Genomic DNA, 72,089 nt, shown 5'->3' on the forward strand with positions numbered 1-72,089 from the left:
CCCGTAAGCATCTCACAGTCCAGCTGAGAATTAAGGAATTCTTATAACTGTGAACATACCCAGAGAAAGGCTCCTGCAAAAAAATGGGAGGGACACTTAAGCTCGGCGTTAAGGGTATGACGCGATACCTTTAACGAGACAGTGCCTATATATGCGGAATTGGCGATTTTCAACTTTACATTCAGTGATCCTCGGGAGTCCCTCATACCACTTCTGGCGCAAAGGGGAAGCGGTTGGTTAAGCGATGCGCCAGTGCCTTGCGATGGCAGGTGCTGCCACCGGTGGGTCTCGTGCGAACCAGGTTGTTCTTCCGGAGATACCTTTCGCATCCACTTATTATTTTAATCGCCAACTGCCACGGTAGCCAGTTCGCCCAAAATCCGGTGGGCTGGCTGTGGTGACGCCACAAGGTCACATGACCTAGGTGGCCCATCTATACTCTGTTTCATACATCAGGTGCAACGCTGTGAAAGGTATAGGGAAGTAGTCCGGACGGGAAAATAAAGGACGCCGTATTACTTCGCGCTTGTTCTGTGCCCGAGTGGTCTATGACACAAGAACGCGAGAGCGTGTTATTAGCAATAACAGTGCATTTATTCAAGATCGTGGCAAATGTGTCATGTGGTAAGCCTACAAGCAAATTATTCACTATGTTTTGCTCATCACAAATAACGCACTACTTTTTGGCCGCGGATGCAGGCAGCGTAAACAAGAGGGCTAGCTTTGACAGCCTTGCACATGATGTTTGAAACGGAGTATAGGTTCCTTCTCCGGAGGAGGAGGAGGAGGAGGAGGAGGAGGAGGAGGAGGAGGAGGAGGAGGAGGAGGAGGAGGAGGAGGAGGAAAGGCCAGCACTAAAAGGCCCACTAATAATTTGCCAATCCCGAGTGAAGCCAATCACTCCAGGAAGGAGGAGAATGAAGGTAAGGGAAATGAGGAGATGTAATGACAGTCTTACATGCGTAGATAACGTGTTCTGTGTCTGCCTTCACCGTTGGACAGTTGGGACAGTGAGCTGTGCCCCGCCATCCGAAGTTGTAGACCATTAGTGGGGTGGGAGGATGTCGGTTTGAAATTGGGTAAGGACGTGTGTTCGTTCCATATTCAGGGACGGGGAAGGATGGGGTAAAATTGTGCAATTTTCCCTATGTTCTGAGGATTTTTCGCTCAAAACGCCGCCGACGACTCCGGTTTTTCTGCTCAACGGGAACCTGAACTCTGTCGCGTTAATAATGACGCTGGTCACCTTCATCACTATTATAATGCCATCAATTATTGATCCTGCAGACGTCCTAGTTGAGTATGCACAATGGGGGAGGGGGTGAGAATATCAAGCTGACTCTAGAAGCGTCGCTGAAGAACTCTGGTTCTATCATTTTAATGTGTCAGCATTAAGAAGGCCATGAAGGCGAAGACTGTCAGGCGGCGTCCCCGTCTATGTGATGCCTGCACCTGCTAAGTCGCGTTTAGGGGGATTGGCGTCTCACCGCCCACCACATGTCCACCGTCCCACAATTCCCCTCTCCACTTCTAGGGGAAAAGAGGGATACGTCGGACGATGAATGACTCGGAAAAACGAAAATGACTCAAACAACAGTACACCTACGTGCAAAAACATACAGCCTATCGAAGAACTATCTGTGTAAAAATGAGGCTTGCGGGAGCTCGCGGATAGCGACCTGGGTCTCACAAGCCACACCGGTGGTTGTGTTTGAAACAGCCACCTGCCAGTGCAGTGGCGGATCGCTTAACCGCTGTGACAAAGCGAGGGTAGGGGTATGAGGACTCGTCGCCATCTAACAATATTACAAATTTTTGCTTAGTGGCGTAGTCAAAATTGGAATAGAATTAGAAGTGGAGTAGATTGTGGCAGTGAAAGACAATGTGCACAGAGTTGAAATATAATTATAATTGGCGAGTTAAAGAAGAATGTTATTGCGTTTATTTGGCATCAGTCCGAAAGGTCGCCCCTAATTTTTTGTGGTTATGTTATGTATTATTTTCCTACTTTTCAGTGTTACAAAAGTTTATTTAGACACTCTATAGACTGTCCATAGACTTCTGTTTATAAAGTCTATGGACTCTCTATAGACAAACTCTAGAGAGCAGTCTATAGGCGAAAGAAATCCTGCATACAGCCTATAGTCAATCTATAAATTTTTGGCCATACACTTTTAGTAGACTTATCTATAGACAGCCTATAGACTATGAATAGACCAAATGAAATATCTATAGGAAGCCAGTATAGTCTATAAGAAGTCTATAGACTGTCTATATACCAATTTTGTAAGGGAACCCTAACCGTGCAGTACGCTCAATGGCCGTTTTAGGACATTTTCAATACAAAAATTAAATGTCACCAATAGCGGAACCGGATAGAAAAGGTCACCTGCACCCCTGATTCAGCCAAGGTTAAAAATTTTACGCAACAGCAGAATGAAACAATGGGCAAAAGTATGCCCTGTAACTTTGCCATGCAGACTACTTGTAATAGGCCATTTATTACTTCATGCGTACTGTGCAACATGTTATTCTACTGCGTAAGCAGTATTGGCATTAAAAGGCAAAAATACCGGCATCTGCCTCAAGACTCAGAGAGTGAGGACTTTACTATCCACGAACGCCACTGTTTACGACGGTGTTTCTGGATGCATGTCACTATAGGTGTGGCGCTGACTCTTAAATGCTGAAATGGTTATTAATATTGTTTAAAGGTTCACTAATTGTTAAAAAAGCTTTATTACTAAGTTTAATTGCATCATTAAAGGAACGTTAGTAATGAAGAACATTAATATCATTTAATATCGCTTCACCAAAACCGAAGTTGATCATTGTTGTAAGGTTTCGGTATTACCTGGGAAAATAAGAATTGTGTCATTAGTATGCGACGTGAGAGATAACAAGATGGCGAGTTCATCTCGGACTTCCGAAGTAATCTCTTCCTGTTCTTAAACAGGAATCAATCTTCGGACGCATTTGCACAATTTTTGGTCAGAATATTGTGGGCATCGATCTTCGGGAGCAACCATTAAATGCATTCTTCGTAAAAGTAAGGCCTCAGGACCGTAACAACTTGTCCAGAAACAAGCGCTTTCGTAGAACGCAAAATCAGCCTGAGAAAAGATAAGATTCGAATAAGTTCAGTCGCTTTTTACGTCCTGCGCCTGCACTGTTCTACGCGATAGCGTATACAGCTCGTTCGGTCGAAAAGCCATCGGCGTAGTAGTAGACGGCACCGCGTGTCGGAAATAATCGGGGGCAGCGCAAAAAAATCTTATCGTGGTAATTTGTGGTTCTTGTGATTGATGATTTATTGGTGTGCTATAGGCCATTATGAGTTAATTACAATCACTAAAATTAATTCATTATATACAGAAAGGAAAAAGTGGAAAAAGGAGGTTTCAAAGGTGTCAAAATGCTCAGAATGAGAACCCAATGATAGATGATGCTAATTAAGAAAATTTAGTGTGTCTACTTGATCAAGTAGTAATTTGAAACAATTCAAAAGATGAAATTGAGTTCAGAGGTGTCGTACTGCTCAGAATGGAAAGCCCAACTCGCTACCCTATCGCGTCATACCCTTAAGCCGGAGCTTAAGTGCCCTCTCCATTCTTTTTAAACATCTCCTCGCACCAACTACAACCTTTCCCCTCGTTTGTCGTCTTAAAATGGACAAGAGAACCTAGTTCTAGGAAAGGTGAGGAAGGATGACCTGACTGCTACCTCTCACCCCTTCGTTCAATTCACCTCTGGCTCGTACCTGGAAGAGGTCAAGGGACTGCTCGTCCCCACGGATGTACCGTATGTCGATGCCGTCCAACCAGCCGTCACGGATAGAGCTGAAGCTCGCATCTACGTCGGCCATGACCATCTGGTTGATGTCGGCCAGGGGGAAACTGACGAGCTTCTTGATTGTGCCCGCCTGTCTACTTAGGCTCCTGAACCTCTTGAACACCTGGTCGGCTGGAAAATTGAGAGCACGCGTAATTTTAATGTTCAACGTAGTGTGCTCACTAAACTCTTGCGGAGCACTTTGTTTTTGTTTTGCTATGCTTTGCATGATTCCACATAAGCTATTGTTTTAATTTTCGTCACTACAGATGATTATTTCCAAATTCGTTATAATGTCCCATCGGGAACGCCGTGTTCACTAGCCATTAGCTCCCTTAATTTATAATTAGATGACATTGGTTACTGCAAGAATAACTTGTGTTTGATTCATTCGTTAATATATCTCTGTCCTCTCGAGAACCATTCGTTTCGATCTGGTAGCGTTACACAGAAATATTTATTAGTTTCTGGCTAGAAGGCAGTGATGCAAATTCCAGTCACGCGCATTTTCACTGATGCATGTTGGAAACTGGAGACCACAGTGAGAGACAGCTTTTATTGGAAGTGTGCGATAAGTTCGCGTTGATAATTCCTTCATACTGCGCTCGATTTCGCTTGGGAGCAAAATAGCGAAGCTGCGAAGCAAATTCAAAGCAGGATCACTGACCTTTCAGGACAAAAGCCGAAGAGCGCGTTTGAGGAGCATAGCACTGTACGACCCAGCCAAGGTTTCGCAACATGGCTGAAGCCCCTTACTTTGACCCTAATAAATCCTGTCCTGAACCGGCTGTCGCAAACGTTATCTCTTCAAGATCCCTAATCTCGTCCTACCATCTGATTCTTTGCGGCCACCTGTTGTGCTTGCCTTTTCTTATCCACTCCGTTGCGATGAGACGCCGTCTGCGACTTTCCCTCCGCATAACATGCATTGTCTGCGTCCATTGCTTCTTGATCTCTGATAGGGTGTCCTTATCTCGCGTTTGTTCCTTGAATGATTCTCCTCTACTCCTGCCTTCGCACGCTGTGACTCTGTTGGACAGCTTAGGCAGGTCGAGAAGCACGCCCAAGCTGCCCTACAGAGTGAGAGAGAGAGAGTTACAGAATAGGGAGTGCCGAAAAGGAGAGCGAAAGGACAGTGAAGGAGGCGGAGAGAGAGAGAGGGAGAACGAGAGATGAAAAGGAAACTTCGTGCCAATCTGCGCTGTCGCGGACCGGACATGCCAAGTGCGTCGCCTTCCCGAAATTGTTACTACCTTGCACTAAGAGGTGGCAGGCAGGCATTGCAGGGCCGGCCGTGGACAGACGCTCGTTGCGTCACGACCATTTTCATTTCCGAAGCTTGGCGCGTAGTCCGAAATTTTATATCAAGAACTAGATAACACAGCGCTATGGAAGGCGAGACGAGAAAGACAAACACCGACACCTTCTCTTGTCTCGTCATTGTTCAGTGCGATTTAGTCTCCCCCATTACCCATACTCTTTGCGTCAACAATGTAGTCTTGGCTAACCTCGGACCAGCTGGAATTGTTGTCCTCGGCGCAGGATATTCTGTGCAGAAATTATTTGTCACTCTCTCCCCTGCTGACCAGCCGAAGGCGCGGCTTGCTTGTGAGTGCCTTATAAAAGCGAAATTGAAGTTCATACCACGCCATCTAGATTGTGACGCAGAGGAGAACCAGACGAGCCCGTATTTGCCCTCTTCTGGAATTTATTTCAAGCTTTGATGATCCAGGCTTCCGTCCCAAGGATGTGTTCCGGAAATGTACGACTGTTACACAGTGTACTGTTCAGGGATCCTCCTAAGCTGTTACTCATGATTTGGCAATACCGAGTAATTCCTTCTATCGCATTCCTACTTCCTGAGCTGTTGACCGCTCGTGCTCAGGATCTGTGCTCGCAACTTTCCCGTGGGACTTTCCCGTATTCCCCAGTCAATTCCACCGGATCGCTGCTTAGCATAAACTGTTGTGTGCTGCCGTGACTAATGTACGTTACTTTTTATTGCTTAATATTAATGTCAGGTGAAGTGTAAAGCGCCATCAGGCATCAGGAGCCCGCCGGACCAGTTTGCGTAACGCCATTATGTTACACCGGAGGCTGGGCAGTATATAGTGGCGTATCGGTATATCGAAGTGCCTCGATGCTGTGTGGGGCCACTATGTATGTGGAGTCATATGAGCAGTCATGACTTATGAATCACGACATAGTCTGGAAGTCATATCACCAGGCTGGAAAAGACTGATGCTTTCTTTGTGTGTATGAGTAATAGGGCCAGTAATGACTCTTGACATAGACCGTGAGCGACGTCACAAGAGCGCAGCTGAAGGCAACTAAACTGGAAGTGACGTCAGCATACCGGAAGTGACATCAACTAAACGGCAACAAACGTCATCAGACCGGACGTGTATTCCGCTCAAGTGCCAAGTGGCTCTGTGCTATCGCATCGCACACGTCATCAAAGTAAGTGCCCACCAAATATTTTTTCACATGAGGTTGAATAGAAATATTACAACCTCTGTCACCCCCGTCACATCCACAACGACCTCATGCTGAACAGGAGAATACTGAGGAAACGCAGCTGCCTCTGTAGAAACGCGGCTGCAAAAATACATGTTCTCTGTCGGAACAAAACCTCAAAACACGAGTAACTCTAGTTATTCCTACTAAGCTCGAGGAAAAAGAAATGACGCTGTCTTACTTCCGCTGGCAGGGGTGGCTTTTTTCTTAGCCATGTCCACCGAAGCCGAGAGGAAGACGAGGTGAGAGCAGAGCTGCTCCACGGAGCGGACCCAGTAGCGCCCGTCCAGGGAGCAGATCAGCGGCGGCTCTTCTTTGTTGGCTGTAATGATAATCACTCAGTTTCTGCTTGTAAAGTCGGAGCGAGAACGGGCAGGGAAAGAAAAGTAATTTGAGAAATATCCGAGGGTATATTTTCAATGTAAAGCGCCCATGCTCAATCATCCAATGAGAGAATTTCAAGGATACGGGTTAAACATGGAGTGGACAGCACAGTTTTCTGTCTTTTCGCACCGCCGTTTAGCAGAGCATCATGTTAGGTAGAGCGCAGTGAAGCTTCTTACAGCTGCAACGTCATTTAAGTGCAGAAACCAGCTCTCAATTTCTTTTTCTGCAATCAGAAAGCTCCCATCTGCAACCACATGAAAAATCATCTTTCTTTTCCTTACACAAGAGGGCGCTCAATATCGCACATTTCATTACTATAGCATTCACGACAAAAACTGGAATATTTCATATTCTAAAACGAGAAACTGATACTCTATTGCAGTTTCTGGGTCATGGTTTCCCAATTGAATGCGATGCCACTTATATAAGGACAAGTCCTAGACACTTCTGAATTGAAGTGATCTCGCACTGCGCGTCACTTCCGGTGGACACCTGAACCGCGCCGCGAAGGCAAATGCGAAGCAAGAAGTGAAAGGAAGCTGGTAGAAAGAGGCGCCGTTGGGGAGGCTTCCGGATTAACGCGACAACCTGAATTCCTTTGCCATGAACTGGCGTCCCACAGTACATGGGCGTTTAGCAATTAGCCTGCATCTGAATGAAGCCGCCGTGGATAAGGTTCAACCTCGGTGCATCATAAGAGATCCTTTCTGTTCCTGGTAAATATCTCACCACCACGTATCTACGAATTCTCCAGCTCGTCTATTTAAATGCACTCCGCAGCCCAGCCCGTTCTTTCTTCTATACCGTCTGCGAACCTCTCCTGCGTGACCAAATTGCCCCGAAACTTATGCTAATCTGGAGCACTCCCTGTTCTTATAGATCACTGCAATTCACTCCTTCCATTACCCATACCCTCTCCCCCACAATGCAGGTCTCGCTAACCTCGGAGCACCTAGCTTTGTTGCCCTTTCTGCAGATATTCTCGACCCGTAATGCTGTGTCGAAATTAAGCTATTTCGCACACTCTCGCGCATTGAGCAGCGCAAAGACGCGGCTTGCTTGCGAGTGCCTTATAAGAGCGCACTTGTAGAAATTCATGCCGCGCCATCTGGATTGCGCAGCAGAGGAGAAAAGGAGAAACTTTTTACTGCGCAGTTATCAAGAGGGAGCATGTTGCAAAGTCTCTCACAATCAGTCAACTTTGCTCGGAGATACACAGAGCACCGTAGCATGGCTGCTGTTAGGACACTTACGCAGGAAGGTCACTTCATTGCCTGCGGGAAGAAAAGTACCTTTTTTATTTTATTTATTTATGAAATACTGCGGACACTAAGTCCAAGCAGGGCTGGCGTACAAGTGAGCGAAATAAGAAAGAAATAACACTGGAAATTAGACTTTCTGAGATACCTTCACTGAGATGTCCCACAAAACCTCCCACAATGCTGGTCTTTCAGTGCATCGAAAAATTCCCAATGCGATTCCCTATCCCGGAATGCATGCACAATGTCATCGCGCTAAAGATTTCCCGAGCACCCACAAGCGCAGCCTTCGTTCACAGAGGCCAATTTCAGTCTTCCTTACCACTTTCTGTTCGGCCTGTCAAAGTTCTTTCACTCATTACCTCGAAGATCTGTTTATTGCGAATGAGCGAGGTGGTGTAAAGAGCGGAATTCATTCACTTTATGAGACGTGTAAGAAAACCGAAAGATTCCCTTTGTCAAAGGCAAAATACAAGCAGCCTTGTTAAACGCTTCTTCATTATCTTCGTCAGCCTGACTATGCCCACTGCAGGGCAAAAGCCTCTGCCGTGTCTCTACGATTAGCCCTGTCCTTTGCCAGCTGGGGCCACCGTGTCCCCCCGAACTTACTAATCTCATCCGCCCACCTAACCTTCCCCGGCAGGTTGAAAAACGAAGAAATGCCTGCAGGCATCGGCGCCACCGGTTGGCATTAAAACATCAGAGAAAGTGAAGGCGGACATTTTTCTTTTTTGTAAAAATCAATATATTGTTCGTTGTAACTGTTTCCAGTTGCCGCCTAAGCGCTGAAAATATGTACCATCAAAGGATTCTTGTTTTCAGCGAAGGTAGAAAATGAGTTTATAGACGTTTCTGTTGGTCTCTATGCTCGTTACAAAATCCTCCCGAGTCCATCATCAGCCTTAATTAATCCTCTTCCGCCCAGTGTTTAGATATATGTCCTAGGTTTACCAGGAGTATCCACTCCAGTTGCTGGCAAAATAGCTGTGACTCCTTCACAGATGAATATTGCCGTATGTACTTACATTTCTGGGACGAAATGACTTCCTCCTCTAAGGAATGTAAAATCCAAAAAATCGATAGCTGTAAGTTTATTTCTCATAGTGCAATAACGGAAACGGTGAGCGGGAATAATAACGCAGCGAATAATGTACCATACCTTCTTCCACAGGCGCCTTGTCTGCGCAGAAGGAGAAAAAGAATAAATGAGTTCAGATTAATGACACGAAAAGTGATCGCACGTGCGCACTTTCAATGAAAGCTTCCTCACAGAGCAATATGTGCACTGATAACCAGAATTTCACGAATTTCTAGAAAATTGACCGCGCAACCGTACCTCCATTGTGCGGGAGGTTATAGACTATCCTGCCTAACAGCGTGGGTTATGCCCATGAACTTTAGAAACCAAGAACTTTAGGCGGTGTTTTTTTTTTCATTGCCTTAATTTTGTGATGTTAATCAATGGGTTATTAATAATGGAATTCTTTTATCGCTTACAGATAATTCATTAGAAAGCAGAACAAAGCAAAACCACATGCCGCCAGTGGGATGTGAACCCATCACCTCAGATTTTGCATCCGGTGCTCTAGAGACTAAGCTACGGTAGCGGGTGTCGAATATTCCGATTGCGAGGGTATTTATCTGTAGTGTAACTGAACCACACGCCGCCGTTTCTTCTGCCCTCACCTTTCGGCCACGTTGTTACGTGTCACTCGTGGTAATACTGGACGTACTACGTCCGCCGTTACGGGTCAGTACGGAGCTAGTGAATACTTTCGAGGTTCTGTTTAAGGTTCTTTCAAGACCCCGAAAGCAGATGGGACAGCCGTCGCAGTCGCTCATTTGGTAGAGCACCGGACGTGAAATTCGGAGGTCGTGGGTTCGGATCCCACCGGTGGCATGTGGTTGTATTTTTCTCCTGCTTTCTAATAAATTATTCTTAAGCGATAAGAAACTACATTACTCATCGCCCATTTATTAACACCACAAATTAAGAAAAAAAAAATAAACATTCGCTATGCTGTTTCGTTTCGGTGACTGTTGGCCTCCTTTATTTACAGTGTCGCTCAAAAGTTTCCAGGCCACAGGGCCTGCTTTTGAGCAGTACAGATAGGTAGTTACGATACCCGCGAAGTTCAAAATATCTTTAGAAGATAGAAGTATCATTCTCATCTCTGAGAACCTTGATAACTTTATCGGTATCTTAAGTACCTGAATATACCGAGGAAAAACAGACCCTGTGGCCTCGGAACTTTTGACCCCCCCCTGTACTTCATAACGAACCCTCTATTTCCTTCTATTGCGTGCTCAAGTGTAGTATTGGTTACATAGAAGCAAGGTTGCGGACTTCACTACTTTAATAGCGGAAAATACGGAGGCAATTCGCGCAGACATCAAATAGGCAAAGCAAGCACATACTAACTAGAAGCTATGGTTTGGAACTAATCGAAGGAAAAATTTGAAAGCATGAAGACACACCTAATGTGCACGGAAATGCCGGATAAAGAAATTGAAGTAGTAAGCCTGTGCCTGCGGGGACATATCTCAGCCACACACCTTTTTTGATGAAGGCAAAATAGACCCCGATGCCGACTATGAACATGGTCATGAAGATGACGAGAAGCACGACGATGTACTGCATGCAGACGGTGCCGGCAGATCTGGGAGGAGTAAATAGGTTGACGTGAATACGTGCTTTCAGTTAGTGCACTGTTCAGCACTAGAAACAACATCTAAATTTATAGCCGTGTGCATGCTAAAACCTCATGTGAAATTTGAAAAAAAATCTGACTTATAGGTGACGCTTCGAAACTCATGCAAGGCACGCCTCGAAATCCTTTGCCGGTAAAGGGTCGCATGTGTAAAATTGTGCTTTCTTTAACAGTTATTTTGCGGATATTTGTGTTCTACATTAAATTAAAATTAAGGGTTCCCCCGAACAAGTAATTAGCGGAAGGAATAACTTCCTGCCTCTGTGACGAACCACGCTTAAAGATAAGAAAACAAGCAGCCAGCGTAGCGGAAAATCAGCTGCTTAGTGAATGAGAGGTAAGAGAGAGATTCAGCATACCGGAGAAGTACTAGAGGATACGTATACCGGTTTACCGGACCCCTACTACGCATGCGCAGTAGTCCTACCCAGCCACGCATTTGCCACAGCGCATGCGCAGCTCCCTTACGTAAAACCTACGTACGTCTCCGGTACGCTAAATCTCTCTAATTTCTACCTAGTAGATTGCCGTGGCCTGATGAAGACGGTCATTCGGCATTATTTCCGCAAACGCCTTTGTCTTGAAGTAGATTTAAATAGCCAACGAGTTCACTATCAGACATATTTATAAAGATATTGCTGAAAGACACAGTGCATGCTTTGCACAAACACGTTTCCCAGCGTCGCTGCCTTGTTTAAATGATACCGCAACCGTCTCTCTGTCTTACTGGTGTTGCAACTAACGCAAAGGCGATGATTCTTCGCGCTTGCACTTTTGGTCAATAGTTGTACCGTTATGGCGAGTGGCGGTGAGCACAACGCAAAGACTGCTTCTTATTGCCTGTCCTGCAGACACAGAACTTTGGGTCGCTTTTTGCCACAAGTTCTTACAGACACGACATCTGGTACATTTGTGTGGTATTATCCTACAACTAAGGTCCTATGGCATTTTTAAAACCAACAATTTTTTACTGAAACGTTTTATATGAGCCGCTCGTATGGAATTATGGAAACATGGGGTGCGTAAGATGTGGCAAATTATGCAGAAATACATACCTTCTCTGTAAGGAGTTTGGTTTGGTTTATCGGTGTTTAACGTCCCAAAGCGACTCAGGCTATGAGAGACGCCGTAGTGAAGGGCTCCGGAAACTTAGACCACCTGGTGTTCGTTAACGTGCACTGACATCGCGCAGTACGCGGGCCTCTAGAATTTCGCCTCCATCGAAATTCGACCCCCGCGGCCGGAATCGAACCCGCGTGTTTCGGGCCAGCAGCCGAGCGACATAACCACTCAGCCACCGCGGCGGCTTGTCTGTAAGGAGTCTATAAGCATTCCACGTAATTTCTGTACGATTTCCATACAATTAACATGGGGTCACGTGGAGTCCGTAAATTTGCACATCAAGAGCACGACAGAAAGTGGGATCACACACCGTGGCTGCTGGATGGCGATCCTGGATATCCCTGACCGCATGCCGGACCGCATCATGCTGGAGCGCATCATCGACAACTCCGCCATCTTGGTGCCTCTGAGGATTTCTTCAACCAGGCTGACACGGGACTAACAACGCTGCAGAGACGCAAAGAAAAGAAAAGAAGGCACGGTGTCGTCTTTAGGACAACTAAGTAGTTTTTGAGAGAGCTTGGAGTGATGACTGGCGCTGCCTGCTTGAGGCCCATTCGCCCCGATCATTATGATGGTTTCGCCACCTGTCATCCGTGACGCGAAATTCCATGTGGTTTTCGACGCCCACTATCTGGTGTTTACGAACAGTTGGGCGCGGTGAATGATAATCGCTATCAATCGAGACTCTTGCCTAACCTAAGTTCCAAACAAGGTCAAAGAACAACTGCTATGTGCTGAAGTGCTCAAACAGCTGCCAAAGACCCCCGTAAAGCACGTCTGCGGGCTTACTGAGCGTCCCTACCATTAGAAGCAGTGCGGTGACTGTCGTTGCCTTACGATGGGGAGCAGCGGTTCGTATCAAAACAATATGTGCCACTGCTCGCTGAAGAATGCTGTCCAGGCAAGATCTTTTCTTTTTAAGACCAAGGCTCTTCACAGAAGGCTTGCCTCAGCATCTTGGGACATTTCTGCAGGGATCTTTCAACGTGAGGTTTAAGAAGTGACGAAGACCTGAACACCTGCTTGCTACAGATTCCCTTTTCAGCCGTATAGGTACACGATGCGATATAGATGGCACACTCCTGCATCTGCCAATAAAAAAGTATACTTAAAGGGACTATGAAGGGGTATTCACCGGGTAAATTAAAGCAGATGACCGATAGGTACTCCTTCACTTGTCATCCCACCAGAAGATCTTTTGGGCTAGCTTCATGAACAACGAAATACTGGCGATGACGTTCTTCTTCCCGCCCCTTATCTCATACATTAAGCTGCCCCCACCACAAAAAACCTTGGCGATGGTTTACCTCTAATTAAACCTGGAGTGACGCGATAGCTACAGCTGGCCGAGTGGAACTTGGTCACGTGACCAACCACGTGATCAGACACGGCGCCGGCAGCTGCTCCGCACCACGTGACCAACCACGTGGCAGCCACAGGCTCCAAATGCTACCGTAATGTAGCTATCACTACAAAAAAAAATTAAAAAGTGAGAGGTTTTGAGACTGCGTCATGCCCGTGAGCTCGTTATGCATCGACACCCGGTTTGTTTACATCTGGTGGCTGCACCCTCTTATACCCTTACCCGCCCGTCGGCTCAAGGACATGTGTACATTTCACCACTGTCGATCCAGGTGCATCATGGACCCGGATCTCAAGGAACCACTTTTCCGACCACTGTGATGGGTTTCGAACCCAACCAGTGTGCCCTGTGCAGAAGCCCTCTGCTTAATGCCGGCCATAGTAGCAGTGATTCGACAGCGGGATCACGGGATCGCGGGAGCATGGGCCGACGCATGGACTGTGGCCATCCAGCAACGCCCGACGGCCCCAGGACGACTGTTCCCCAACCAGAAACATAGCCGTGACGTCATGCTTGCAGCGAATGGCAGTGCTGTGCTTTCTCTCTCGCTTACCATGGCGTCACCGGTGCTTGTGACGTTTACATCTTAGAGAACTACTTCCAAAAACCGCCGCTACGCGGAGACCAATTGACCTGGGAATTTAAAGCTCAAGGTCTTTAAAAATTGACACTAATTTGCAGGCTCTGTTCCATAGAATCATGCATAGTGTTACTGCTCAAGAGCTCTTCTTGTACACACTGAGCACATTTACCAGCCGTCTCGACAATTGTTCCATAGTTGTGTGAACGCAAACTGGACCCAGAGCTCCGCTTATTTTGAAGCACTAACCTGAATAAACGTGTTATGCATGCAAATTTATAGAGGTCTACAATGACAACTCCATATAACGAAGCGTTTCTTCACTGCGCTACTTATTGTACGCTTTTAGACATCGCGCAAAAGCAGGGCTCTTTCGGCGCTTGTGCGAACGTTAGGTTCTAGGACATGGGGGTGGGGGGGCGCCTCTTACAACAGCACAACTACTTCTTGAAGTCAATTCACTTGCAGTTTAATTCTTGTGGCTTTGAACTCCATACGCAGCACATAATTATCCAGTGGCGGAGAATTTTTTATCTTTCGAAAATTTGTCTGAGAAGCATGCAAAAATTGACTGCAAAAATGGCCAGTTGCTGCTTTAATTATGAAATTTCTACTTGCTCCTAATACGTCCGCATTTTCACCAACTAATACTTTCAGGATCAGTGTGGTATGTTTGTGAGTTATTTCTTTGTTATGAAGTAGTTATGTAAGCACATCAAGGCATTGAGTCCTATGTCTCATTTAGTTTTGGTTTCGTTTTAGTGGATTGTCTTGTGACTTGTCTGTGCTGATGTGTACTTAGTAATTGGATTAATAGTGTCACGTGACTGAAGTATATATATATATATATATATATATATATATATATATATATATATATATATATATATATATATATATATATATATATATATATATATATATATATATATATATATATATATATATATATATATATATATATATATATATATATATATATATATATAAGTAAAAGAGAACACACGCTAACTCTAGTCACACCACAGTTAACAGAAAAAAACTTTGTTGTCTATATGAATACAGGCTTTTGTGTTTTTATGTGCAGCTCATCGCGTGTGTCGTGTGTTTCTACGTATCACTGTTCAGATCCCAGCGCATTATGTTTCGTTCATATTCCTCGGCCGCTGCTCATTGCATGCAAGGAATGTTGCAATGTTCAGTTTGCGTCCACAATGTTAACTCTTTCCTTGCCGCACCCACTGAGCATCGCTAGCCCGCTAACACCGAATGCGTGACCGCTATAGCAAACATTTTCATTCCTTTACAGGTGCTGTCAACGTATAAATGGTCAGGACACAAGAGCACAAACCTGAAATTTAAAGCGCGCTGATGGAAAAGCCTAGGAAACCGCTCTGTCCCTTTTTTGTGCGACTGCAGCTATAGGAGGAATTGAATGGAGCCTGCAGGGGCGATGCACTGGCCACTGCAACAAGCTTAACTCACAGGTGGAACGATTAAATTAGCAGGTTTCAGTTCAAATCAGCACATTCGCCGCTCACAACCCGAGTGCCGCTTTTTCAAGGCAGCTACTGAGAAGCCTTGGAAAACTACAGAACTGGCTCTTACCACGGAGGTGGTTCTGAGGTTTGAGCTGGGACAGCTTTGGCGACGCCCTTGAAGATGAATCTGGCCGCCGGGCTTCGGACCTCGTCGTCTTCTTGGTGCGCTCCTATCTCGTCATCGAAGTCACGTGCCCACAATTCCCTTCTTCCTTGCATTTGTCGCAACATCTACATTTTCCCTTTAGTGCAGGAGTACTGAGATTTGATAACAGTCATATTTGAAGAGCACAACTGAGCAAAATCAAAAAAAGAAACACCAGCGCTTACTCACAACTAAGCGTTTATCGGGAAGAAAAAAAAACAATTTATGCACGAAAGAGCATCAACGCTACCGCACAATTTGTCCGTGAATGGGGTCGCATGAAAAATCAAAAAGAAAAAAATGGAGTGGACACTTAAGTCCCGCCTTTAAGGATATGGCGCGATAGCGTTAGTGAGTGAATGCCCCTCTATGGGGAATTGCGCAATGGTGCCCTGCGCCACCGGTGGGTCTTGTTCGTCCAAGTAGTTCTTCGCAAGCAACCGCTTGCGATCAATCATTAATTTAGCTGACACCTGCCAGTGTGTTTAGTTTTCTCACAGTCAACTGGGCAGTGGTTACTGGTAACCTGACAAGGTCACGTGACCTAGGTTGCCCTCCTATTTTGCTCCTCCCGGGGGTAGGTGCCAGGGGCAACCTGTTCATCGCCCACAACGCCGACGCCGGATTTTCTGCGTAACGGGCCCTCTAACGCTATCGCTTTAATATGGCGACAAAGAAAAATGACGCAACGCGAATATATGCACCCATTGCACGGGGGACGTTCGCACCTTTTCTTCTGCGGCTCTGGTATGGAACCAACCCCCCCCCCCCCCATTACAAAAATGGTTTGTAGAGAGTCTATAGACTCCTTATACACTCTGTTGCCTTGCTATAGATATTTATTTTTTTCTATTCATATTCTATAGACTGTCTATAGACGAAAGACTACTAAAAGTGTATGGGCATAAATCTATAGATTGTCTGTAGGCTGTCTATAGAATTTGTATTGCCTATAGACAGCTTTCTAGGGTTTGTCTATAGAGAATCTATAGAGTTTAACAACAGAAGTCTACGCACAGTGTATAGACTGCCTAAAGAAATTTTTCTAAGGGCCCTTCCAAAGCCTAGGCGGACGCTGAAGCCAATAGGCCAAACTGTCGCCTCCCGCGCTCTCTTCCTCTGCCGTCTCGGACTTTCCCTCTCCCATTTCTCCTCTAAAAGAGGAGAGGAGGAGTTCCTTTCTCCACTTTGACACCTGCCAACCTAGGTAGGTGTCAGGTGGCGCTGCGGTCGCCGACGGCGGTTGCTTGAAACTAAGGAACGAGATAAATATAACAAATGAGCTCAACCTTTACACAAACTTGGTAATCCGGTTACGTATCGTTAAGTAGTGTTCTCTCACCAAAGAGAACTGGTTTTGAACTACTGCGAAGGGCACGCAGAGCTCGCTGTGCTCATTCGCCGCACAAGCAAGCGACGCGAGGAATGACTCCCCAGCGCAGCGGCCGCTTTCCTCCCTGCCTTGAGTCTCGCTTTATTGAGTTTATCAAAGGGTATTCTCGCACGCAGGCAAGCCATAGAATCGACCGACACGACAAATGACTTAATGTCCAGCTGGCCTAAGTTACCGCTCTGTTGTGAGCCTCTACCTGCTTCATTGTCTTCTGATCCATAATATTACTCGAGGCTATCGTGATACTCCCGATAAAAGGCTGATGACCTGAGTGATGCGTTTAGCGCATGTCGAAAAAAAAGGATAGAACAGAACAATCCGGCCATCACAATGAATGAGATGATCTGGTTAATTCTCGACCCTGGAGCTTGATTAGCATTCGGTTTTGGACTCCACATGGTGACAGCAGGAGCTTAGTATCGACTGTTTTAAGTGATTGTGTTTTCAGCCATGCAGATCAGCCAGATGTAAGGTTTGTGCCTGCTTCGTGGTCCACATTCAGCATTTAAGTGTCGCTATACGGTGGACCAATTGCCGGCAGAATCCGGAAGGCTAACCCCACCAGCCTCAGCCTCTCCTTAGCATTTGTCACGAACCGAAGGCTAAGGCCTATGCACGCAAAAAACGGCAAGCGCGGAAGTGTGCTTCGTAGGGGCGGGGTCTTTGCCTCGCCGTGTCGAGCGTTAGGGTTGGGGCAGATCGCCCGCTCTGGTCGGCTCAGGTCGATCTGCGGTGAAACCGAGTGGCGAGATCCAGGAACTATTGGCTTACGTCAAAAGCGGACGGAAGGTAGCCAAGCTAAAGAGTTGGCATGAAAATGAACGGCAGCGCCTTCACCAAAAGATAGCGTAGTGGCAAGCCTTAGAACAAACGTAATATCTTTGCCAAAAGTAACCGGGCAAAGGTGGTTTCTTTCTTAGTCGCGTCGCGAAGCACTTATTGCAGCTCGTAAGCTTCGAATCTGTGTAAAGTAAGGCGAGCCCTTGTCCTCACGTTCTGACACATTTAGGTCTTTAAGGGTGCGGTAAAGGTTACATTATACGCTTGAGAAGCAAAAACCTGTTGCTCGGTTACTTTTGGCAAAGGAATACGTCATACGATGACGCATAGTTCGGTGGCCAGCGTGCCTAGCGCGAGGACTCCGTCCTAGTGGTCGTTCGTCTTTTGAGACATGACACGTACCTACAATCGTGGATTGGCCTAGATTTTGTTATGAATGCCATATAAATTAATTGACATTAATGGAATGTAAAAGCGGGAATTATGCGCAAAGCGCCACTGCCCGCTTTGTCGTCTTCTGGTATAAAATAATGTATTTACTGGCGCATCATAAGCACGCAAGCTATTTGAGCACGAAGGGATAGGAAGATGAAGCACAAAACCTAGCTCGAGGAAGATTCAGAAGAAGTTGTTTTCTCGATAGGCTGGCCGCACTGTCCGCTCTCGTGGTACATTTCTCCCGAAGCCTTTCTCTACTCAGACGTTAACGGCCACTCGACGCAAGGCCTTGAGGAGGAACCTCTGGTGCCATGACGAAGAGGGAGAGGAGTGGCTGGGAGGAAGATCCCGGCGCCAGCACAAGTCGCCTAGTCCTAACGCCGGAGCGTCCTCCCAAGCCGCGGGTCTACGACCGTAAGAGTGAACGGGAACAGTCTCGGTCGGACAGCGAGGCAGGAAGCGCCGACCACTCGCGACGCGAGAACGACGAGACCACTTCCCCGCGCCGCGCGGATCGATCGAACAACTGGAGGAAGACCTCAGAAGAAGGCGCGGATGAAGAACGGGGTGATCGACAGAGCCCGGCTAAGCCAGGATCGAAAAAGACCGACAAGACTCTTCTGAGCCCCAAAACGAAACGGCAGCTTGAAAAAGGAGGCGACCGCCAGAAGAGCATTAACTCATACCATGACGCGCGGGGTGCTGCTTCACCGGCTGCCGACGGAACACCAGACCTCGGAAAAGAAGACAAGAAAGCCTCTGTGTCAGGCAGCCCAGCGAAATCCGCCGGCAAAGTCACGGTCGGTGCCAAAAAAGAGCTGGCCCTCAAGAAGGGTCCTTCACTCGGCAAATCTAAACCTACTGGACTCGACTCGAGAAAGAAAAGCAGCCCTTCAGAATCGCCACCGAAGAAATCGAAGAGGTCGTCCCCTGCCACACCCGAGGTCGAGAGGGACGAAGACGAAGCGGGCCAGAACCAACAGCCGCAGCTCATTGGTGCATGGCTGAACATTCTGGTATGTGTCGAGCACTCATTCCTAGCTGCATTTAATAATGTCTACTTGTGGGACGAAATCGCCTGCCTCCATTGCTGCTTCTGCCGTCGGCTGTACCAGGCGTCAGCTTTACCGTAGGACGTGGGGAGAGTAGCAGCATAGTAGTTCAGGCGTTTTATGCACACAACCGGACGCTTACTCGGTGCGGAAGAAAATATCAAGCCCATTAAAAGTACTGGATATTGATCTGCCGCGTCTTCTGCAACTTTCTCAATTATTACAGTACTCCTACAATTGGACACACTGCTACGTATCACTATAGCTTATTGATTTTTTTACATATTTATCATCACTGACAACCATCACTTTGTTGCTCCACAAACTATTAGGCTGACTAAGAAACTTTTTTCTGAGTTCACATTCCCATAGATTAAGGCCAGATATCCAAAAACTTTGCGCATCCTCGCAGACTGCCATCTTGGAGATTGATTTAATCCTATCGTAAATTTCGCGAGCCTGGTTTTCGTGTGTACTTCTGACAGAGTGGAAAGATCCCGAATGCACCGCAGCTGCAATCCTCTCGAAGTCCAGGATGAAACACTTCTCCCATAATACATTTGCAGCGCGGTGCACCCAGCGCTCCCCCTGAAGAGCACCCAGGCGGAGAAGGTGGAGATGCGGGCAACGATACTGGCTCCAAGGTGAGTGGCCAGAAAACTACGTCCTCCAGTAGCCCTGCCAAGAGCGACCTCACGGCGAGAGAGAGAGAGAGAGATACAATTTTAATGAAACACCTGTCAATGAACACCAGGAGAGAAGTCCATCTCCCCCGTCGCCCCTAGTCGTCGGCCGGAATCCCTTGGGACACAGCAGCAGCAAGGGCTTGACTGATGATGTCCTGCTGGACGTTAGGGTCTGGGCTGCAGAGCAAAGCCTCCCAGAATTCTAGAGTGCGCCAGCTATCGTACATAGTCGGGCATATCCACACTATGTGGACCAAAGCTGCTTCCTTGTCGCAAAATTTGCCCTGCGATCTGAAGACTTCAGGGTGCCACATGCTGTAGAGTGGGAAAGAAAAAAAATTGGCGGTGGTTTAGCTCTGGTTAAACCTGGAGTGACGCGATAGCTACAGGTGGCCGAGTGGAACTTGCTTAGTTAACTGCAAAGTCAGTCTTTCGCCGCCTCGTTTCGCTGGGCGTGCCTTCTTCATCTTCGTCCCACTTGACACGGCGCATGCGCACACCTGTGGCAGCTCGGTTTCGCCGGTGCGCCGCGCCGCCGGCAGCTGCTCCGCACCACGTGACCAACCACGTGGCAGCATGGCGGCGCAGCCATGGGGTGACGGCGCCGCCACGATGAAGGTTCGAAATGCTACCGTAATGTAGCTATCGCTACAAAAACTTTGGGCAGCCCGTCTACCACGCGAGATCAGGTATCACTGTTGAATACAATAGGGCTTTTTGGCGGGCTAGTTGTCAGCACCCCGTCGATCCCACTGCGCAAGGAGGAACTTGCTTACCTGGATGACCACCTTCGTCCATGTTGACTCTTCGGTCTTTCATTCCCTTCCGTCACCCTTACTGTACAACAAGATGTACCATTGTTTCTTGTTTCTCTCTCTCTTTTTAGCTGTGAATGTCAGTTCCCTATTCACTCACAATTTCGAACTTCGTTTTCATACGCCATCTGACACGTTAAAGTTGCCCTTCATGCTCTTTATCAGCTGATAGTAGCCCGACTGGCAGTTTTGTTTCTTTTTTTTTGTGACCTTAAACCATTATTGTCCGACAATAAACCTCAGTTGTTAGTTAACCACCTGTGCTATCGTGTCATGCCGTTGTCTTTTGCGCTGCTTCCTACACTTGAACACCTATCGACTTGGATCGACTTATTTAGCTTTTCATGAATCTATACACATGCACCGCCGAGCTCCAACCCTCCTCCGTTTCCACTCACCCCTTAAAGTCAAAAGTGACACAGGCGCGCCCTTCTACGTTGAAATCAACTGACAGGTCTGCGACTCGCAGGCAGAGAGAAAGCGGCAGGCGGCTCAAGAGGCGCGTGGCCAGCAGCATAGCGGCTCCCTGTCCTCCTGCGAGCATCCCTACGACACACCGCTCAGCGTGCATACGAGGGACCTGGAGAGCGAGACGGTAAGGGTTAATTACCGTCCTTAATCGGCATGTCTATCAGGAACTCTCAAAGGCCTTTTTGAGTGGGATGGTACTCGATGGCACTTTCGCCCTTCGAACCTTTTCAAATCTTCTTGCAAACCATCTCTGCGCTACGGACATCCGGGAACTTGAGGAGTTGGTGCGCAATGTAGTTCCTGAACGCCCTTTTGAAAGTCAACTCCTGCTGAGACAACGAGTGAGGAAGCTTGGAAAATACACGGTGAATAAATACAGCGTTGTTACCATCCTGTTCTGTGGAACCGTCGTGGTATCATATGTCGGTCATTAGACATATAGGGCTGTTCCCTGGCTGTCAGCGATGTTAAAGCACAAACGGTCGGCAGTCCTCCCGGACAAAATGTACCTGCAATGGTGATGCCACCTGGCCCTCCTCTCCTCATACTCATCGTAGAACCACTCCTTGCAATTCCTTCGCATGCAGTGATCGCCGAAGCCGTGATACCTGTAGGGATGAAGCTAGGCAGTTTTGAGGTTTGGAGCAACTTGGTTGGATTTTGCGACGAATATCAAGCACTCAGACAGACCGCTAGTGTTGGATTTATTTCCTCAGTGCCTGTGCCATAGTCGCATGGCAGACTCTCGAATGAGTGTGACATCTATCGAAGAGCTGCTTTCAAATCCGTTGACTAGACAGTCACGTGATCCGTGTCATTGGCGCGGTCTTCGTGGTCATGCCGGAGAGAGAGTTTTACGGCGGTACCTGCGGCCGTAGAAGAAACGTGCGCTGACGTCGCACAGTACGCGGTCCTCTATAATTTCGATGGAGGCGACATTCTAGAGACCCGTGTACTGTGCGATGTCAGTGCACGTTAAAGAACCCCAGGTGGCCTAAATTTCCGGAGACCTTCACACGGCGTCCCTCATAGCCGGAGTCGCTTTGGGACATTAAACCTCCATAAACCATAAACCATCATAGCAGACATTAGGAAAGTGGCAGTCTTAGAGCACAAAACCACTTTGTCGTCTTTAATCGGTTTGGAATGGCTTGACTCAAAGACCAGACAAGACTTTGCTAGGCGATGCAACCAGCAAAGATGGTCAGACGTAGCCAATAGTGCCACGTCAACAAAACGCTGCTTATTGCCTGCAGGGACGCCTATCGTGAGTTTTAAACCACGGGAGCACTCCCTCGAAATTTTGGATAGCCGCAAACTTATATAAGCGGTTAGAACCTACCACCAATATCAGATAATCGTCAGTGCATGTGAACGGCTTTAGAAACAATCCTCCTGATCACCATGCCACCTTCCCATCGATATCACTAAAGATATTGCTGAGCACGCGTGCAACCCTCGGCCGAATGTACACACTCCCGTTTCTGTACTAAGAAAGGACCGTTACACCCGTTACCATCTGCTTCAAGAAAAAGACAAGGCTGGGCAAAATGTTTAAATGGAAACCAAACATCTGCTTATTAAGGCAGTCGGATCATTAACATCTTTGGTGCACACTCTCTTGACTATTACCATGATGTTTTTCATGTGGCAACCACGTAAACTTATCTTCAGCATCAATCAACAAAACTGCACCTTCCAGAATTTTCATTCATCATCACATCAAAAAAAAAAATTCATTTGAGAACAAAAAGTTTTCTGTCACTTTGAGGGTAAAGTAGTGGTTCCAAATACCCAGCAACAACCATTTGCCTTCATGAGCATATGTGGTGTGTCTGTTGTACCGTTTTCAGAAATTTCCCTTGTTACCCAAAATCCAGGATCTTCGGGTGTAACTTCGTTCCTTTGCACATAAAGCTGGAGTGTGTATTAGGTCGAGGGTTCCATCTTTGCTCACTAATATCTCCTTGAGTGGTATCGATAGGAAGGTTGCACGATGCCGTGGAGGACTATTTATTGCTGAGGGCTTTCAGGAACGTGCACAATTATCTGATCTTGGCGGAGTGTTGTAACCCTACGAATAATATCGCGGCGGTCCTCAAGGTTTTAAGTAGTGCGCTCATGGTTTAAAATTCCCAACAGAGATTCATATTGACAATGAACTGCGTTTCCTTGCCATGTCTCGGGGGCAATGTCGCACTACCTTTGCTGGCTGTTTCACCATCGCACTGTTAAGCTGCTTCAAGGCTACGAGTCAAGCCATCCCAAATTGATTAAAAACGGCATGGTGGTTTCGTGAATTAAGACTGACTTCTAGTGCCTGCCACCGCCTCACTGCAGAATATTAAGCGTATAGGAGGTTACAAATGTAAAAAAAAACAAAAGACTGGTTTCTCTGAACACATCGCTTTCAGCGCAGGTGGCTAAGTCCTCTGGTAGGCTGTCAGAGGCCAACAGACGGGGTCAGGAAGGTAGTCAGTACCGTAGGCAGGCTTTCATGCACTCTGTCCACAGGCTTTCCCGTGGTTTGAGAGCTTGGCTGAGAAATTCGACGTTACGGTTGTTTTTTGGGCTCCATTAAAGCTCGCTGCATTTTGCTCCGAGCTCGTCAGAACTTTAGCGGTCGGTGGCCACATAAACGGGAGGGCAGCACAACAAACCACGTCTCGTCTCTCATCGTAAATAGAAAGTGCGTTGTTTACAGAGTGCCTTTATCATGCGGTAATTTATACAACGGGCAACTTGGCTGTTTTGTGAACGTGCGGCATTTTGAGCGTGCAAATTTACACGACGGTGCCTCTCTTCACAGCATTTAGAGCACTGCCGAAAATGTGCATGACACATTTCCTGAGCACTACTATTCTGTTTCTTCATCAGGAACAGGTAACCCCTGAGAAAGTGGAAGCCTTTTTATTAAAAAAAAATATGCTAACTGATACGTCAGCCTTCAGCGACCCTGTCAGATAAAGAATTCCGTAACCTTCGTAATTCCGTGATTTTTATGCCAGGCGTTTAAATTTGTCGCCACGCGATCGCTATATCCATTGTCAACGTTGGCTTCTCTGCATGTATTCCTCCGAATTTTTTATAGCTTGAGCTCGGCGCATGATAGCCTTAGTTGCTTATGCGCCATTAAACCCAACACAACACTCCTCCACATTTTCATCAAATAATGAGCTGTTTGTCAGCGCGCGTGGTGGCTTCCTTTGAGTGTCCCGCGTAGTTTGCTCTCTTTCTTCATAAAAAGCATATGAAATCGCAATACGAAAAGATAATAAATGTGTGCAGCGCTTCTGCAAGAATTACACCAGCTCAATAATGTGAAACGTTTAGAAAGCGAGCGTTAAGTGAAAAAGAGGAGCAGGAATGAAGCCAGAGCTTGCACCAGACGGGGTTCGTGCGAGGCTACTCATATAAGCAGAACGATCAGATTGTCAAGCGGCAATAACGAATGTCAATCAAAGAACGCAAGCGCTTGCGCTGCATGCTGCTCAGTGCGATCAATAGAATGTGAAAAGTGCGATTCAAGAAATCTTCTAGGCCTGTTTTGCGTAGAATCAATTCTTGTGCGGCTTATCGACGTCTCACCCTACAACTCTCAATTCAAACCGGCAATAATATAAGTTATATATTCTCCTACCTAGGTGTTTTCTATATTTGTATCCCGCCATTTTATTACTTGGCGCTTCTCGTAAATTTTCCGCTAGGTATCATAATTCAAAAAGCAGCAAAGATTATGTACTACAAGCCAATATCAATCTAACGGTTTGCGATAACAACAGACATCCTATCTTTTGTGCCAAATTTTTTCGAGCGTTGCATGGCTGGTCTCACCAAAGAGAGTCGCTCCACCGCAAGGAGTGACTCACTTTCGGCAAACGCAGTACTGGGGCTTCGAGACGATACTACGTAATTAAGCCTAAAGTTAACCTGTTCTCATCCCAAAAGCCCTGCAAGAAATCCTTTATCGCTGGTAAAAAACTTAAATTATTTTTTAACCGGGTTAATTATGCCGCGAAATATAGTTTTATGCGCCAATAAGCAGTAGGAGCGCTAAATGCTTAGTCCAAAATAATCTTTTTTTTTCTCCCAGACAAACATCCTAATGACATCTTTTGTCATATTAACACTGCTTGTGTTGCAGCTTGTGCAGGAAGACGGCGGCTCTGACGTGGAAGAGGCCGAGGGCTGGTGGTGGTGGTGCACCTGCTCCAACGTGTGGCTGGGCGGCATCGTGTTCTCCATCGTGGTGGTGCTGCCCCTCGTATTCATTCTGATGGGCTACAAGGGACGCATCTCCCCACACGCGGGGCCCGACAGCAACGCGTCGGAGGAGAGCAACCCGTGGGACGCTGTGACGCCTCGCAAGCCACGAGAGCCGACGATCGCTCCGGTACGAAGGGACGAGTGCTTTCCTTTGCAAGCGTTTGCTTCAGGCGGGAATGAATCCACGCTGGGGCTGTATTTCGAACAGTTTAATTCCGCTTTGATTTCGTCTCTTGCTGACGTGAGTCATGAAGTAAATAGCAGGATGCGGCGTAAAGAACGTCCGATTATAGGCACTGCCGGACTGCAGAGCTGTGTCCGTGAGAGCATTCCGCTGGCATCTATGGAGGCTAGTGCCGTGCGCCAAGCATCGAGCAAAAACCCGGTCTCTCGGACATGTCGCGGCTTGCAGCATTACTCATCCGATTCGCCCCGGCGGATTCGACGTACCCCCCCCCCCCCCCCCCCCCCCCCCTCCCTTTGCAAGCACCGGCTCGAGACTGAACCGACCGACGCTTCGCCGGCATCCCCTTTCCGGCAGCAAACTGAACGGCTGAGCCCTCTCGTCCATTCGTCCAATTCAAACGGCGACCACCGGCGTTTCCTGATTGGTCGATTTGTAGTGCTGGCTGCTGCAACGGTTCCCGAGGCTATAAAAACCTAGTCGTGCTGAGCCGGAACCGCAGACGATGAGAACAAGTGAGAGCGTAGCACCATAGCAGCATTTAATTTCATAGCAGCATTTAATAACGTTCACCCTTCAATTTCATTTACGGAGTCATACTCGATGTCAACCATAAATTTTTATTGGACGTAGCAGTGGATTTGTATAGCACCATACTCACAACTAAGCTTTATAGAAACCGACCGACAGCCATCAATACCTTCATTTCCAATGTAGCCGTGCGAGGCACTGCAAGACTAGTATCCCATACAGCCAAACACTTCGCTTTAAAAATATTTTCTCAGACGATTCCGACTTTGCTGACAACTGCAGAAATCTGCGAAATGCTGTTACAAGACAAATGTACCCACCACAAATTTTTGACGACGAAATAAAACGCGCAGATGCAATGGAACGCAAGGAAATCCTTCGTTCAGATAAACACGCGGAACGACCATCAAACACCACTTTAGTGCTAACCCATTGTGCGTCAATGCCCAGTGTTAACGGCATCCTCAGGAAACATCGTAATATTCTTATGCAGAGCAGCCGCCCGACGCGAATCTTTCCACAGCCACCCAGCGTAGCATACCGTAGGTCACGGAACCTGCGCGACATGCTAACCTCATCAAACACAACTAACCCCTCTCCAACTGTCTGCCGCCCTTGCAAAAAACCGCGTTGTAAGGTATGCACTCATGTGACCACTACCGCATTGGCAAGAAGTACTGGGTCAGACATTTACTGTAAAATAAAAGGAAATTTCACTTGCAACAGCAGCTATGTTTTCTATCTGCTCGAATGCGGTGTGTGTAAGCTACAGTACATCGGACAGACTGAACTACCCTTCAGGTTGGCATTCAATAACCACCGATCACATGCCAATACCCTTCCTAATCTTCCGCTCTCAAGACATGTCGCGACTTCCGGAAACTCGTTTGAAAACATCACAACCACAATACCTGAATCTGGCTTCAAATCTCAATAACAGAGAGGTTCGAGAATCCTTCCTAATTTGCAAATTCAAAGCGCTAAACTCTGGTTTGAATGAAAACCCAGGGGAAATATCTTTTCTCTCAAAGTGGCGAAAATTCTGTTCACGGAAGTTTACGTGATCGTCCTCATGGCTTCTGATGCTCAGGCATTTAACGCAGAGCATTTTTACGACGACCGGTGCGATCCAAAATCACACGATTATATTGTATAGTGACGCAGCGAACGCAGCACGTGTTGATGATTGCCGTTTTTTTGTGCCCGATTTCTTGCGCTATCCATGCAGTACTGTTTAGCATGGTTGAACAAGCTCGTCTTTCTCCTTTGCTCCTTTATTCCCATCTCGAAGGTGCATGGCTCGAGCACAACACGTGTCAATTCGTAGAATACTTGTGTCCTGTATCACCTATGCCCGTGTACCTTTTTATGTTTAATGTCATTTTTTATCAGATGACGAAATGACTGGCCACGTGTTTATGTGCATGCCTTTAACGCCGCATTGCGTCTTGATTATTCCCTTCTGCGTGCCCCAGCGCTAATTTTGTATGGTATTTTAACTTGCGGCGAGCAAGCGTAAACTTCGAAAGTCTGTAAGCCTCGTCACTTACTACGTCACGCGCTTTTATTACGTTTTCATTAGATATGATTAGCTGGACATATGTCTTAGTACAGGTATTTAAGGAGCATGCACGGATGCTTTGATATATATATATATATATATATATATATATATATATATATATATATATATATAATGCACCGGCGGCATAGTTGTATTTTCTTCTGCTTTATAATTATTCCTATTTCACTGACATGAATCAAATTATTATTGTCCCATTGCTCAGCGCCACAAATTTTAAAAAATGAAAAATTCCTCTATGCATCTTGGTTTCGGTGGCTGTTGGCTACCTTCGTATGTTTGTCAAACGAGCCTCTCATTTCACTTCCCTTGTCTCCTTTATATATATATATATATATATATATATATATATATATATATATATATATATATATATATATATATATATATATATATATATATATATATATATATATATATATATATATATACCTGAAGGAAGCCAACAGTCACCGAAACCAAGGTGCATTGGGGAATGTTTTTTTTATAATTAATAGTGCGGATTAGTGGGAGAAAAATACTTCAATTAAGTTTTGATTTTTAAAGAAAACTACTTATAAAGCAGCAGAAAAAAACAACCATGCCGCCGGTGCGATCCGAACCAACGACCTCCGAATATCGCGTCCGGTGCTTTTACGAACTGAGCTACGGCGACGGCTGTCCAATCTGCTGCTCTCGTGGGTATTCATGTTTACTGCGTGTAAGCGAACCTTGAGAGTGTTCACCAGCGCCACCCTCGCCCATAGCGGCGGACGTAGCACGTCCTGTATTACCGCGAGTGTGACAGGGAACGTCATCTAACGGCGAGGGCGGACACTGTGCTAGAGCCCTCTTATGCTACCTATGGCATCAAGACTGCGAGAACCGAGACCTCCGTTAAGCTATTAGCAGACACGTTAAGGGAAATGAGGGGCTCGTTTGACAAATACATGAAGGAAGCCAACTGTCACCGAAACCAAGGTGCATTGCGAAAGTTTTTTTTTATAATTAATAGTGCGGATTAGTGGGAGAAAAATACTTCAATTAAGCTTTGATTTTTGAAGAAAACTACTTATAAAGCAGCAGAATAAACAACCATGCCGCCGGTGGGATCCGAACCCACGACCTCGGAATATCGCGTCCGGTGCTCTTATATATATATATATATATATATATATATATATATATATATATATATATATATATAGAACTAAACCTCAAACAGAGCCAGAATTTTAATAGAATTAAGTGGCAAATATTCCAGACTTGAGATGATGGCATCTCCAAGCGTTTCGTGCCCTTATGTACTACCTGCAGTTTTCCCCCGTGTGTGATGTATTAGTTTCAAGACGGCAGGAATAGAATTATTTGAGGTCAGGTTGCACTACGACACCATTCCTATGCGTCACCAGAAACGTGCAAAAGTCCATCCCGCTTGCGAAGGGAGGAATATAACTGTTCAATGGAGCTCGGCTTAGTTTGTTAGCCCATGCAAAAACGTCAAAGTTTAAGGGCTTCATTGAATAAAATATTCCGGGCAACCAAACTCGGGTCGGCATCAAAGCGATCGCCAGTGACATGATTCGTTTATCTCGATTGCGATACGCAAAGACCACGGTTTTATTAGACAGCGTTGCTTACCGAGCCACCACAACGCGGTCTTTGTTTTCGCATTCTTTGTCACATGTACGGTAATCCATAGCACCCTAAACTACTGGACTAAAATAGTTGGCACATCTGGGACGTTGCGTCTGTATATTGATGGCACATCAATGTTCGCGCTACAGGAAGCCGCTTACGACCCGTCGGAGCTGGATCCTCCTCCACAGGATTGCGACACTTACCCTGATACCTTGAACGAAGCAACCTTGCCGAAGCCGCCCGTGCGCCAATGGAAAGCGTCCACAACGCTTAAACCGGTCAACAGGAGAGTCTTCTGCGTTGTAAATGTCAAGTGAGTGGACAAGCGTGGCTAATTGGCCTCTCATCACGTTGATTGTGCGCAATCCTTGTGGCTGATGATTAAGTCTGGTGTGCACAATTGCGACCAACTAAGAACGAAAGTCGCGTTGAACTTAAAGTGCCGCGGCGCACTTTCGACGATAGCAAAGGAGGTTGAAACTTCGAAGGAGAAAACGGATTACGGCAAAGGACACAGAACACACCAGCGACTGTAGGCTGAAAAGGTGGCAGTGTGTGCATGCGTAGTGTGGTAGCTATGCGCGTGACGAGAGCTTGTTTCATGTCCACTGACATTGCACAGCACACGTGCTATATTGCCCAAGCACCACAGGTGATTTAATTTCTTTTATTTATTACAACCTCCAAGACCACATTAAAGGGGTATTACGTAAGGGAGTGGAGTTCAGGACACATTGTTGATTCGATGGATGATTTGAATTACGACGGTCCGGAGTGAAGCACGACGGCGTTGGGCAAGTCATTCCAGTCCTTTGCAGTCCGGACAAAAAATGGTGAGAGATGAGCACCTGTCCAGGCGGGGGGATGGCACTCAGTGACCGTAAGCTGAGAACACATGGATGGATGGATGGATGGATGGATGGATGGATGGATGGATGGATGGATGGATGGATGGATGGATGGATGGATGGATGGATGGATGGATGGATTGATGGATTGATGGATGGATGGAAGGATGGATGGATGGATGGATTGATGGATTGATGGATGGATGGATGGATGGATGGATGGATGGATGGATGGATGGATGGACGGACGGACGGACGGACGGACGGACGGACGGACGGATGGATGGATGGATGGATGGACGGACGGACGGACGGACGGACGGATGGACGGACGGACGGACGGATGGATGGATGGATGGATGGATGGATGGATGGATGGATGGACGGACGGACGGACGGACGGACGGACGGACGGACGGATGGATGGATGGATGGATGGATGGATGGATGGATGGATGGATGGATGGATGGATGGATGGATGGACGGACGGATGGATGGATGGATACGGCTGAACCCTTTCAATCGGGCGGTGGCTCAAGCCACCTAGCCATGCCATGAAATTTTACTCTTCTCTTGATTTTAGCCACCAATCAGATAGCCTTCTCTTGGTTATTTCTACCCGCTTAAAATCTACTTTCCCCTCACTCCTTAAACCCCAATGCCTTGGATAAATCATCCCCGCTGCTTTCCACTGTAGGGTGAAGCCCTTTACAGAAAAGTATCAAGTGTTCAGCCGTTTCCTCCTCCTCTCCGCACGCAATGCCCAACGTGTCTATCTCGTGGTACCTGACTCTATACGTCTTAGTCCGCAAAACTCCCGTCCTGGCCTCAAACCACAAAGAGCTTCCCCTACAATTATCATAGATATTTTCTTTGACAATTTCTTGCTTAAAGATCCTGTATGTTCCCAGTGCTGATTTCGTCAGCATCCCTGTTTTCCGCAGAGTTCTCTCTGTTTCTTTAACCTCAAAGGCAAATCAAAAGCGCCGTACGGTGTGAGTGGAAGCTTAGCGAGGCAGCTGTCAGAGTACAGTATCTTTATCACACCTGTGTAGAAGAAACAGCACTCACGTTCCTGTTATTTTCATTTTTATGTTGATTCCACCTGGAGAATTTCACTGAGGCATACTGCTTGAAGCTGCGTGTAATACCGTCTTGAGTATGCCTCCTGTTTATGGGACCCATTCACTGCAAAAAAAAAACGTCGCAAAGCTTTAAAGAGTTCAAAAATCCGCAGATTGATTTATTCGCAATGGGTATAAAAGAACAGACAGCGTAACGTCAGTCATTAACTTTCTTGGCTTAGAATCGCTGCAGACGAGACGCGCAAGGCCCCGGCTGAGATGTTCGCATTTAATATATAATAATCTTGTCAAAATAAATTATTATGAGCCCATTACTCCTGTTTCCCGCGCAGGTACACGTTACAATATGAAAAAGTGAATAAAGAATATCGAGCACACCGTAACGCATTTAAATTCTCATTTTTTAGCCAAAAAGATTAGCGATTATAATAAATTGCCAGGTTGTGTTGTGAACAGCCCGAATATGGAAATGTTCATTGACAGCCTGAGTACCTGGCGTGTGTGATCTTTCTACTGTTCATGCATGATGTGTTTGCTCATTCTGCTATTTTCCCGTCATTTTGTCCTCACCCCTGCTTGGAGTCAGGTGGCTGCGCTGTATCTACTGAAAAGTATATATAGGTTTGTATGGGTCAGCAAAAATGATTATCGCACATTTGGTTTGGCTTTATAGGATGGACGTCCCAAAGCGGCTCAGTCTATGAGGGACGCTGTAGTAGAGGGCTCCGGATAATTTGGACCACCTGGGATTTTTAACGAGCACTAACAAGGAACAGTACAAGGACCATTCACATTTTTCCTCCATCGAAGTGCTACCGTAGCGGGCGGGTTCGAACCCACGACTTGCGTGCACTGTGGGATGTAAGTGCACAGTAATTAACCACGGCTAATCGAAGTTATACGGAGGAGTTATACGGATAAAAACTGCCGATCCAAAAGACGCGGGTTCGATCCCGGCCGCGGCGGTCGAGTTTCGGTGAAGTTGAATTTATAGAGGCCCGTGTAGTGTGCGATGTCAGTGCACGTTAAAGAACCCCAGGTGGTCGAAATTTCCGGAGCCCTTCACTACGGCGTCTCTCATTGCCTGAGTCGCTTTGGGACGTTAAACACCCATAAACCACAAACCACTTCCTAGGGCCTTTGCGGGAAAAGCCGTGTATTGTGCCGTGTAGTTGTGTGTCGTGTGCTTTCGAGCAACAGGACGTGATTGATTACGCGATAGCGTATACAGCTCGTCCGATCGAAAGCCCGTTGGCGTATAGTAATAGCCGGCACCGCGTGTCGGAAATAATCGGGGGCGGCGTAAACAAGAATCGTATCATGGTAATTTGTTGTCCCATTGATTGATTGCCGTATTGTAGGCCACGATGAGTTAATGAAATCATTTTAATAATGAAATGATTAAAAATAAAAAAATGGAAAAAAAGGGTTCAAAAGTGTCAAAATGCTCAGAATGAAAAGCCAGAGTGCTTGGTGATGCTAAGAAAAGTTATAGAGTGTGTAATTGATCAATTGATTTATTGAAACAATTGAAAAATGAAAATGCATTCAAAGATGCCAAATTGCTCAGAATGGAGAGCAGATGACGAGTCAAAGAACCTAAAGAGTGGCTTCAGCATCAGATGACGCACCAGAGGGCGCACGCTATCGTGTCGACTCATAAGCGCAGCGTGTATAGGAGTCCTCCAAATTTTTAAATGCATATGCGGTGCCCGTCTGACAGGCGCTTAACGCTTACGACCAATGTGACTGATTTGTCAACTTACCCGGCAATCAGAGCAGGTAACTTGGAAACCCTGAATAAACTGCCAAACATAACACGGCTATTTGAATAAGAATTTGGTCCTCCTGTAATCTGATTCAAACACGCAACGTTTACCACAGGAACATCGAACTCCTTCTTGAGGTACTGGTTCTGCTTGGACATAGGTATTGTTATTAGTTTTATTAATTATTTTTTGTTTCGCAAAAGCTTCCCGCGAGGTAGTGGTTCTGCTTGGACATAGGTAGTGTTATTAGTTTTATTCATTATTTTTTGTTTGGCAAAAGCTTCCCGCGAGGTAGTGGTTCTGCTTGGACATAGGTAGTATTATTAGTTTTGTTCATTATTTTTTATTTGGCACAAGCCTCCCGCGAGGTAGTGGTTCTGCTTGGACATATGTATTGTTATTAGTTTTATTCATTATTTTTTGTTTGCCAAAAGCTTCCCGCGAGTTTGTGGTTCTGCTTGGACATAGGTATTGTTGTTGGTTTTGTTCATTATTATTTATGTTGCAAAAGCTTCCCGCGAGGTAGTGGTTCTGCTTGGACATAGGTAGTATTATTAGTTTTGTTCATTATTTTTTATTTGGCACAAGCTTCCCGCGAGGTAGTGGTTCTGCTTGGACATATGTATTGTTATTAGTTTTATTCATTATTTTTTGTTTGCCAAAAGCTTTCGCGAGTTTGTGGTTCTGCTTGGACATAGGTATTGTTGTTGGTTTTGTTCATTATTATTTATGTTGCAAAAGCTTCCCGAGAGGTAGTGGTTCTGCTTGGACATAGGTAGTATTATTAGTTTTGTTCATTATTTTTTATTTGGCACAAGCTTCCCGCGAGGTAATGGTTCTGCTTGGACATATGTATTGTTATTAGTTTTATTCATTATTTTTTGTTTGGGAAAAGCTTCCCGTGAGGTTGTGGTTCTGCTTGGACATAGGTAGTGTTATTATTTTTATTCATTATTTTTTGTTTCGCCAAAGCTTCCCGCTAGGTAGTGGTTCTGCTTGGACATAGGCATTGTTATTAGTTTTATTCATTATTTTTTGTTTGGTAAAAGCTTCCCGTGAGGTAGTGGTTCTGCTTGGACATAGGTAGTGTTATTGGTTTTCTTCATTATTTTTTTTTGGCAAAAGCTTCCCGCGAGGTAGTGGTTCTGCTTGGACATAGGTAGTGTTATTAGTTTTATTCATTATTTTTTGTTTGGCAAAAGCTTCCCGCGTGGTAGTGGTTCTGCTTGGACATAGGTATTGTTATTAGTTTTATTCATTATTTTTTGTTTGGGAAAAGCTTCCCGTGAGGCTGTGGTTCTGCTTGGACATAGGTAGTGTTATTGGTTTTGTTCATTATTATTTATGTTGCAAAAGCTTCCCGCGAGGTAGTGGTTCTGCTTGGACATATGTATTGTTATTAGTTTTATTCATTATTTTTTGTTTGGGAAAAGCTTCCCGTGAGGTTGTGGTTCTGCTTGGACATAGGTAGTGTTATTAGTTTTATTCATTATTTTTTGTTTGGCCAAAGCTTCCCGCTAGGTAGTGGTTCTGCTTGACATAGGTATTGTTATTAGCATTATTCATTGTTTTTGGTTTAGCAAAAGCTTCCCGCGAGGTAGTGGTTCTGGTTGGACATAAGTAATGTTATTAGTTTTATTTATTATTTTTTGTTTGGCCAAAGCTTCCCGCTAGGTAGTGGTTCTGCTTGACATAGGTATTGTTATTAGCATTATTCATTGTTTTTTGTTTGGCAAAAGCTTCCCGCGAGGTAGTGGTTCTGCTTGGACATAGGTATTGTTATTGGTTTTGTTCATTATTTTTTATGTTGCAAAAGCTTCCCGAGAGGTAGTGGTTCTGGTTGACATAGGTATTTTTATTAGTTTTATTCATTATTTTTTGTTTGGCAAAAGCTTCCCGCGAGGTTGTGGTTCTGCTTGGACATAGGTATTGTTATTGGTTTTGTTCATTATTTTTTATGTTGCAAAAGCTTCCCGAGAGGTAGTGGTTCTGGTTGACATAGGTATTTTTATTAGTTTTATTCATTATTTTTTGTTTGCCAATAGCTTCCTGATGTTTCATTTCTGTGTGCGTGAATTAAATTTGCTCTTCTGGCGGTTTATGCAAAATAAAAGGGAAGGAAGACATTGCTTCCAGCCACGGGAACTGCTGTCGCTATCTTAGACACCTGAGCTGCGGCTGGGCGAAGGTGAAATGACACGGGTGAAGATTTGAATGCGAAAAGGGGGTAGGAGAAGTAGGAAGTATATGGGTGAGCGAAATACATCAACCTACTACGCAGAATCGCACACACATGCACACTAAACATAAAGTAAATGTTCTCGCGCACTGGTGTCCAGGCCCAGTTCCCTACACGACGCGACCAGTCAATGTGAATATAGCCGCACGTGCGCTATATTTACAAGTCGTGCGCGTGTTGCCTTGTTTCACCTTGTATCATGCGCACGGCACACTATACTACACTATAGCTACAAGGGTGTTTTGCCCGGCTGCCTTTCGTCCACGGGGAGCTCACGTGGAGCATCCTGTCACTGCGCGGACAATTAGAGCTTATACTTCACATGACTGCTGCATTGCAAGGGTGCCTATGTGCCCTTAATACCAGACTCGAAGCGTGATCTCGAGAACAATTTTGCTCTTTGCCAGGCACGCAGAAAAATTAGATGCAATTAATGTCATGGTGCCGGGAATGACGACAGTGATGACTGCCACCACGAAGTAGAAGAGAAGACTACGGAGAACAACCCTTAGAAAAGTTTTTTTAGACAGTTTATAGACTGTCCATGGACAAGACTTCTGTCTATGAAGTGTATAAACTGTAATAAGGGAGTAATTACTCATTTACATCCACCCAAGCGCTGCCATACGGCTTTTACAAATCTACTCCACCTTGGGGGATTCCCCTAAACGTTTGACCAAGTGTATAGACTGTCTGTAGACAAACCGTACAGAACAGTATATGGGCAGTACAAATCGTGTAGACCGTCTATAGACAATCTATAGATTTATGGCCGTACACTTTTAGTGGACTTTTGTCTATAGCCAGTTTATAGACTATGAATTGACGAAAATAAATATATATAGGAAGGCAATAGACGCTATAAAAGCTATAGGCTGTCTATAGACCATTTTTTAAGTAAATAAACTGTTTGTGCTACGAAATTTATGTGTATGCTCTGGTTTAGTGGTCTCCTACGTGTTCTATCGCAGGTACACCTTTCAGCGGCAGTACAGCAAGGGTTTCGAATACAGCATCTCCTCTATCCCGAGTCGCTACTGCGCGGCGTTGGTGTACTACGCTAAGACCGTTGATATGTCTGGCAATATCCGCTACAAGGAAGAGGGAAAACATATCGACGAAGCTCTGACCGCGCTCAGCCAAGCTGCTAGTGACCCGTTCCGAAAGCGCACCATTCCCATCTACCTGACTATCGGCGGGTCGCGGAAAGATAGCCGCCCAATATTGAATACTTTGAAGGACGCCTCACCGTTCGGGGAGTTCATCAGATCCCTCAGGGGTTCCTCCAATTTTCAGGTAACGTGCGCCAACAACAAGCTATAGTTACGTTTGCTTTCGACCAGCCTTACGGGCATACTTTGCAAGTTCCAACAGTTGAACCGAATGACACCAATCGCTGCTGAATGTCGCGTAAAGGTTGCGTGTATAAATCTTTGCCAGTATAGTGCGGTTTTCTTTCGAAGCGAAAAGCTTCACTACGCTAGGTAAAGCAATCGTCGCGTAGGCCGGAGGATGACCTTGAACGACCTTGAGGCCAACCACGTTAGCCATGTCTGACCATATGTGATACAATTACGGTGTCGAACCCTTGACGCATGGCGTTTAGTTTACCTTTGATCTCTGAGCTTTAACACTGGGTGACCTTTAGGTTGACCTTTGACCTTAAGAACATCCGGTGGGGTGATGTGAAGCCACGTGATGACATCCGATGGGGGTGTCGTAAGACCATGTGATACACGTCATAGCCACGTGGTAGTGTGGGTACATGTAGAACGGTTGTGGCGAGCGTGTAGCGGAGCTGCCATGGACGAGCCTCAGACACTTAGCAAGCGTGCTTGCTTTTCGATGAATTCCAGGGTTAGCCAAGTTAAGCCACTGTCAATTTTTTCGATGCAAGAAGGCTAGAACAGGAACTTCAAGAATCGAACGTGTCGTTCACTCTCCAAACGTGCGCGACATAGACAGTTTGGAGACGTTGAAATTGAAATGTACAAATTTTAATAGCCGCACTCTTTCGGTGTACCCTAGAAAACTGCCTTTACTGCAGCGATGCTGTAACTAGCGCGGAAAATCCCCAGTTCCATCCAGATTAAAAACACTCTCTCCGATCATAAAGGCATAAAATATTGCGGAAATTTCTATTGATTAGCGCTGAATAACACAATGTTTGGATACTTCGTTAAGTATAAGTAAAAATTGTTTACCTTGACTAGAGATTGTCTTATAAAGCATTCGCGTTTGCCGTTCAATCTCGTTTCGGGATTTACCATGCAACAAAAATTCTCGTTTACATTTCTCAAACTATCAGGAGCACTTCCTTTCCTTGCCAAAATGAGCAATGTTATTGGAATAAATAAGTGGAGTGACTCAGTACTACTGCCTTTTAGTGCACATGCAAAGAGTTGGACGGGCTATCTATAGGAGGATTGTATTCTATTATTCATATAATAGCAGCCTTGTACTGGCATCTAAATAATATGTATAATCAATTTTACACATTATGACTAAATGACTTACAAAATTGTGTTTGGCAAGCCCGTGTTGATCACTGCCACAATATCTATGCAACTAGAAGCTGCTAGCATGTTGTCGCACTTTGATTAAAGTGTGATCTCAGTTGATCGGTACCTTGTGAAGCCGTGTCGGAAGTCAATAAATGAAGCACATTGCGTAGTGCTTCTAAAATTTTAATCTGTAGCATATCGTCTAGGTCGAGAATCGATAAATTGACGCTTGCGTAATAATTCTTGAGCGCATTTGTACGTACACGTTTATTGCGTAGGTACGACTCCTTATAGCTTCGTTATTGCTGGAGCCGCCGTGGTGGTTCAGTGGTTATGGTGCTCGGTTGCTTGCTCCAAGGACGCGGGTTCGATCCTGGCCACGGCGTCGCATTTGTTAGGATGTAAAATGCTGGTTCCCCGTGTACTGTGATATCAGAGCACGTTAAAGAGCCCAAGGTGGTCGAAATTTCTGGAGCCCTTCACTACGGCGTCTCTCGTAGCCTGAGTCACTTTGGTACGTTAAACCCATGTAAACCAAACCAGCTTTGCGGGACAATCGCGTACTCCTGGTTTAATCCTTGCGAACACTTGTAAACACTCTTCACATTACCACACTTCTGATTACTTTTCTTGCGTTCTTGAAAATGTTGCTTAGGCCGGCCCATAGTGTACTTTAATAAGCAGGTGTAACGATGCTTTGAATTCTTACTGAAGGACGACTTAGGCACAGTGCCAGGGCCCAACGCTGTGCATATGACATAAGTGCCAGAGTTCACATTGCGGATGTTGAGTGTCCACTTACAGCTAGCTAAACAGAAAGGGCTGCCACTATGACGTCAAGCCTGACGGGCTGCTGGCCCAGTAGAGCCGGGCTGCGACATGCGGCAAGAAATATTTACTACCGGCGTGCCATTTCGTACTTCGGTGATGCGAAACATACCCGCCGCGGTGGCTCAGTGGTTAGGCCGCTCGGCTACTGATCCGGAGTTCCCGGGTTCGAACCCGACCGCGGCGGCTGCGTTTTTATGGAGGCAAAACGCTAAGGCGTCCGTGTGCTGTGAGATGTCAGTGCACGTTAAAGATCCCCAGGTGGTCTAAATTATTCCGGAGCCCTCCACTACGGCGCCTCTTTCTTCTTTCATTCCCTCCTTTATCCGTTCCCTTACGGCGCGGTTCAGGTGTCCGCCGATATATGAGACAGATACTGCGCCATTTCCTTTCCCCAAAAACCAATTATTATTGTTGTGCGCCACTGGTGGCGTTTAAATTATAACCTCGGACTCTATGCTTCCTCCTGGTGTTCTCCTAAAAACTGGCTCTTAACTGACATTGTATCTGCCGCCCGTAGTCGAATGCAAGACGAGAAAAGAGCGGCTTTTCTCCGTTAAGAAACCCCCTTCCAGCCATTGGCGGTGGCCGATTATCATCCAGCATAACTATGCAGGGAGTGGTGTGACAGTGCAGAGACCGTGCTATTCCCGACAATGCAGGGAGAGGACTATCCCACTTCATCCGACACTCCCCGCAATCTGACGCTAGCAGGTTCTTCAGGATCGGCCGACGCTGTGGGCTGGAACGGGGTTCTTTGACGAGGAAAAGCTGCTTTTTTCATCACTTTATTAAAGCGAAAGTTTTACCAGACTATTACCCCTGCCACACTAGCAAATTTAATGTCATTCCAATCGAATGTCACTCGATGCCTCGAATGTCATTTCGGTGTCTTTCGGTGCTACACGGTAAAAAATAATGTCATTCGATGGCAGTAACGATCAGTGAAAAAAAAATAGTACAATTCAAGCACATCAACGCGCATAAAGTGTTACAAATTGTTGTGTAGTGTTTTAAAAGCGGGTGAGAACATTTCTGGGCAATATTATAGGCTTAAAATATTATTTCTCGCCATTCTGCGGGCACCTCAGCCATCAAAAGCCAAGCCAAGTACAAAGTCAACCGCAAATCCGAAAACTGTAAACAAACAAAATGGCTGACACGGTGGCGCGCAGCGACGCGTGGAGCTTGGAAATGACTTCTGAAAGGTGAAGTGCTCAGTGACATATTTAAGTACTTCCGAGCTAAACGAACATGTAACGCCAACCAGAAAGAAACACGCAACCCAATATGATCATTGTCGGCTGCTGCCGTTGGCTGCTGCTGGGACCGAGAGCTACAAGTGTGAAGAAGTTCGCACCAAAATTAACATTTTTTAGCAGAACTAAATAAATACAATTTCTAACTTTGACAGTGCGCAGACGACTTTTTTCGCGTTGTTGTTTCTGCTGCGCGTATGGTGTCTAGAGTACACACATTCGGTTCGACATCGAATGCGAATGAGTTTCGTGAATTCATTCGATAGCGAATGTCATTCGAACCTAATGACATTAAATGTTCCCGTGCAGCAGCAGATTAATCGCATTAGGTGCGAATGCCATTCGAAACGAATGACATTAAATTTGCTAGTGTGACAGGGGTATATGCCGGCGGGGATCGTGTCCGCAAAATGTGTCGGCAGCAGATGTGGGCAACTCAGAAGAGGTAGCGTCAAACGAGTGGGTGTAATCGAAAGAAGATGATGTGAGGATGCTGCCAAAAAAAATCGAAATCGGATGAATAGTTAATTAGAGCCAAAGAGGTCGAATAAGTGGAGGGGTTCAGAGCAAAAGTGCTGCGAGATTTGAAAACGCCGGAAGTAGGCAGAGCTACAGCGTAGTGTCAGATTTGAAAAACCGGAAGTGTGGACGGAACCAAAGCGTGGCGCCAAGTTTGAAACTCGAAATGGGCAATCACGTGACCAGTGATAAGTGATCGATACGTAACCAAAATATAGAAAAAAATGATAAATTAGACGCAATTAGGCAATTAATGAGAATGAAAAGATAATGGACGGGTATATAGTGAGTGGGCGGGAACGAGGCATGGTAGAAAATTTGAAAAATCGAAATGGTTGCCGGAATGAAACGAGGGTATAATCAGAGTTAATCGATAACCAATCAATCAAGTGAACGAGAATGCAACCATGGTGCCATATTTTAAAGGCGACCAGTGTCGAGGATGCATCAACGCTTTCGCCCTCTTCCAAAGCGTGTAGCCGCAGTGATCTCTAATTTTTCGGCTATAGGGAACTATCACAAAAGTTCACTCCTTACTGTAGAAAAATATGGGATATAGTTTCAATCAATCAATTTATTTAGCATTTCTTTCAATACAGAAATAAACCTCCGAAAATAAACTTTTTAAATGATATAAAAAAAAGCCGTTGTAGATTTTTTTCATGCCATATCTGACCATATAGCAGTGAAAGTAAATTAATAAATTCCTGAATGCTCACACTTTGAAGTAAGTTTACCCCTGTAGAACTTCAGATAAGGTTAGCCATGAAAATTTCTCTGCTTATGAATTCTGCAAACAAAGCATAGTTATGCCTGATCACGTTCGGTAACTCCTGTTTTGGATTCATTTGCTAGCCAGCGCAAAGGTAACTGAGGAAAATATACGTTTCTGTAAATGGCACTGAATTAAAAAATGCTGCTTCGATAGTGTCTGTTGCATAAGTGTTGTCCCATCTTATCCGCAAATTATGGCTTAAAGGCTCAAGATCAGCAAAGCGATAGTTCTAATTATTTTATTTCCTTTATAACGGGCGATATCGATCAGCATAGGCATTCCTATGAAGCCAGATTCCTGTCTTGTGCCTTAGCGGTCATTCTACCAGTCTTAATTTTCAGTAAATATACTCAGTACGAAAGGGCTTTCCTTGTCGACTCGCGCGCGTTTCGCTGTATTGTTGGCGAAACCCTTCGACTCGAGCGAAATTGATGTTTATCCGGAAAATACCTAGTCTAGTTATTAAAATTATTCTCTTCAAGAATATAAAGATGCAGGCTGTTATCATTCAATTGCTTAAACTCTAGTTGAGATTAGCCACCACCCTGTTAATATTGGCAAAATGCGGTCTGTACGAAACCGAAAACGTTTTAGAGCGAGAGCCGTACTCCTCGGGTTTCAACTTCCGATTTCGATGTGGATGAGACAATGACCTTCAATACCTCACAAGGTCAAACCGAACTTGACTGCCTGGTGGTATGTCCCAATTTATGGCGTGTGACCACGTGATCATGTGAGTATGACCATTGGGCACCTCATCTTGACATTTGATTTGAGAAAGTGGACACCACATCGACAATTACCTTCAATGCCCCGCAAGGTCAAACCGAACTTGACTGCCTGGTGGTATGGCCCAAGTTATGGTAGTGTGACCACGTGATCATGTGCGTATGACCATTGGGCACCTGATCTTGACATCTCATTTGAGAAAGTGGGCACCACATCGACAATGTCCTTCAATGCCTCACAAGGCCAAACTGAACTTTACTGCCTGGTGGTATGGCCCAAGTTATGGTAGTGTGACCACGTGATCATATGAGCATGACCATTGGGCACCTGATCTTGGCATTTGATTTGAGAAAGGGGGCACCACATCGACAATGACCTTCAATGTATCACAAGGTCAAACCTAACTTAACTGGGTATGGTAGTATGGCCACTTGAACATATGGCTTTGACCATTGGGTGCCTGCCTGGCCCAAAAGCCTCAGGACTCATTTTGTGCATAAGAAAGTGTAAGCTGCTAATCTATAGGTACTATTGTAACTTGCACTTTTGTATTTTGCCTTATCTGTATGTCTATAGTGTAATATTGATACTGTATATCTTCTGTAAAAGTGTTCTTTCTTACTATTTTTTCCTTACTGTAATGTGATTGTAATGTGTATGTCTTATGTTGGTTGGTGTACCTTTCATGCTGCGTTAAAGTAGCAACTTGTTCGCTACTGTCATGTAATGGTCCCCTGGACCTTTGTCACGCTTTGTGCTCAGCTTTTAGCCCAGGGTGACCAGCCAGATTTCCCTGGTAAATACGTTGCATTGATTGGTTGATTGACCTTGACACTTGATTTGAGACAGTGGGCACCTGACCTTGACCTTTGACCTTGACATTTGATTTGAGACCATTCAGACCATGCTTAACTGAGCTTTCGCTCGTATAACGAGGTTCAAGCCACGTTGAACCCCAGCTGTTTTTTTTTCGCTGCTCAAAGTGAACACCGTATATTCAAAAACACTATCTAGTACTCGCCTGCTGTTTCAACTTCCTTGCCGCTACTAATCGGGAGGCAAACTGCATGTCACTGCTAAGAGGAACGGAATAAAACGATACCCCTGTGGGCTAAGCACAAGTGGTGCCATAGCACACAACATGTGGTGTGGCATTTCTTGAAAGATTGATCTGCGAAACGTCTGGAACAAAAGTGGCAACCTAACGCTTGCGTTTGCCTTTTGAAGTGTCTGATATCGGTGCTTTAAAATTTCCATGTAAGGTCCTTAGCAGCAGAGGTAAAACGCACAATATTGGAAGTGTATTGGTGAAGGCCGGTCCTAGAAAGGACCAGTGTGAAACCATTAGTTTCCAATATTGGTCCAATTACCTGTGCTGCTTGAGACGTATGTTGGCGTTATTACGTCAGGACCGCTTTTTTTAGCCCTATGATTACGACAAAAACTACGACTCGCTCGACTCGTCTTTATTTGCAGGGCATAAACCTGGACTGGAACTGGCCTGGAGACATCTGCACCGGTTATTCCGGCAGGACACCTGATTATATCAAGGCTTTTACTGATGCTGTTAAAAATGAGAAATTCGGCGTTATGCTTACGGTGCCCCCGTTGCTGAGTTACCTCGACAAGTACGGACTTCCGAAAGTGCTCCCGGACCTGGACTACGTCATTGTGACTACGCACAAGCTGCGTCGCCCGGGCGTGGTTGCGTGCGCTGGCGAGCGGAGCCTGGCAGCCAAAGCATTCCGCAAGATTCGGGACAGCTTCGCTTCTGCGGACAGAGAAATTCGCCGCAAGTTCGCGTACAGCATTTCGGTACGCCGCAGCACACAGATGTCGCTATAACCGCAGCGTCCGCGTGGCGGTCATCATTTCCTTCAGCAAAGAGAGCATGACCACAGTGTGAATGGAGGGGTGGCTGAATGCTAATGGCGTCCCTGTTGAAATGGTGTATTTACTACGCTAGGTAAAGCAGCCGTCGCGTAGGCCGGAGAATGACCTTGAACTACCTTCAGCCCAACCAGGTTAGCCATGTATGACCATATGCGGTACAGTTATGGTGCCGAACCCTTGACCCCTGACCTTGACCCATGACATTTAGTTGAACTTTGACCTTTGACATTAAGTGACCTTTGGGTTGACCTTTGACCTTAAGAACATCCCGTGGGGTGATGTAAAGCCACGGGATGACATCCGATGGGGGTGTCGTAAGACCATGTGATACCACGTCATATATAGCCACGTGGTCGTGCGGGTATATATAGAACGGCTGCCGCGAGCGTGTAGCAGAGCTGCTATGGACGAGCCTCAGACGCTTAGCAAGCGTCCTTGCTTTTCGCTGAGTTCCAGGGTTTGCCAAGCTAAGCCAATGCCAATTTTTTCTGCTCAGTAGGGAAAAAACTGTTAGGGCGGTTTCAAGCGAGCGATACCATACTCCTTTGTGAGCCTCGTCGCACGATAGCCACTGTTTTTTTGTTTTGTTTTTATTTTCAGATAGGCGCTGACATCTTCAAGCTGGAACACACGGCGGAAGTGAAACATCTGGCGCCCATCAAGCGACTCTCGGCTGTGTTCAATGGCCGAGAAATTATGCTGGGCAAGACAAGCTACCCGGACGTGTGTGATCTCCTGGTGGTAGATCGGAACTCCGACGAAGAGTGTCGCGTGGTCGCTGGCAGTCGGACACAGAGCAAGCAACACGGGCTTGAGCAGGAGGTGGGCCTTGCAGAGTGAAATTCCTCTTAGCTGCTAAGAAAGAGCACCTGGTGTCGTCGCCATCGCCACAAACATGCCTCTTTGTGAAGCTTATCATCCACAATGGCTTCCACACCGCCTATCCTCTAAAGTCACGGCGTCTAAGCAACAAACCCGTTCCTGCCCTAAGCTTGCATACGTGGCTTCCTATGTAGGCTCAAAGGGCAACGGCACCACTTTTTCAGAATGCCGCTATATTCAAGGATTCAAATCTATATTGGCCGTAGGTAAAGCATGCCAAGTGTTTTTGCACTAGCATTAGAAATAGCGACGTAATCGGTGATTGAATTTTAGGCTTCTCCTCAATGCAATAAAGAAGTGCGGGAAAGTTTGTGACGTCGTCTTTGCGCTGTGTGAATGAAAGCATGAAATGCCAACTTGCCCAACAACTGATTTTAATCGCACAGTACATGGTTCCTTCGCATTTCACCTCCATCGAAATGCGACCGCCGCGACCGTAATCGAACCCGCGTCTTTCGGGTCAGTAGCCGAGCACCGTAACAACTGAGCCACTGTAGCGGCCTTAAGAACTTTCGAATCGTATACTGAAATGCTTCATTTGGCTGCGGCCCCATTCGGGCACTGCGCAAAGAAAAAGTACTATTTAGGCAACACACAATTTTTACGTGATGTGCTCAAGCTGCTTTCCGCAATTGCGATGCACAGCTGATTAAAGCGTGTGTGTGGGAATTTTTTTCCAGTCATATTCCAGCACGTTTCTTCAGATCTTCGAGGTAGGCCGGTTCGGTGTCGAAAAACCTGATCTTCGACATGCTCCCAGAGAAAGAAATCAATGTGTGATCTCATGAGGGTGACCTAACTAGGAGGCCAGGCTGTAGCCACCACGTCCAGTCTATTAAGAACTCTTCCACGAGTTGTACAGCTGGAAAAGAAAAATTAAGATGTGATCCGTCATGCTGGCGCCACATGCCTACTGCGTATGCGCAAGCACATTGTCAGACTGGCTGACGTGAACCATACAGTTTTAGCGTTTGGAGATTCAATAAGGACGTAATTTTTCTGACAACTCACGCTCAAAATGTGCTCACAAAAGCCTGATTGCAGGTATTTTTTTTTTCTCTGGCGAAATTTACCTTCGACCGAATGCAGGTGGCAGCACTGGCGGGGCCCCAAGAGCTTCAGCGTCGCATCAGCAGCTCGTACGAAGAGGGAATGGGCGACGCACCCGTCGCTGTGTTCGACGTCTTCCTGGACGACGACCCCCAGAGGCGCTGCACAGAGACCAACATGGAGGCGCCTCTGCTCCAGACGATCGCCGAGACTGGGCCCTCTTGATAGCTGCGACGACTATAGCCCTCCGCAAAGACATGGCACCGTCACTGCCAAGCGTGCTGCGGGCATATTTTTATAGTTTTTGGTTTATCCGTTTACTACTTTTCTTTTTCGTCAGGGTGAGATAAGTGTGAGACAGCTGTGCGCAAATATTGCTGCATACGTCAACGTGATCACATACCAAAGCAAAGGCAAGCCTCCACTATCGTACGCCTACATTGTCGGACGTTTACGTGATCGCACACCTAGCTGCAGGCACACGACGTGTACGATAAATACACGAGGGGTGCACGATTGCATAGTTCGGCGTCACAGAACTAAAAAAAAATATATTGCACAGCTATATAATATGAGCTGCTGTAGACTTGCATTCTCTTAATCGACTGGTGTGGTGTTAAACCAAATTCGAATTAGGTCCGCCCATGCCTGCGTACGGAGAGAAGCTGCGCATATGCCTAATTGGTGTAATCCGATTATCGCCGCATTTTCTTGCCTTCACCTCTGCAGGCGGCAGTTAGTGAATTCGACATGCGCACGTCTTTCGCCGTGATACGGTCAACATCCTGGGCCAGGAGCAGACCACGCGATTCGTAAATGGGACCTCACATGACGCCTTGTCCATGGGTTAATGGTCCGACTTTTGAATCCACCTCAACCTTCTGTTATCGGCGTTAATAGCGTTTCACAAACCTGCACCGTGACAATGTTCCGGCTCTAGTTTACAAAAGAAGGGTAGCTGCTGTAAAGCCTAGTTTGGGACATTGCAATGCTGGCCTCCGCCTGTGCACTCATCGCAGCTTTGGCAGTGCAGCAAAGAACTACTGAGGCAGAGCACAGAGAAACGGCAAAGGCGGCCATACTATTGCAAACATTCCCCTTTCTTCAAAGCCGGTGGCGGCCCCATGTGAGCACCAGGTGTCGCACTATTTTAAGAAAGTGGCCGGCGGGTGTCATGTACAGTCGTTGACAGAAATATACAGCCCAAGGGATCTACTTCGCACATTCGACAGTCCTAATTTTGGGAGGGTCTAAGACTTCAGTTGCTCCCGCCTTCGTGAGATTGGGGTCCCTGTGTACGCAAGAGGAGCCGCGCTGCGAGGCTCAGAAGCACACGCCTTGGGCTGTATACTTTTGATAAAGACTGTACCTTCGGTATTTTCAGCCCCCAACAAGCTTTGAAAGCTTTGTTGTCGCATTTCTGGTCGTAGAGACGGAGGTTGCAAAAAGAGAAACGGCATCGCCTATGTCAAATGCGCCACAGGAGTGGTTTACGATGTTCCCCTTTCAAGCGGGTGTTCTTATGTGGGCCAAACTGACCGCTGCATCAATGACTAGCTCCGGGAGCATGTAAAAAAATATAGAAAATAACGACAAAACCTCGAAGCTTATGCTGCATTTTTCTTATCGTGTAAGCACGTCTAGGGTTCGATTTGAGTACATGACTCTGAGCAGGAGCTTCAGTGTATAGGCTGTGCCTCTTGTTTGGGGTCTTGCATATCAAAAAGCTATTTTATCGCTGTGCGAGTGACATATCTTTGCAGATTTGTGGTTCTGAACGTGCTCTCCTCAATTCCTCCTTGCCATACCAAGCTGCGGTTGCGTGAAGTGCGTTCCGGTACTGCCCGCCGTCTTTGCGTATGCTCATATTTTCCTTATATTCACTGCTTTACACCTCAATAAAACAGTTGGTAATAGCGCTAGCTAATCGTCGTATGTGTCTCCTCCCTTGTCTTTTGTCTCAAGTTTTGCGCTAATTTCTTCCGTCTAGCCCGAAATCATGCCCTTCTCCTCCTCCATGCTAAAGGCCCAGGGAACGGGCATTTAAAAGCTGCCGCTGTAACATGAACTAGACTCCTACTTCACTACACTCCTACTGCACATTCCTGAGCTCTGTCTTCAACCCTCACCTCTATTTCCTCGATTTTCATTCCAATCTCCTCAAAATTTCTCAAAATTCTTTATTCCTTTTCCCAAATTCCTCAATTTTTATTTACGAGCCGCTTGAGATAAGTCTCGATGGACTTTTCTTCTACTTGAACCTGAACCAAACACCGGTCAAGACCCCTTCTTGTATATGTGCCATCGCTTGAGAGGCAAGAAGTACTACTTCCAAGAGATCCTATTCCGCCTTGCTACATTTAAAAGGGTGCCGATCAAATACAATTAAACTAAAGCACATTCTGATACCATATGACACTAGGTAAATATCTATTCAATATGTAGGCCTATCGAAACTGTCCTAAGTGAAGTAGGTGCTTCAGGACTGTCCTCTCACTGAAAAAGGTAAACTGAGTGAGAGGGTTAAGACGAGAAAAAGGAACACATACGACACTTAATGTTCCTTTTACACTTACTGTTAATGTTCCTATGTTCCTTTCTTTTGTCTTAACCCTTTCGCGCCGGTAACCTTTTCATTCAGTATGAACCAACTGGCCCGACAAATCTTATTGTCCTCTCAAGTACGTCATTGCAATGAAACTCCCGACTTATCTGCAGTACCATGCCACGTGTAGTTGACATTGCTGCTGAACGGTAGTGGTGTGCATTAAACTTTCGAATGATGTCTAGATTGCAATATTTTAACGAGACAAACGCGCACGATATTCGCTCGAACACAGCCTTAATTGGAACGTTCGCTCAGCTGGCATGAGGCCCAGTGAAATAGTCCTAATTACTACCCTCTGACTGCGCACTGCTCCGAACTCACCAGGCAGTCTCATTCTGCGAGTACATCCGTGCTATAACAAAGACGTGAGATGAAAGGAACGGGCCGTTAACCGGTGTCGCTCTCAGCTGAAATAGACGTTACTACTATCCTCCGATTGCGCACTTCTCCCATTCCGCGGTAATCCTCGTTATTTTCCCGCGGTAACAATGACGTAAAACGAAAGGAGCGAGCCGATAACAGCCGTTGCTGCAAAATGAAATAGACTTTAATACTACCCCCGGACTGCGCATTTCTACGATCTCGCCATACCTTCTTCATTCCGCGGTAGCCCTCCTCCTCTTTTTGCCACGATAACAGCCCCCCGTGTATCCTGCGACAAGTACCCTCCGGTCATGCCCTACTAACACTATAGCGTAGCGGAACCCAGGAAACGATGTATTGATAGCTGTCGCTTTTAAAGGCCCTTGAGCATCTTTCAGTCGTCGCAAATTGCCTTGGGCATTGCTCCACAAAGGGCATGCGCAATTATTCCTCTCAAGCCACAACAACGGTCATAAGAAGACGAAGACAACCCCGGCTACACACGGTATGTGCCCTGATTATACTCCTATATTCTTCGCAGAGTTTTTGGCGATTGGTTTGGCTCTTCTCAAAATTTCCAGACATGTCGCACGGGTTCTTATTCTTACAGACTGCCTTTCAGTTATTGTCTCTCTCCAAAATTCGGAAAAATCTTTCTTGACTCGTTCACTTAGGTTTTTTGTTCCGAGCACAGTGCGCGAGATCCGTTTCGTCTGGGTACCTGGGCATTCAGGCGTCTATTTTAACGAGGTGGCTGATTTATTGGCAAGGTCAGCTCTCAGCGCACCTGTAATATATCCCGTCCCTCACCTCATTCTGTTAGCAGCTTCACGTTTCCAGCGGTTCCAACTTATTTCAGCCACTTTGAGTGATCCGTTGCTCAATACCGTGGACTTTCAACACCTAAAGTACCCATGGAATATCCGATGGTGTAAGTCAAGGTTTTGTGAAGTGTCCATGACGCTCCTGCGATGTAGAATCCCTCACTTAAACTTGTACTTATGCAGGTGCGGGATCGCTGCGACAAACCTTTGTGTATCATGTGGGCAAGTTGAATCAATCGATCATTTTCTCCTCTCTTACCGGCGGTTCGCGGCTCAGAGAAAGCAATATCTGGAGGTTCCTCTTTCGAGACTAGGACTGCCTCTGTCTCTTAGTTCTTCTATCGTTCGGTGCGAGTGCCAAGGGATTCCCGTTAAGCAGTGTATGCGGCTACCTTCACGATTACATAAGTGCAACTAATCGATTATCTTGTTAGCTATATACAAAATTCTTTCGCATATCCAAAAAAGGCTACATTGATTCTATTCCGGATGACTCAATCTTCTTGAATTCATTTTATTTTTCCCAATTTTTTATTTTTTTTATCTTGATTCAGTCTTCTGACGTTTTTTTCCCCGCGCAAATGCTTCATTGGCATTCTACTCTATACCTTGGCCAATCTCCCCACGTGGGTATGTGCCATATTACTTGAGGAGAAGAAGAAGAAGAAGAAGTATGTGCCATCGCTTTAGAGGCAACATCATCATCATCTCTTCACGGCTCCTGCTGCTGGCCACCATCTGGGCTGCAGTCTTGCTCCGGAATGACTTTCAGCCCGATGTCTCCCCACGACGAGATTTACCGGCGTCTGGCCGATCGTCGTCCTGCTACCACTCCCCGCAGCCTGTATCGTGGTCGCGACAACGACTACCTCATCCTGGTGGGCTTCCTGGCCACCCTGGGGGCTGTGTTCATCGTGTTTCTCCACTACGACTTTGCCGCCACGAGACTCGTGAGGCCGTCCACCTTCGCCGCTTCCATTCCGAAGCAGCATCAGGAGGCCAACGGTAAGTGACTCGCGGGGATGACCAATGGAACAGCAGCCTTTACGGCTTAGTGCTCAGCTCCTATGGGCAATAAGCAGAGGACGCAGATTCTAACCCTCATCAGAAGTCATGGCGCTCGGCTGCTGACTCGAAGGATGCGGGTTCGATCCCTGCCGCTGCATTCGCATTTCGTTGAAGGCGAAATGCTAGATGTCCGTGCACTGTGCGATGTCAGTGGACGTTAAAGAACTCCAGGTGGTCGAAATATTCAGCCGCCCTACACTACAGCGTCCCTCATAACCTGGAACCAATAAACCGACTACCACACGCGGCTATAGGCTGGTCTACCACTGATTTGATCCCGGAAGCACAATGTTCACTGCTACGTTTTTCTTCGGGTTGACTCTTAGCAATACCACTCGTGTGCCGAGCGATATCCAAATTATTTACTGTTGTCTAAGGTTACGTCATCACGTGGGCTGCCAGACGAGGAGTGGAGGCGACGCCTGCCGTGCACGACCAGCGCATTCGCGCCAAGGCTTCCCCAGAGGGCGCAGGCAGCGCAGAGGCTCCGCAGAGGAACCATAGCGGGCTCCTTCAGGTCACGGCTTCGCCGACTGCTGGAGGCCATGTGTCCACAGCATCTCCTGCGGGAGTCATGTGAGCGCGACGCTTCATCACTCTAATCCGGCGTGCGACGTTTATTTATACTAACCTTGTCTTCGGCACAGTTGGGGATAATAGTCAGCGGAAAAAAAATGGCAGCGGCTTAGCTCGGCTATGCCACGATATACGTAGAGAAAGCTAAGGCATAGCTTAGTTAGCCTTGGTTAATCTTGATTGCAAGTCCAGGTTAGTCTGGTTTTCTGGCTAGTTGTTACGTGGTTCGTCACGCGGTTGGTCACGTGACCAGTCTCGTGGTTGGTCACGTGGTGCGGTGCGACCAAGGTGGTACTGCGAGCACGGCGAAACTGCGAGTTCGTGGCCAATGTGGCTTTCGCTGCAGTACCCCCGTAATCTGTGATTTGCTGGGGACATTGCCGTGCTAAGTTACTCAGGGCATGAGCTGCAAAGCATGATAAATGAGTTAGACAGAACAGAACGGTGGGTCTAAAAGCAATATGGAGGAAACCAAAGTAATGTTCAACAGCCTCGGAAGAGGACAGCACTCTACGACTGGTGGCCAGGCGCTGGAAGGGGTAAGTGGTACGGCCACTTAGGACGTATAGTGACCGCGAATACGGATGACGAGGGTGAAATGACTACAAGAATAAGAATGGAGTGGTGCCCATATGGCAGGCTCTCTCAGATCATGAATTGCAGTTTAGAAATATCCCTCAAAAGAAAAGTATACCACAGCTGTATCTTACAGGTACTCACCTACTGGGCAGAAACGCGGAGACTAACGAGAAGGAAGGAGCTTAATTTAAGGACAACGCAGCGAAGCATGGACAGTAAAATTATAGATGTAACATTAAGATATAAGAAGGGGCCAGAGTGGGTGAGGAAACAAACGCGTGTTAATGACATCCTAGTCGAAATCAAGAGGAATAAATTGGCTTGGGCAGGGCATGTGATGCGGAGGCAAGAGAATCGATGGTCGTTAAGGGTAACGGAATGGATACCTAGAGAAGGCAAGCGTAGCAGGGGACTGCGGTAAGTTATTTTGGGGGATGAGATTACGAAGTCTGCGGAGATAAGGTGTCTGCAGCTCGCACAGGGCAGGGTTAAATGAAGAGATATGGGAGACGCATTTGCTTTGCAATGGGCGTAGTCAAGATGTTGATGACGATGGTGAGGATGTATGTGTCTTTTAGTTTTGGAAGTGAGTCTTCAATGGAAAAAATAAAGAACAGAGATGCCACGGGCGCCGTGACTGCCACACTGAACGATGTGCATCTGAGTTGTCCAGCGGCCGATAGAATTATTAAACAAGACAGCTACCTTCTAGAAGGATGCGATATATTGTACACAGTGCGGACCATTTAGGGAATTGACAAGGAAGTGCACCAGGTAAGTGAGAACACAGAGATAGCTGCGACAGGGAAGTCCAGGGTGCCCAGCAAGGCACAGGCGTGAGCAGACTTGTCTACAGCGCAAAAGCAGCGTGCTGTGAGCTTCAAAATAAAGAGAGCGAGTTCGTATAGCGCAACTTATGTGTGAAGGGTAATGTACTCAAGCTTTTGTCGCTGGCGTGCGTATTTCTTTAAGCGCAGCGTAGAAAGCCAATACTCTGCTGTAAACTTGCGCTTCATTTCCTGAACAGAGGATAGCTCGAGGCAAGTGTGCTCACGTCATTACAACTCTGTTGCATTGGTGCTAACGGTGCACCATAGTGCATCTTTCTCAATTCCGAGCAGAAGTTGCCTAGTGAAGTGCCTCATTGAGGATCACTTTTTGAAAGCGCCCGTTCTTCGCATATCGGCAACCTTCTCACTAGTCTGTGCCTGAACGACGTATTTTTAAGTTGTGCCACACAGCGACATAGTTCACCAGAGGAATGCCAAACATTCGACGATATGTGCAGAACATATGCCAAGGAAACTAAACTTAATGACACACGCTTCCTAGGTGTGCCTTATTAAATATAAGCATGAATCTTTCATACGCAAAAAAAACTGTTCTGGAAGCATAAAAACAAGATACATGGGAAAAGCACGTACTGCATACCCAGACGAAAACTACGGATCGATCTCGTGGAGGTACTCCCTGCTATTCAGTTTCGCTTTGTGCAAACAGGGTGTACATGTCGTAACTCGCCCGATTACAGTCGATTTCAGACTCTGTCGCATTGCCCTCTACTTCTGAAAACGTCGTCTAGGAAGGTGTCTGTCGACCAGAGAGAAGTCTGGCGGCTGAAGGAAGGTACAGCTAAAGTAACGTGACAGACTTATCGGGGTACACAGGAGGCCTCTTTAGCGGTTACTCGAGGCGTTAGTCTTCTACCGTTCCTGGAAGGCCAGTGTGACCCTCATTAGTGACGAAAGATGGACCGCACGTATTAACACTTTATATAGCTGTTCGTGTAACCACTCTTCATGCCAATGGTTCACTGAAAATGTAGGGAACGAGTCTCAACGTAAACTGAACAGGAATCGTACGTGAAGGATGTTAGTAGTAGTAGTCACAAATATATTGTCGTCTAAAATTACAGAAAATTCTCAGAGTTTCGGCAGTCTTCATAATCGGAGACGCGAAACTCGCCATTAATGTAAAATTCCGAACTCTGCTCCGATGTGCTTCAACTCACAAGACCCCTAGAATCAAATCCACCTCCTGTACATTCTCGCAATTATCCAGTATCCGAACCAAAGGCATCTTGTATAGTGCAGACACCTCAGGGCCACCAGGATAACTTTCTCGTTCGTCTATAGGTGATAGCCGGAGTATTCAGTTGAAACGACTGCTGCGTTGAATGTCAAGCATGGCTGACCTTGCCAGGGAGCAGTGTTTAGCACCACTTAGCACTGTGGTTAGCGCTGTGTCCGTGTACACTCTTTCTTCGTCATATGTTCGACTCATGTGGCTTGTTTTTCAACCACCCTTGCACTGGGCATATTATGGCCGAAAAGACAAATCATTCTTTACAGTTACCCGCCGCGGTGGCTCATTAGTTACGGCGCTCAGCCGCTGACCCGAAGGACGCGGGTTCGATCCCGGCCACGGTGGCGGAATTTCTATGAAGGCGATATTCTAGAGGCCCGTGTACTGTACGATGTCAGTGCACGTTAAAGAACCCCTGGTGTTCAATATTTCCAGAGCCCTTTACTATGGCGTCCCTCATAGCCTGAGTCGCTTTGGGACGTTAAACCCCAATAAACCAATAGACCAAACCATTCTCTACAATGAACAAAATAAGCTCTCGGAACCGCTTAGAGGGGAACTTAAGTCTTTTTAGCTCTTTCTGCTGGCGCAACCTTCTCTCATTGCCGCATGCTCCGTCGAAGGCTGTGAAAACTTTCCTTCTGAGCATGCTACCAAGGCAATCTTCAATTTAACAGGTGTTAAGTCAGTTACGACTATACAGGCATCCCTGTTAATCAAGGTGACTGCTAGTTTTGGGTAAAGAAAAATTTTTATTGTTATTTCTGCACCCCAACCATCGTTGGCGACGACTAAGTGAGCAATCATACTTGGCTAGTGTCTCCTGTGTGCTCCAGCCGTGGTACATTTCCTTTTAGCGTATTCATTTGGATCAGTTACCTGCCACTTGTTTTTACGCTGTAGCGTGAGTTGCTTGAACTGGGAAACAATCCCTATAGAAATAGCGTAGTCTTCTTTTCCAACTCTGGGGTAATCGCTCCCTGTATATTCGCGAGGCAGTCTCTGTGGCATCTCTTGATCCCCCCATTTGCAAATTTGGGTCCTTAAACTCCACATACCAGCCTGTGTGCATCCTGTCGACCAGGCTGCTCTCGAATGTCCAGGCACTGCGACGGTGGGGGCTGCGAAGCCCTGCACGAGCAGCTGACCGCGTGGGTGGATCCCAGCGTGAATCCCTGCGACGATTTCTATGCGCACGTATGCGGCCGCTGGACGGCCAACCATTCGGCCACCGCAGCAGGACAGGCGCTGGTGTCGCCGCGGACACTGCGGGTTCGACAGATGGAGCTGCGACTCATGGCCGAGTTCAAGCGCGGCACTGATGACGTGTCGCTGCGATGGCTGGCGAGGCTGTGGGATTCCTGCCGGAAACCCGAGGCAGAGCCGCGGTCTAAGGAGGTCCGTCTGCACCCGCCTGTGCATATATATCCGTCTATCAAGCATTTGTTTATCCGCCTTTGTCCTGTACTCCTGTTTACCTGTCTGTCCCACAGTCCTTCTCTATGCGACTGTGTGTGTATCTCTGTCTGTCTCCCCATGCACGTCACTGTTTGTATGTGAGTGCTATGTGAGTGCTTGCCCTCTGTCCGTCTCTGGTTCTCCGTCATCTGTCTACTTGTCTTCGTCGTTTAATCTGTCTATACATTTCTGTGCCTTCTTACCGTGTAGAGCCTCTCTGCGCGCATGGTTTGTTTAAGAAGTAGTGCATAGAAGAATCTTGCAGATTTTCCGCCATTCTTCGTGCCAAATAACTAACGATAACACATCCCATCTACCGCAACTCGCTCGCTCTTATGAAGGTACCTTCCCGAAGTCGTTTTTGGGTAAGGTCAACCATGGCTACATGACCATGGAGCGCAAGTTCTCTTTAGTCCACCTGGGCGATACTTTCATGGACCAGAGGGTCATTGCAGAAGTATTTAGTGAGTCCGTAATGCGCCATTTCCGTTTAATCAGTAGCAAGCATCCTGCCCCAAATGTCCAACAGGTGGCATTTTCACTAAGAATAGGCACTAAGCGATAAGGGTTGGCAATTACTGGAGGGAGATAGCGCAGAGTATCCCTCGCCGTCTTGCGTCGGCGAGGGGTCAAGACAACGCGTGCGAGATGTATTGCAAGATTGAGAAACCTAACGCTTCTGCTAATGTTTCTGCAGTGTTAACGCGAAGTTAGCGATAGACTTGACGGTCTGAAAAAGGTCTCTCGCGCTGGTAGCCACAACGATAGCTTACCGCTGGCGTCAACACTGCCTTGCTGGCTGTCCCCGCAGGTATTCGACAACATACTGGCCGGGCATGGGCTGCTGGGATTTCCCTTCAGCAGCCAGCCTACATCAGGACAGGGCGATGGAGGCGACCTGTCATCGGCCGCGGCAAGGGTGCTGGCACTCTCCGGTATTTCGGCCATTGTAGACGTGCGAGTCGTTAAGGTCAGAAGACATCTGAACTAATTCAGTGTATTTGGAAAAGATATTTGGACAAGTGTAGCTTCGAGATTATGACACTCTGAAGTAATATCCACCTTCCCTTACAAAAATTTCTTGAGACGGTCTATAGGCTGTCCATAGATTTATGTCTGTAAAGTCTATATACAAACCTTAGAGAACAGTCTATAGGCAATACAAATTCTATAGACAGTCTGTGCACAATCTATAGATTTATTGTCATACACTTTTGTTACACTTTTCTCTATAGACAGTCTATAGACTATGGCTAGACAGAAAGTAATATCTATAGAAAGCCAATAGGGTCTCTCAGAAGTCTATAGACTGTCTATGGACCATTTGTGTAAGGGTTGGACCAACGGCAGCACGTAGCAAGATTATCAGGACCACCGACTCCAGCTTGCCATAGTGCATTCGACGCACGCGATAATTTCATTAAAGCGTCACGCGCTTAGCTTTTACTTGTGTTTTTACCCTTTCTCTAATCGGACAGCCGCTCCTACTTCATCGACGATTTCTCTTTTTCACCACCTTCATCACAGGCATAATTTCGTTGATGCGCCAATTGTCGACAGCCTGATGCTTGTACATGACGGAAAATCAGATTGATAGAAGACTCCTTATTAAAGCGAGAAATGATTGAAGTTGTTGGGGTAGATCCCCTAGTCCGGCAGTTCACGGGCAAATGGCAGCCTGCCCACCTGGTTTTGTAGGCTTTACTGCCAACAATTCCAACAAACGCAAACCCTCCTCAGAATCTCCCAAAAATAGCCCATCGGGACATTTGGAATCTCCTCAGGAGGCGCTCAATTTTCCCGAACACATCCAAGAAACGTCCCCACAACTCGCGGTGTCCAAAAAGTTGTGCGTCCCAGGGAAAACCTCAAAAGGTTAATGCTCGATTTTTCGGCTCTGGCTCAATAAAATTATTTCTCCTGTTTAATGCTGTATTCAGGCATCTAAGCGCAGATATGTGTCAAATTTCAGACACATGCTTACCTTACAGGTGGTGTAACATATGCAAAACACTTTAGGGTAAAACACTCAATGGCCGCGAGTGTGTATCGAACCCGCGTCGATGCGAGCAAATCAGATTCACTGGCCACTGTATTAGACGACTACGTCATCGCCGAAATGCTAGAAGCACGTGTACTGTGCGACGTCAGTGCACGTTAAAGAACCCCAGGCGGTCGAAATTATTCATAGCCGTCCACTACGGTGTCCCTCGTAGCCTGAATCACTTTCGGACGTTAAACTCTACGAAACAAAACCAATCATCGCCACAGCCGAACCTCCAGCGCGTTTAACTGCCGTTCTCTCGTACTGTGCTTTGGCTGTCGTCGTCCTAATTAACATCCATCCGTGCGCAATGATTTAGAACACACCGCTGCCGCATTGCCCTCTTAAACCAAGCCTCGAACCGAAAACCGAACTGAAAACCGGAGTGCTAGGGCACCAAATTCGTATTTGGCCTAACCATGGTAAATCATGCGTTTTTTTGCTTTTAATTCGTGTTCTAATCCAGAACATGTGTTCAGCGGCGGCGTCATTCGCTAGCACCAGTAATATATAGAAAACAAAGGTTGCGCATCCCGCCGCGGTGGCTCAGTGGTTAGGGCGCTCGACTACTGATCCGGAGTTCCCGGGCTCGAACCCGGCCGCGGCGGCTGCGTTTTTATGGTGGCAAAACGCTAAGGCGCCCGAGTGCTGTGCGATGTCAGTGCACGCTAAAGATCCCCAGGTGGTCGAAATTATTCCGGAACCCTCCACTACGGCACTTCCTCTTCCTTTCTTCTTTCACTCCCTCCTTTATCCCTTCCCTTACGGCGCGGTTCGGGTGTCCAACGATATATGAGACAGATACTGCGCCATTTCCTTTCCCCAAAAACCAATTATTATTATTATCAGGCATGTGACCGGTGACAATAGGTCATATCACCTTGCCATGGAATGTCGTCAATTAATTCAGACGAAGACGACAAGATCTCTTGGAGTAGACGCTGTAAAAATTTCTTGCGCTTGCATTGACCACGTGACAATCCCAATAAATAACGTGCCCTTCCTGGTAATAGCATCATTTTATGCCAACATCGACCGCGCACTCTAAAAACGAGTACGCCCATGTGGGAGTATAAAAGGGAGTAACTTGCCCTGTAACACACTCCCTTTTATGAAAGGGTGGGCGCTAGAGGACAGCTTACTCCACTTTTATACTCTTTTTAAGGATGCGGTACTTCTTGAGAGTCTTGGTTGTCACGGCTGCTGATCTAAAACAATTATCAATGCCTTCAATCGCTTCCCGTCGTTGAACAGTGGAATCCCAAGAAGAAGAACTCTTCCCGCGACCGGGCGTCGGCGAGGCCGCGGTGGCTGGCACGAATCGGAGCCCCCGAGCCGCTGTTCCGGGACTTCTCCCGCATGGGCGACGTCCATGACGAGTGGTACCTGACGGCGGCGCAGGGCATCGCCGGCCACCGGGACATGCGCGGCCTGTTCCGCGTCGAGCAGGCGCTCGTCGAACTGGCGGCGCACCGGCGCGGCGCCGGCGACTACGCCCGCACTACCGTCGCCCGCCTCGCCCATGCACCCCACTGGAACTGGACGCGCTTCCTCGGCGTCGTCTTCCGAGGTGATCTGCTCGGCTGGGTCACTAATTGCCATAGCTGCACACGGGGCCAGTATCCTGGAAGTAAATTAATACTTAATAATTGTTTTTTGGGGAAAGGAAATGGCGCAGTATGTCTCATATATCGTTGGACACCTGAACCGCGCCGTAAGGGAAGGAATAAAGGAGAGAGTGAAAGAAGAAACGAAGAAAGATGTGCCGTAGTGGAGGGCTCCGGAATAATTTCGACCACCTGGGGATCTTTTTTAATTGGTTTTTTGGGGAATTGAAATGGCGCAGTATTTTATATACTGTTGGACACCTGTACCGCGCCGTAAGGGAAGGGATAAAGGAGGTAGTGAAAGAATAAAGGGGTGCCGTAGTGCTGTGCTCCGGAATAATTTCGACCACCTGGGGATCTTTAACGTGCACTGACATCGCACAGCACACGGGTGCCTTAGCGTTTTGACTTGGTTCTGGGGGAAAGGAAATGGCGCAGTATAAAGGAGAGAGTGAAAGTAGAAAGGAAGAAAGAGGTCTGCTGTGGAGGGCTCCGAAATAATTTCGACCACCTGGGGATCTTTAACGTGCACTGACATCGCACAGCACACGGGTGCCTTAGCGTTTTGACTTGGTTCTGGGGGAAAGGAAATGGCGCAGTATAAAGGAGAGAGTGAAAGTAGAAAGGAAGAAAGAGGTCTGCTGTGGAGGGCTCCGAAATAATTTCGACCACCTGGGGATCTTTAACGTGCACTCACATCGCACAGCACACGGGCGCCTTGGCGTTTCGCCTCCATCGAGACGCGGCCGCCGTATTCGGGTTCGAACCCTGATACTCCGGATCAGCAGCAGAGCACTCTAACCACTGAGCCACCGCGGCGGCTAAAGGTCCCACTAACTGTGGGACATGTCTACATGGAAGTGGCTCAAACTGGGCACGTCCACTTGCACCGCAAATAGCAAATGCTGCCTCCACCTCCTTGGAACAAATGAAATGAAATCAAAATTAATTTTACCCGTAGCGGTATAGGTTGCGCGCGTGTTCAGTTCATGATGTAGCGATAAAAACACGCGCACAACACTATGTTTACTGGAGCTGGAGTGGGGCGTACAACACAAAAGGTCCCCAGGTGGTCGAAATTACTCCGGAGCCCTCCACTGGGCCCCTCTTTCTCTCTTCTTTCACTCCCACCTTCCCCTCTATCCTTACTGCGCGGTGCGGGTGTCCACCGGGATATGTAAGACAATTACTGCGCCATTTTTCTTTCCTCAAAAACCAAAAACTAATTTCTCGCTTCCTGTCCCGACCCGCCGCGGTGGCTCAGTGGTTAGGGCGCTCGACTACTGATCCGGAGTTCCCGGGTTCGAACCCGACCGCGGCGGCTGCGTTTTTATGGAGGAAAAACGCTAAGGCGCCCGTGTGCTGTGCGATGTCAGTGCGCGTTAAAGATCCCCAGGTGGTCGAAATTATGCCGGAGCCCTCCACAACGGCACCTATTTCTCTTTCTTCTTTCACACCCTCCTTCATCCTTTCCCTTACGGCGCGGTTCAGGTGTCCAACGATATATGAGACAGATACTGCGCCATTTCCTTTCCCCAAAAAACAATTATTATTATTATTCCTGTCCTCTTTCCAATCAAAGCGAAGTGTTTTCCACGCTTTTGCATCGCAGGCATCGCCACTTTCGGCCGACGGACCCCAGTGCTCGTGAAAGGCGGCTCCTTCCAGAGGCAGCTGGCCGCGCTCATTTCCCAGTTCGGCCCCGTCCATATGCTCAACTACCTGGCCTTCCGCTTGCACATCCAATACGCTCCTTTCCTGGAACGAAGGCCACGCTTCCTTAGGCTGGCGCAGCTCTCGGCGGCACGGCAGCCCGGATGGCACGACGGCGACCCGCTGGATGACGTCAGCGACTTGCGCTGTCTGAGACTAATGACGAGCGCAGTTCCGGAGCTCATGGCTTTCGTCTACTGGAACGGTGCCCGGCCCAGAGGTCGGAAGCGGGACCGGAGCAAGCAGGAGGCGCAGCGATCGCGTGGCTTCCGGGACATGACCCGCCATCTGGTGGACTGGACTGTCAGGACGGCGCCCCACGAGGTAATCTGCGCACCGTCATGGTTGATGACACGATGTGGAGATGACCGACAGCGTTCTTCAGAGTATGGTCTAGCCATACAGTCAGAACCACAACAAAACAGCGCTCGCTAGAACTGTAGGTGGTGGTGGTGGTGGTGAAAACTTTAATAGACACCGGGGAGGTTAGGACACACAGGTCCATGGGCCACGCACGACCCCACTGCACTCAAACGTTCATATGTCCCGGAGGCTCATGACGCTGGCAGCCCGGCCTGTGGCGATGGCTTGCTTGGCCGGGTCCTCGGAGCGCAGTAGGGTCTCCCGAGCCTCCCAAGTGGTAAGGTCTTCCAGGCCCCACGAGGAAGGATCCGCCGGGCAGAGGAAAAGGATATGATCGAGAGTGGATTTGGGGTGGTGGCAGAGGGTACAGGAGGGGTTTGTGTGGACTTGGTGACAGCGCGAGCGTATATAAGGGGAGGGTAAGGTGCGTGTTTGGAGCCGCCTCCAAAGAGTTTGGTGATAATTGTCGAGAGAGGGATGGGGGGGGGGTAAAGCCGACGCCCGGCTTTGCAGGCCTGCGTCAGCTCACTGAATGAATGCATGCGCTCCTGTGAGAACCCTAGATCGGAGACCTCCGGTGCCCGGTTGAGAGAACCTCGGGCTATTGCGTTGACAGCCTCGTTGCCAGGATTCCCGGAGTGGGCAGGCACCCATATGAGCTCCATGTTGCGGGGCGGGTGTGTGGCGAGAGAGTTCAGTATGCGAAATGTAAGGACCTGAACTCCCCCGCGAGCAAAATTTAGTATGGCAGTTTTAGAATATACCGGGCCTCCGTGCGCGTGATGGCTAGGGCAATGGAGGCCTCTTCAGCCTCCTCCGAAGTGGCAGGGGGGGATATGTGAAGGAGTTCCCGGGTTCGAACCCGACCGTGGCGGCTGCGTTTTTATGGAGGAAAAACGCTAAGGCGCCCGTGTGCTGTGCGATGTCAGTGCACGTTAAAGATCCCCAGGTGGTCGAAATTATTCCGGAGCCCTCCACTACGGCAAATATTTCTTCCTTTATTCTTTCACTCCCTCCCTTATCCCTTCGCTTACGGCGCGGTTCAGGTGTCCAACGAGATATGAAACAGATACTGCGCCATTTCCTTTTCTCAAAAACCTATTATTATTATTATTATTATTATTATTATTATTATTATTATTATTATTATTATTATTATTATTATTATTATTATTATTATTATTATTATTATTATTATTATTATTATTATATGTGAAGGGTGGCAGTCGGTTGAAGGGGGGTTCATGATGGCTACAACCGCGTCCTCGCCTGTGCATGCGGCATCCACCCACACGGCATCCGGTTCCGTGCCATAGTGTTTGTGGAGGGCCCGTGCGCGAGCTCTGCGGCGGAGTTCGTGGTAGGTGGGTGCATGTTTTTGGGGAGTGGCTTAATAGAACTGTACAGACCATACAAGGACAGGACATAGCGCTGTCCTCTCCACTGCTATACCCAGTAACTCTCATAGTGCGAAGAAAATTGGTGGGGGTTAAGCGTACAGAAACTGAGTAGACTTGCGGAACCAGGTGTTCATTCTTCAGTCGGAGGGAACACTTAAGCCCCGCCTTGAGGGTGTGGCGCAATAGCCTCAGTAGGTTAATGCCCCTGTCCGAAGACTTGGTCATTCTCTAGTTAACATTCATAAATCGCAGTGAGTCGTCATCCACTACCAGCGCTGTGGCGCAGCGGTTCAGCGATGAGCCACTGCTCTGCAATGGCAGGTGCTCCAGCGGCAGGGCTTGTGCGGCCCATGTTCCTCTTCCCGAACAACCAAGCAACCATTTATTCAAATGCCACCTGCCAGGGCTATTTGTAATGATGCCACAATGTTACATTACTTCGGTGCCGTGACGCCCTCCTTACATTGGCTACGGTTGTCGCGACGCTCCTCCGAACTTACCCGAGCTTCCTCCCATTGGCTGCAGCTTTCGCGATGGTCTTCCGAACTAACCCGAGCTTACTCGGATAAGCTCGGGTTAGTTCGGAGCACGAGAGAAGATGAAAAGACTCCCGCACGGGGTTGGGGTAATGCTTTCGCTCTAATTTGTCAAAGTTCTGAGCACAACTTGGGCACAGCGAAAGGCAAGTCATTTTAACATTTACAGGAAGAATTTGCTGCGCTAATTCCGTGCACAGAATTGAAGAACAACGGTAGGTCAAATAAAGTCTCGCGATATGGACCATGAGAAATTCTACCAAACACCTCGAGAGGATTCTGCTTTAAAAGTGTTCGATGCTGCCATCTTGCAACATATTTTCTTTTTCATACTCACATTACCAAGACAAATTCTACGTTCCTATTACAGCTTGAGCGCGCCCACGGCAGGGGGCGCAGTCGTATCTCGAGTCTCCTGAGGGCCATCGAGCTACTGCGGCACCAGCTGTTCCTACCCGAGTGGCTGCACAAATCGCGTCTGCGCATGCGCTTCGCCGAGCTCGCATTCGCCGATGCCGAGGAGTCGCCATTGGTCTCGTGGAGAGGTCTTCTGGCCTCCAGGAAGAGGAACGCCCTGCTCAAAATCGCCGACCGGGGCTTCGAGACCTTCTGGGAGGTACGCGGACATGCAGGCGAGGTGCTTTCGACACTTGAATCACTGAAAATCAGAATCACTCAGTGGTTAGGGCGCTCGACTACTGATCCGGAGTTCCTGGGTTTTAACCCGACTGCAGCGGCCGCGTTTTTATGAAGGAAAAACGCTAAGGCGCCCGTGTGCTGTGCGATGTCAATGCACGTTAAAGATCCCCAGGTGGTCTAAATTATTCCGGAGCCCACCACTACGGCACCTCTTTCTTCCTTTCTTCTTTCACTCCCTCCTTTATCCCTTCCCTTACGGCGCGGTTCATGTCTCCAACGATATATGAGACAGATACTGCGCCATTTCCTTTTCTTGAAAAGGGGAAGTCTATTGACTGCCAGACCAGCAATCTATGTATACACAAAAGGGCACATGGAAAAACATAATATATCTGGTCGAAGCAATTACAAAACCAATGAAGGCGAACGTGAAGAAGATCTTGGATGGATGGATGGAAACTTTTGTTAGAAAGAAAAGGAAAGAAAAAAATCTTCCAGGGTGGTCTTCTACTGGTCGAGGAGTCCACGTGCTTGTGCCTCACATAAGGCCCGATCGACCAGCCATTTCTGGTTGGCGGGCTGAGCGATCCGTAAAGCAGCCTCCCAGGAAGTATGAGTGGGATTGGGGATGGGGGTACTGCCTGTGGGGAAGGCCACTCCCTAAGGTAGTGGAAAAGTGTGGATCTGGGCACGCCACAGGTGTTACAATGAGGAGGAAAGGTGGGATGAAAGCATTAGAGACGGTAGGGTTATATAAAGCAGCCCGTCTGTAATTTTCGCCACGTGGCTCTGGATAAGGATGACAATGTATTGTGGGGTGGTGGTAATGTCAATGGTAATGGCGGTAAAGAGCTTTTAAGCTCGTGTTTATGCACAAACAAATAGTAGCTACGTTCCTCAGCTCACGAACCGCAAATGAAGCCAGTTCTCACTTGATTAGAAACCGCTAGCTTATGCATTCAGCGCACAAAAAATTAGTGGTCCAGTAAGAGGCTTTTGATCAAAAAAATTCAACTCTAAGTGTAACTCTTGCTTGCTTTCAACGCTGATTGTGTACTGGCGGGGTTGCATCGAAGTTTTAATCAATGTCAAATTAGAATCTGAGATTTAGGCTAAGCGGAGATATTATTGTTACTCTTCATTTTGCTTTACCCTGCTGACGACGAACAGCCAAAAAAATAATGTAGATTAACTCAGCTAATCCAGGATATACAAAGCGAAATACGTCGGCGTTCACCGTGTTCATTGGCGTTACGTTGACAATGTTCTAGAAGGCGATGGCTTTGAGCAAAGGAACGGCGCATAACTGGCTCCCTGGATATGCGGACGGGTCATTCGTGATTTGATACATATGGCGGTGGTGAGAGAGAGATGTGGCCTGAATGCATTAGCGCTGACAGCGTTGTGGCTGACAAGTGGCACTGCAGCAATAGCTGGGCCGCAGCGTTCATTTGGTGATCAATCTCTCGCGATCAACCATTAACCTCCCAGGGTGGGATGGAGGGCGCGCTGCCTATCCACTGTGCGGAACGCAATCAAAGCAGGCTTTTGCAGTTGAACACCAATGCCACGTACATGAAAACGAGATGGAGGTCTCCGCTGACCGACGGAGCCGGTTGTGCGCCTTTCCTTTCGTGAAAATCACCGGCACTGCCTTTGCAAAGCGGTAAACGCCAATGAACTCTATGAACGCCGTTGGCTCACTTGTTTTATTTGGTTTGAGAGGAAAGGAAATGGCAGAGTAACCGTCTCACATATCTCGGCGGACACCCGAACCGCGCCATAAGGCAAGGGATAAACGAGGAGTGAAAGAAGAAAGAGGTGTGTTAGTGGAGGTCTCCTTTTGTAATTTCGACCACCCGGGGATCTTTAACGTACAGTGACATCGCACAGCACACGGACGACTTTGCGTTACGTCTCCATCGAAACGCTGCCGCCGCGGTCGGGTTGGAACCCGGAACTCCGGATCAGTAGACGAGCGCCTTAACCACTGAAACACCGCGGTGGGGTAGAATCACTGCGCCTTCAAGAATATCGCTAGCTGCTTATTTGTGGAAGGAGAGCAGTAGTAGCGGGAGAATACCAAATGTTTAGAACATGAATTGAATACGAATAGTTCTGCCCGAATATCACTCGAATATCTGGTTCGAACCCGACCGCGGTGGCTGCGTTCTTATGGAGGAAAAACGCTAGGCGCCCATGTGCTGCGCGATGTCAGCGCACGTTAATGATCCCCACGTGGTCGAAATTATTCCGGAGCCCTCCACTACGGCACCTCTTTCTTCCTTTCTTCTTTGACTCCCTCCTTTATCCCTTCCCTTACGGCGCGGTTCAGGCGTCCAACGATATATGAGACAGATACTGGGCCATTTCCTTCCCCAAAAACCAATTATTATGATTATTATTAAATGAAATAATAAACCACTGGCACATTGGTTCACGCAACCACTTTTATTTGCACATCATCTAGCATTCTAATTTGGGGAATAATAAAGCAGCACACTTATAACTGAATTCATACTTCGGATGAGGATTTAATAATTTGTGATAGTGCTTTAACATAGCGAATATGAACGGTCCTGTTAGTCTGTGATGCGCACAAGGATCGTGAAACTCGGTTAACTGCCGTTAGTATGCGACGCTCGCTCGTTGCTGGTAAATGGAATAGTCGTGGTGCCGCCATCGGTGCCCTTCTTATCTCTGCAATAACCTCCTTTCGCATACCCTCACACATGCCGGGCACGAACACTGGTATGTATTAATGTTTGGCTCAATATCAGGAAACGGCCACAGGTTCTGCCATGGCAGGTTACGGCGACAGTTTCTACAATTAAGCTGCAGAATAGACAACCCTGCACAGTCCCATATCAAGAGCCAGCATATCAGCCTTTTTTTTATCATTAGCTCTCACGTGCTCCGGTGCTTTTCAGAGTGCTTCGTAGGTGTCATACACCTTGTGGCACTACTCCGTTGATGTCAGCATCCCAGATATAGTTTTCAACGCGAAGGCTATGTAAACGACCGACTTGCTAATGCACTTACGCCCTTCTCCCTCCTAATTCGCCACCAGCGGCTGGGAAATTCATTCATTCATTCATTCATTTTTCGGGCCATACTTCTCCGCTTCGCTGACGGCTAAGCGCAAATGTCGCGCGCCTTCATCATTGAAATATGAAGTCATACCGAAATAGACACTGTCTAGTTATCACAAAACGGAATGACTTCTATCGCATTACAAGGCGATGCACAGAGTCTGCCATTTTGGGTCACTATAGCTCAAGTAAGGGAAGCCTTGCAGCGACCAAGAAAAAAAAGTTAATGCTTCGGAATGCTCTCACGTGTGTTCGATTTTCTGGCGATCTTCAGGTCTCATCGAATATTCGAAATTCAATTGAGATGAGTTCACCAGCTGAATATAAATGATAAATAAAAAAGTTCGAATATTCCATTCGTATTCGAAGCGTTCGAATATACGCACGCCCCTAGAAAGCTGCAATCTTTCTCGCTGTATGTAATATAAAGACATCCAGTGAGACATCGCGGGAGAAGCCAGAAATCAAACTCGTTCTGCATGTTTTCAATCGTCGTCTTCACCGAGAGCATGCCTACACAGCTTCGAGGCCGGGCGATATGCAGTTTTAGCATTGAGCCGGTCAAGTCAACCTGCTGCTGACGTAGGATCCAACAAAGAACGAAGGCGCAGCCCCTGCACTATTCCGAAATCATTATATCAGATGGATCCGGCCATGAGACAAAAAGAGCAACCGAAATCAGGCTAGAACAGGGCTAACAAATTCAAACAAAATGAAAGGAAGAAAACCAGCACCTCCAATTCTCTGTTTATCTCAGAACTTCGTGAACTTTTTTTTTTTGATCAGCGGTTCTAAACATCCGTTCTAAACCTCCAGCAGGCATTTAGAATGTGCCCGCCACGGTACCCGAGTAGTTATCGCGTGTTACTGTCCCGCAAGACGCCGGAAAATCGAACCTCGACCGCACCGGACGCAATTTAATAGAAATCATACCATGAATATGCTACTGTGCTATATAATTGCATCCGTGGCTCTCTCCTACAACAAGCATTACGCCCTCATTTCGTCTACCCCTTTTCACAGTTTTTTCCAATGTTTGGTTAATATGTTCACCGAGAGCAAGGCTAGGCCTTTATCTTCTTCATAGCCAGATAAATCTATAAAGTTTAATAGCTCAAGTTTTCATTAGAATCTGCAGCAAGCCGTGGAGCTCAGACACGGGGGACACTGGTTTACGCCAAAGTTGTGTTCCTTAATCAGGCATCAATACTGTTTTCCGAGTGCCCCTTACAAAAATTTCTTTAGACAATCTACATACTGTCCATAGACTTCTGTCTGTAAAGTCTATAGACTCTCTATAGACAAACCCTTGAGAACAGTCTATAGGCAATACAAATTCTATAGACAGCCTATAGACAATCTGTAGATTTATAGCCATGCACATTTAGTAGTCTTTTGACTATAGACTATGAATAGACAAAAAGAAATATTGTAAGAAGGCAATAGAGTCTATAAGAAGTCTATAGACTGTATATAGATCATTTTCATTAGGAACTATTTCTATAACGTGCTAGCAGCCACCAGATTTCGTGAAAAAGCGCGTCGGTCCTCCTAAAGCCTGCACATCTACCGCGACTGCCGTGACTATAAGGAGTTAATGCATAGAACCTGCATTCGCCGATATAGTTGGAGACTATTACCACGTCTTCCTCCTGCTTGTCGATTTCAGGGTTCAGCACTGAGGGATACGCCATGGCTGGACGCGGACGAAGAGTACCTAGCCGTACCACCTGGTGCCGTTGACACCAGGTACAGCACCAACCGCGTTTTTCTGGAACACAACAAGGCACTCTCTCATAACGTGTCACCGGGTTCATTACGAAGAGCGGTTGACACAGACGGTGGAAAAGCAAGGTACAACGAAGTTCTGAGTGCTTACTCCGCTGTGCAGCTCATACTGTATGGAGAAAGAAATTGCAATGACCCACGATCGTGTTCACACATACTCTAAGCGGAAAGACAAGATAGCAAGATGACCTTGGATTTGACACCGCCAAATTCAGAAAGGAATAGAATAATAAGAATAAGGTAGTAAAATGATAGATCGAGTGACGCAAGTACTCTCCGAGGTGAGAAGGAAGAAAATAAATTGAAATTGAAATTGAAAGGGTGGGGTGCTCCATGAATAACTACCACCAGCAAATATTCTAGGCCATAAAGGATTTTTCTTCTTCCGGTATACAAATAGGGATAGGGTAGAGCAAATCCCCACGCAGGGTCTGGGCTCCGATCCTCCAGTAAATTGAGAACAAAACAATACAAGATTGTTTTGGATTGAAAAAAAACAATTTAAGTGTATAGTCAACCTTCAGAAAGAAAAAGAAGCTGAAGGATATAAGGACGAAGAAGAAGATTATTCATGGAAGAGAACGTGATAATACTTTGTTTAACCAGGGAAAGCAAAGTGCCGTAACAACTTATTGTAAAGACACTCCCGAGAAGACGTTGTTATGAACAGAAGAAGCGTGGCTAAATGAGATACTCTAGATGTCTTCTAGGTGTTTCTGCACTGAGTGCCCAAAGCGCTAACACCTCAAGTGAAGAAAAAACATGGTGGGACGCTTAACGCACGTTCAGAGTGAAAGGCGATAGCATTACAGGTCCCCAGTGTTGCTACATTGGACGGGATAGCGTGTACAGCTCGTTCGGTCGAAAAGCCGTCAGCGTAGTCGGCACCGGGCGTCAGAAATATTTGATGGCTGCGTGAAAAAAAAACCGTACGTTGGTAATTTGTGCTTCTAGTAATTGATGATTGATTGGTGTGTGATAGGCGATAACGAGTTAATGAAATCATTGTAATTTATTTACTGAATAATGAGAGAAATGAAAAATAAATTGGAAAAAAAGGGTTTCAAAGGTGTCAAAATGCTCAGAATGAAAAGTCAATGCTTGTTGATGCTAATTAAGAAAATTTGGAGTGTGTAATTGATAGATTAATTATTCACACAATTGATAAAAATGAAAAATGCGTTCAAAGGTGTCAAAATTCTCAGAATAGAAAGCCTAACCCGCTACGCTATTGCGTCCTACCCTTAAGGCGGAGCTTAAGTGTACTCTCCAATTTTTTTATGCGTTTCGGGGTTGCTCCTGAGGCACTCGACAGCACTTAATAGGTTCACTTCTGTCGCGCAGCTGAATCGGTATATGATGTCACAAGATCAAGTGACCTTTTAATCTGGTAGGCCGGTTGCCACCTGCTAGGGTGGGCACGTTGTGATGACGTTACAAGGTCGCCTGAGCTCTCTCAACCAATAAATATAATCCCCACCTACCACAGTGGGCAGGTCGTGTGGACGTCACAAGATCAGGTGATTTCCCTCGACCAATCAGGGAAGTTAGCCTCGGTCAGCGGCAGGGCTTTGTTGCGACAACTCTAACGCTATCGCGTTAATATCAAGCGGAACCTTGTCAATAATTGTTAGCCTTGATCGTATAGGATTTCAGCTGCGTTTAGGAACTGCTAGTCAGCGGGAGCAATGCCCAATGCCTTCTGCCTGGGCTCTGCAGACAGGATAGAAAAATTGAATGTATATATGCACGTACACCTTACCTGATTCTGTCGAAAATGAATGAATGATGTAATGAATTAATGAATGAATGAAATCTGAACCTGCAGATAACCTGCAGATAGGGGAGAATGACCTCGTCTTGAAACCTCCCCTTCGACCCACCCCAGAAATTCAAGAGAACATCGGGGCTAAATAACATGGACACACTTTTTTATATGCGATGTTTTTTTTTAGTGTTTACCTCCTGGTCACAACAACGACAGCTGCAGCTTATTCATTTTACGAGCGATTCAGTTAGATGAGCCCATAAAGAAAGAGGCTCGAAAATTTCGCGAACGTTGTATCCTTCATAAATCGCATTAGCTAAGCCCGCACATGTCATGTTGCCACAGATGCTTTAAGTGACAGCGAAATGGAAGATGGCAACCACGTAGTCGACTACCACACCTTGTTTCGTTTTTTCTATCTTTTTCGCTATTTCCGAAAGTCTATTTCATGATATCTCATTAATGGTGAGCCCAAAAAATGCTCTTTTGAGAGATGAAACGAATGGTTCTTTTCTTTTCGAATGATAAAACTCAATTGCAAACCTAAAAGCCTTTCTGTGCTAGATTTAGGAATGACTGAACGCCCTTGCATGGCAACAAAAAGGACGAACCAACCTCAGTAGAAAGCCTAACATTCAATATCCCCTGATCGGCCAGCTTCACGCACTGTATGACTGTTTTACAGCAGCACCTCAAGAGTGCGGAGATAATAGTTGCATAAATTTCTCATGTTTCGGATCTCGGTGTCTCTCACACATATATAAGTCCATCAGGAAAGATTATCTTCGCAGCTGTAGGGGACACGTAAGCTGTTTGTCGCTTTGATTATAATTATTCGGCAGAAAGGACACATAGGTTGATGCGACAGTAGTATTTAAAAGTGGAACAATAATTTTCCGTTCTCGGTGCGTCAAGAGTCAAGACCGACAAGGACTCCGTTATCGTTGCTTGAATGTCAATGGTAGTGAAGCATGTCCCCGGAGATCAGCTTCGGAAAACGGTCTTGACGCAGTCACGGTTTGTTTCTGAAAGCAAGCGCAAGCGTCCACACCTGTTTTTAAACTTTTGGACATTTCTGGCTCATAACAGCGGCTTCTATTGTCATTAGAACACAGTAGTTTTGATACACGCGAAATGTTTACTTCATTCTCCATAAATTATCTGGAAAGTGGTCAGAAAGGTGACGCCACACACAAAGGCGTATAGGAGGAGGAGGTAAGCTTTATTAAAGAAGAGGTCTCAGGCGCGGGCTGGGGTGACGTTCCCCTCCCCGCGGGGAGCTCCTCTTCTCCAAGGCTCCAAGTTGCCGACCGACGGTGTTGTTCGGCGACCTCTTCGGCCCGCTCCGTGGGTTGGAGTTGAACCTCCGGGTCCAAGCTGAGCAGCGCGGCCTCCCACTGCGATTGGGTACAGAGCTGCAGACTCTGTGATGGCTTGTCTCAATTACATGAGTATCGGATGTGTGGTGTGTCATGCCTTTTGGTGCCCGCCGGGAGAATTCTGACGGGGCTGGACTGTTCCGGGAACCATACGGAGTACATGTACGGATTAAGGAAAGTGTCTGTTTGGAGCTGCCGCCAACTGACTTGTGTTTTACTTAGAGATCTATGTGTTTCTGGGAAGATTTGTCACTCTTTCTTTCTTGAAGTGGGTAGCAATTTCTTCGTAGGTCGTCACTCGCTCCCTGGCCGACCTGAGGCTAGGTTGGCGCACCTCCCGGTTAATTAAGAATCCTCGGGCAAATTGGTTCGCCGCCTCGTTTCCAGAATGGCCCGAATTGGCGGGGACCCAGACAAAGGCGTATATTTCTGGCTTCTTTTGCAGGTTCGACGGCCCCGCTTTCTTCATTCACCACGTGCCCTCCCTGGGCGTCGACTTGCCTCGGCTTCTCGCGTCTCGGCTCGGCCGAACAGCCGCCCA

General features: G+C 46.9%; 3 protein-coding genes across 3 annotated transcripts in view; 2 read left to right on the plus strand and 1 right to left on the minus strand.

Moving 5' to 3' along the window:
- Positions 1–7,926: 7,926 nt before the first annotated feature.
- Positions 7,927–12,260, minus strand: LOC144109601 (uncharacterized). Its single transcript, XM_077642418.1, has 5 exons — positions 12,138–12,260; positions 10,551–10,654; positions 9,154–9,174; positions 9,020–9,046; positions 7,927–8,009 (listed from the first exon to the last, which is right to left on the minus strand). The coding sequence occupies exons 1-5, from the start codon at positions 12,221–12,223 to the stop codon at positions 7,927–7,929; spliced, it is 321 nt and encodes a 106-aa protein (XP_077498544.1). The 5' UTR covers positions 12,224–12,260.
- Positions 12,261–18,381: 6,121 nt separating this feature from the next.
- Positions 18,382–46,115, plus strand: LOC144109602 (uncharacterized). Its single transcript, XM_077642419.1, has 9 exons — positions 18,382–19,086; positions 19,689–19,766; positions 21,078–21,218; positions 25,239–25,487; positions 29,424–29,590; positions 36,191–36,515; positions 43,310–43,648; positions 44,327–44,548; positions 45,698–46,115. The coding sequence occupies exons 1-9, from the start codon at positions 18,382–18,384 to the stop codon at positions 45,881–45,883; spliced, it is 2,412 nt and encodes an 803-aa protein (XP_077498545.1). The 3' UTR covers positions 45,884–46,115.
- Positions 46,116–71,140: 25,025 nt separating this feature from the next.
- The window catches only part of LOC144109603 (membrane metallo-endopeptidase-like 1), a 3,923-nt gene continuing 2,974 nt past the window's right edge, over positions 71,141–72,089 (plus strand). Inside the window, exons 1-2 of the mRNA XM_077642421.1 lie at positions 71,141–71,169; positions 71,994–72,089. The exon at positions 71,994–72,089 is cut by the window's right edge and continues 177 nt beyond it. Coding sequence (XP_077498547.1) covers positions 71,141–71,169; positions 71,994–72,089 — 125 coding nt within the window. The remainder of the gene's footprint in view (positions 71,170–71,993) is intronic.

This window comes from Amblyomma americanum, chromosome 11, assembly GCF_052857255.1.
Source record: "Amblyomma americanum isolate KBUSLIRL-KWMA chromosome 11, ASM5285725v1, whole genome shotgun sequence".
Lineage (NCBI taxonomy): Eukaryota > Metazoa > Arthropoda > Arachnida > Ixodida > Ixodidae > Amblyomma > Amblyomma americanum.

Bases quoted from the DNA above. Each gene is read 5' to 3' on its own strand.
- LOC144109601 (XM_077642418.1), bottom strand. From the start codon at position 12,223: ATGGCGGAGTTGTCGATGATGCGCTCCAGCATGATGCGGTCCGGCATG. The intron at 10,655-12,137 runs GTGTGTGATCCC...TACTCCTCCCAG, and splicing joins ATCGCCATCCAGCAGCCACG to ATCTGCCGGCACCGTCTGCA. The intron at 8,010-9,019 runs GTAAGTACATAC...TTCTTCCCGCAG, and splicing joins AGTCATTTCGTCCCAGAAAT to GCAATGAAGTGACCTTCCTG.
- LOC144109602 (XM_077642419.1), top strand. From the start codon at position 18,382: ATGACGAAGAGGGAGAGGAGTGGCTGGGAGGAAGATCCCGGCGCCAGC. The intron at 43,649-44,326 runs GTACGCCGCAGC...TTTTATTTTCAG, and splicing joins AGTTCGCGTACAGCATTTCG to ATAGGCGCTGACATCTTCAA. The intron at 44,549-45,697 runs GTGGGCCTTGCA...GACCGAATGCAG, and splicing joins AACACGGGCTTGAGCAGGAG to GTGGCAGCACTGGCGGGGCC.